This window comes from Pithys albifrons, chromosome 1 (genome assembly GCF_047495875.1).
Source record: "Pithys albifrons albifrons isolate INPA30051 chromosome 1, PitAlb_v1, whole genome shotgun sequence".
NCBI lineage: Eukaryota > Metazoa > Chordata > Aves > Passeriformes > Thamnophilidae > Pithys > Pithys albifrons.
The window spans coordinates 66,693,792-66,765,880 of NC_092458.1; the positions used below are offsets into that span (position 1 = coordinate 66,693,792).

General features: G+C 43.3%; 2 protein-coding genes across 2 annotated transcripts; one reads left to right on the plus strand and one right to left on the minus strand.

Moving 5' to 3' along the window:
- The first annotated feature begins 15,975 nt into the window (after positions 1-15,975).
- MTIF3 (mitochondrial translational initiation factor 3) lies at positions 15,976-22,283 on the plus strand. The gene is made up of 4 exons (XM_071553489.1): positions 15,976-16,061; positions 18,948-19,411; positions 20,618-20,763; positions 22,001-22,283. The coding sequence occupies exons 2-4, from the start codon at positions 18,949-18,951 to the stop codon at positions 22,211-22,213; spliced, it is 822 nt and encodes a 273-aa protein (XP_071409590.1). The 5' UTR covers positions 15,976-16,061; position 18,948; the 3' UTR covers positions 22,214-22,283.
- GTF3A (general transcription factor IIIA) lies at positions 22,198-27,256 on the minus strand. The gene is made up of 9 exons (XM_071553475.1): positions 26,944-27,256; positions 26,672-26,772; positions 26,063-26,159; positions 25,789-25,877; positions 24,784-24,857; positions 23,530-23,613; positions 22,905-23,134; positions 22,757-22,816; positions 22,198-22,497 (listed from the first exon to the last, which is right to left on the minus strand). Exons 1-9 carry the CDS (start codon positions 27,238-27,240, stop codon positions 22,336-22,338), a joined length of 1,194 nt encoding a protein of 397 aa, XP_071409576.1. The 5' UTR covers positions 27,241-27,256; the 3' UTR covers positions 22,198-22,335.
- Between the last annotated feature and the right edge of the window lie 44,833 nt (positions 27,257-72,089).

Genomic DNA, 72,089 nt, shown 5'->3' on the forward strand with positions numbered 1-72,089 from the left:
AAATTCACCCATTAATTAATCCTGTCAGTATTTTCCCTGGAAATTAGCACATTGAGCTAATTACTACAGCTAACAGCACTAGGGTGTGTGTCCATGCAGGGTGGGGAGAAGAAAAGGTGTTATTCTAACTTAGTAATGGAAAGGACACCCCATTCTTACATTTACATTAAAAGATGAAGTCAAAATAACATTGGAATGACATAAACCTGCCATTTTATTTTCCTTCCATATTGTAATCTTTGCTGCAGGTAGAAATCTTCTGAAGCTAGAACTAAAAGAACAAGACATTCTTCTAGTTACCCATTCTGTTATATACATAACTGTGATATCCATTGTATTTTGACCTAGGAAAAGGAAAATGAATATGTGTAATACTATTCAGTTCAAAACTGCAGCAATACAACTCTGTTCCTTCAGCTTTCCTTGCTCAGGGCATTTTCCTACTTGCTTGTGTGACAGCAGCACCTGGAGACTCTGGCTGGACAGAAGGGTTCAAATGCACCACAGAGTCATCCTGAGCTACCCAGTTTCTTCAGTGAGGTGAGTCAGGGTCAATGTGGCAAGCTCTTGGCATGACAAAATCAATCAACTACATTTACTTGAACCTTTTGATTGAGGTTTAGGTTAAAAGATCTTCCTTGTGTGTCCCACAGGTTAGGAGTCCTTGTGCAGTCAGGGAACTAGGGCTCAGCTGACAGTCTTGTTTTATGCCACAGCATCTGTATTCACGTGATGAATGTCACTGTACAAACATGAAGTGAAACACAGTGAAAACTCCTTGGGGAGTTTGCTGGCTAACCTGACAAGGTAACAGGTGGGAGGAAAAATCACTATAGATAAATGAAATTACTTTTAAACGTCTTAGAGTAGAAGGAGGCAAATACTAAATCCAGGAATCTTAACTCCTCATTGAGATACCATCCTGGTTTTGTCTAGGATAGAGTTAATTTTCTTCTTAATAGCTGATACAGTGCTGTGTTTTGGATTCAGTGTGAGAATTATGTTGATAACACACAAATGTTTTGGTTGTTGCTAATTAGTGCTTATCCTAAGTCAAGGACTTTTCAGTGTCTCCTGCTCTGCCAGTGAGGACCTACACAAGAAGCCAGGAGAGAGCATGGCCAGGACAGCTGACCTGAACTGGCCAAAGGGATGTTCCATACCATGGAACATCATGCCCTTTATGTAAATGGCAGGGTGCTGGCTGGGAGGAGGCCTGACCACAGCTTGAGGACAGGTTGGGAAGCCCTCAGTGGGTGGTGAGCAATTGTGTTGTGCATCACTTGTCTTTCTTGGCTTTTATGTCCCTCACTCCCCCTCCTTTATATTATTATTAGAATTAGTGTTTTCATTGTATTTTATTTTTGTTTCAATTATTAAACTGTTCTCATCTCAACCCCCGAGTTCTATTTTCTTTTATTTCATGACTCTTCTCCCCATCCCACTGGGGAAGAGCATGTGTGTGTGTGGGAGGGGGGGAGGGAGTGTGTGAAGTCAGTGAGCAGGTACATGCCACTTAGTTGCCACCTGGGGATAAATCACAACTGTCACCTTGCCAGCACACACAGTTGCACACCCTAAGCATCTCAAAATTCTTTCCTTCTTTTAGAAATTCACAGTATGTTCCACATGGCTACAGAGGAAAAAGTATTACTTTAACAACTCTCCTCCTTCACCACACACTTGTAGTGTAAGGCTCTAGCTGCCAGTATTGCCTGCAACTTTTCAACATGGACAGCCTTCCCCTGCAAAGTGGGATTAGTCAGGGAGGAGAATGGCAATATCAGATCATTCACAACAAAATACATCTGGTGGATGAGTATGTTATCCATGTGACAGCACCGGGACATGCATGGCGTGACCACCACAGTGACAGCCACACACCTGGGCTTTTCAGAGTCACATAGCAAAGAGGGTGAGATCTGAAGGTATGTAATGGAACTGAATATAAGGAACATCTTAGAGACCCAAATGTCTGAACTGGGGTATGTACTGAAAACTAGGCCAAGCTCCACAGGCTTGCATCCTCAAGGGAGAGGAATCAGCTGCTGGTCATACTGTTCCACACATTACACAAGTATCAAAACTCCAGACACTGCAGAGGACAGCACACATTTGTAAGCAAGGGACTGTACAGGGCATCTGTAAAAAAACAGTCCATCCCAATTAAAAAACATTTGCTTTTACTAATTTCACTGTGGTACAAACCTTTTAACTGTAACTATCCAAATCTCTCAGCAAAGATATGTGCTCACACCAGTGAGTCCAATCAGCAGTCCCAGTTCTTCAGCACTCTCCCGCATACCTAACTTTTCTCAGGCCTTTTATCCCTTCAAAGTCGGTAGGACAGTCCCTATGTGTAAAGCAGTTCTTACAGACAGAATCAGACCTTAAGTATGCTTTGTAAAACTGAAATGAATGCATTTTCTGTTTAATAAAGAATAGCAAAAATAGTTTCTTTTTCAATAAGACAAAAGTAGTTGGCATGAAATCAGGTCTCTGACCTCAAACAGAAAACTGGATTACTTCAACTTGCTAGGATTTTCACTCAGCCTTTTTCTCATATCCATCCTTGCCTTCTAATACTGATGAATTTCAGCTGTATTCCTTTGGCAACAAATGAATTCTCCTGTGGTAAAATAATAGTATAAATCGGAATGCTAATGAACTCCTTTCAACTGATTAATATCAAGTTGTAGAAAAGTGAGTTCAGCTTGTACTTGTATTATAATTTCTATTAACTTCTGCCCCCAATCTCTGTGTAAAGATACTCTATCAGAGAAGTAACATGCAATAAGCACAAGGTACAAAACAGTTCTGGTGTTGAAAAAAAAAAAAAAAAGAAAAATTTAAGGAAGAATTTCATCTGTGTCATTCATGCCAGATGGCTGCTTTTTTAAGTAATCAAGTTAAGCAAGATGTATTTAGGACTATTTTGTTTAATTTGATTATTTAAATGAATAAACTGCCTGTAAGGCCATTGGGTTTTGCACATATAATCAGGTCGCATTCAAAGCTGGCTCATATTTGCTGATTTTGTTATGGTTAGTTCATCACTTCTCTATGTAGCTAAACTGTTTTCCTTATATGAGGAATATTTTGGATCAGATGAGAATCACCCCAAGACACTAACTGATATTATGTTAATGTCTGGCAGATTAATGCTCTAGAATATTTGCATATAATGAACAGAGATGATAACCCTTTGCTGAAGTGCGCATCCCCATGTGCCTGCCCCAGATAATGGGCCCTTTTCCTATCAACAGGGAACTGAGAAGGGAGGAGAAGCAGGTTCTTTAATTCCTATTTTATGCATTCAACAAAACTACCCCAGTAACTGCAGAGGTATCGAGTAGTTACTGCTATGGGAGTGATTATGCAAATAACATTATGCAATTCCAGTGACAGAACTAACACCACCCTAAGACTACATTTGTTCAGCCTACAGCAGGTATTTTCAACCCATAAAGACTTCCACAAAGACAAGTGCTTATATGGTCAATAAACAATGATGTTCTGACCTTTTTCCTGGCAAACTTCGTAAGTGGTCATTATTTAGGGCTTGTCCAAAAATTTTCCACTGAAACTGTTTTTATGGAAAACTTCAAGCTAAAACTGAATGGCTTTTCTTTTCTTACTGAAAGGGTGTCTCCTCTCTGTGGAATATTCTCCCCCTTCTGTTCCACTGAGCTGTGTCCCAAACAAAGCACATTTCCATGGGGACATGCCATTCTGAATACTGAGAGGAACTCAGAGTGGGGATCCTTTGGGCTGGGTTGATTGACTAACCACAGGCTGGTCCAACACAGGAACAGGTTTCCTATAGAGGTGGTGGTTGATGCCCCAAGATTCTGAGTGTTCAAGAGGCATTTGTACAATGCCCTCAACAACATGCTTTTATTTTTCGTCAGCCCTTAAGTGGTCAGGCAGTTGGACTAGATGGCTGCTGTAAGTCCCCTCCAACTGAAATATTCTATTCTATTCTATTCTATTCTATTCTATTCTATTCTATTCTATTCTATTCTATTCTATTCTATTCAGTGCTCAGCTTAACTACTGATGCGCAATTTGCTAAAATTAGTAATTGTTCTACTTGTGAAATTTAGCCCAGCTAGAAAACCTGGACTGGAGAGGGCAATGAAGATATGAAGCACCTTAGAGAATTTCCATATTAAAGCATTTGGGTCTATAATTTGACAAAATCTGTTTGAAAGGAAAAGATGAGTAACTTTGTTCACTGTGCAAAAAGATACTTATTGCCAACCAAAAACTAATTACTGAATTTCACTGAATATATTCAAATTTGGAAATTTTGTATATTTCTTCTGTTTGTCCTGTAGTCAGTTTGTAAGCAGCTGGGGGAGAGTGCATGGGAACATGGAAAACTACGTTCACATATCTAGCCTGCAGCAATGTGAGGTAAGAAATTTTGATACGAAGTTGGTAGAGTGAAAACTTGAATCTGCCTTTCACTCCTCTTGAGCAAAGCCTTTGGCTTCAATGAAATGCTACATTTTTCACAATATTTTACTGAAATATTCCAAGGGATCTATGATTAATACTATGATTAAAAGAAAAGAGAGAAACCGTGGGATAGCCTTTATATATTTATTCAGACATTTGTTATAGTTATTCTATATAAATCACATTGCTTGGCTCACAACTGTTTTGGGGTTTTTTTTACCTAATTAGAAGAAACAGTTTACCTTTTAGGGCATCAGTTGATTATATTTCAAGCTCACAAATTGCAGTTGTTTTTCATTATCCATATATGGAACTGTAAAAAACAAAGTAAATGCTACTGTTATAACATGGCATTCCTCTCCAAAGTTTACAAAAGCAGGGTGAGCTAATGGAAAAAGAATCACTAAATAAAGCACCAACTGGCCTGGTTTCTAGGCTTGTTTTTAACTTTTTCCCTTTTTTGGCCATTTCAGAAAAGATACTGTGATTTCTCCCACTTTATTTTTAAGCAGACATGAAATAGCTAACAATAACTCTTATCTGTGTCAGAGACATGTTGAAACATGTTGGTTGAGATTAATAGGCATGAGATTTCCATGTTATAAAAATAATTCCAGCTCTGTTGCCCTACTTCCTTGTAAACAAGCAGACAAACTAGAAACTTCAGTTTTCCCATATATGCTCATGCCCTTACTTGTTAGGACCAGGCACAAATTTTATACTACCTTGAAAACTGGGAAATGCTATAAAACTGTGGTTAGTAAATTCAGACTTTTTAAGATACTGTTGTGGTCAATAATACTTATAGAACTCACTAGTACATTTTGCAGAATGATTTTCCTTCAACAAATTTAAATAAAATAAATGCATGTGAGCCTTTACAGCATGAAAAAATTCTCCTCAGTCCTTCTAACACCATCTATGTTTGGCTGTTATTTGATCTTAGCTGAATATGGGAATAATTTTTTTGATTTCTGAGTACAGTTCTATGTTTTAAAGCAAAGCTGGTTTCTGAATTTCTTATCAAGACAATTACCACCAACTGTAAAGAAAAAATTATGACTCATTTCTGTGGCTCCATCATCCATGTTTAATTTACATAAATAACTTATGGTCTGATACCAAGTTAGCATCACTAGTATATGAATCCAAATAAATACATAAAATGCTTGGAATGCAAAGATGGCTCAGCACAATTAAAGTGCTTTAAAATTATTAACAAATTTTCAACCTTCTACTCAAATTTCCTTATATTTCAGTGGTCTGACGTTGTAGGGCTGTAATTGCTTCTAAGGAAATGCTTACACAAGTGTCTCCATTGTTCATTACAGTGTAAAAGGGCAGCGTCGTAGAATCCCTCAGGTCCTGCTGATTTCTGAACTGATTCACAGATAAGTAAGGTGTTTTTTTCACTCAAGTTGAGGTCCCAGTCCAAAATTCTTGGAGTAGATGAGTTTCCTGAGGTCCCTTCCAACCTGCATTACTCTCCAATTCTGCACTTCTATGGCAAAGTACTAAATTGTCCTTGACAGCCATTACTTCTGAAGCCAGAACCTCCTATAATCCTATAGCTTGTGGAGGGAGGGTAGAAGGGAAAGAGAGAGATTACTGAAATTAAACATGAGGCAGATAATGCACTGTGGGATCTGGAAGGCATGAATATACAAAGTCTGGGATTAGATAATTTACACAGGAGACTTAAAGCTGACGTAGCTGTGAGACGTTTGCTGTAGATGCTGTCTGAGAGCACATCTGATATAAAGACAGAAGACTGAACATTGCAGGGAAAAGTAAAATGCAAAACACTGGATGATGAGTTTCCTTATGTATCTCATGGAAAAATCCAGTTTTAATTCTGGTTAAAACAAAAGGACCTGCAACGGCATATATGGATTGGTGTTCATGCTTTGTTGCTGAAGGATGTAGGATTTTCCCCAAGGATATAGTAGGCTTTTTTAATAGGATGTTGACATCTTGGACCAGGTAGAGGACCACATACATGGAAAGATGATTTTAGAGAACATACCCTATTTTGCTTAGATCATATTGCAGGTCCAGTAATCCTGGCAGCGGACCCCATCCTTGTGGGAATAAAATACAGTAGATTTCTGAGGCATTGTGTAACTAATTCTGGAGGATGCTTTGTCCCTCATCTCAGGCATATAAAGTGCACTTACACAAAAGCACAAAGTTAAGGAGAACCTATCAAAATGAGTAAGATAAATAGAAGCGTGTTGGTTTATAATTCACTTTGAAAAAAATTAGGCCCAGTGAAATACTGAAGCTACAGCTGAATTTTCAGGAATAAAAAATATGTTACCTATAATCAGGAAGTATGAAATACTATAAATCATTATTTTGTGACATCCCAGGGATCATAACTGAGGTTTTTCTTGTTCAAATTGCTACACAAAAAGCAAGTAGTTGAGCAGTAGTCCAGAACACTCAGTCTCCTGAAGGACTTTTATTTTGTTAAGGTTGAAGGTCTTGAGATAACAGGAGAGACCTAGTGATGTGCTCAGTGCAGTATTTCTTCATAGTTCATTCAGACTATAGCAGTGCCTAACCCGAGAGCACAGCTGCATTCTGATAGGTATGGTCCAGATGTATAATTAGGGAAAGACACTGCAGGAAAAAAGGGAGAATGTCAAAGTGAACAAAAATATTAGAGAAGCACAGAGATGAAGAGACTTGTCCAAGGTCACGGGGCATGTCAGTGGCAGCAATGCAGTCAAAACTCACATCTGATTCTCAATCCAAGAATCATCCAGAAAACAGAAGTATGAGACTGAAGATGTAGCTGAACTTTCAGCTATGTGAATCCAGCGCTCTTTGGGCTGCTTTAACTCTCCTTCTCTGCTGCTCTGTCATTCAAAGCAAGCTATGATCACTGACTTATACCAAACAAATAACCTTGCTTTGATGTGTCTGCAGCCACCACCCTTGGAACTTACTTTGCCATTCTCCTCCCCAAGCTTCCACTCAGCCTGGACCATTTCATGCCTGCTGCCTTTGTGAGACTTTTGAAATTAATGCTTTAAATCCTGTAAGAGCAGCTCAGAAGGGGAAAAAAATGACAGTTTTAAATTTTTAAAAATATGCTCTTATTCTCCTCACAGCTGAGTTTTGGTGGCAGCTTGTGAGTGGAATACTAAGTGGAAGGGTTTGTTGTGTTTTTCCAGACCAGTCTGTCTGGCCTGTGGAGATCCATACTTTTTCTCACTTGTTTTTCAGTGCAGTTAGGCTGTAGCAAGTCACCTCCTCAGCAGAGGCTGCCCCTGAGTGTTTGTGGGCCAGAGAGAGGGAGTACGCAGCACTCAACTATTCAAAATGGATTGTGCCATTTTCCTCATCTTTGGGGACATGGAAGGCCCTATACTTCTCCAGCTCCCTCCTCCCCTTCTCTAGTCTCCTTAGCCAGTCAAGAGTCTGTATACTTGTCTATACACCAAACCAGTGCAAACACTTCTGTCTATGATCTACACAGCCTTTCTCTAGAACTGCCAGCTGTGCCTTAGGGGTGAATTTATTCTACACAAACAAAAGAGTTCATACTAACTGATTTCAAATGAAATCCTCCTAGAAATGTCAAAGTGATGACATGCATCAAAAAGGACTAATCCAATCCTCTGGAGAGCAAAACCAGCTCTCAGTCATACAGCTCAACCCAATGCTAGCCTGAGCTAACACAACAGCAAGTGAATTTGAAGTTTCAAGCCTTGGTCATGCTGACTGCAATGACACCACAAAGCAGGTGAAGTGTCTCCTGTAGGCAAATGAGCACTGAAATAACTGATACTTGGATTGTCAAGGCTTGTGTTGTCAGTTCCCACTGTAATCATTCCTACTGTTCTTCTTATGTTCTACAAGAGACCTAGAGTATCAAATACCAAAATTATAGATCGAAATCCCCCCAGCACATCCCCTATACCTCTCCTTTGCCATCAAAATGTTCTAGCTCCTCCAATTTATATATTCTCCTCAGCCTTACACATCACCTCTGAGCAGCTGGCAAGGCAAAAGGCACCACGGACTGCAGTTGATCATGGCATCACAGAATCATAAGAGTGGTCTGGCTTGGAAGGGACCTTAAAGGTCATTTAGTTCCAACCCCCTGCCACAGGCCAGGATGCTACCCACTAGATTAGGTTTATGAAGGCCCCATCCAACCTGCTCTTGGACACTTCCAAGGATGGGGCATCCAGAATGTCTCTGGACAACTTGTTCCAGTGCCCACTATTCTCTTTACTATTCTCTTTCTTGAGTAAAGAAATTCTTTCTAACATCTAATCTAAATCTCTCCTCTTTTAATTTAAAACCATTCCCTATGTCCCATCTCTACCCACCTGTGTAAGAAGTCACTCTCTCATAAGTGTGCTTTAAGTACTGAAAGGCCACAATGAGGTCTGATAACACCTGTGTGTTAACTGGGCAGCCCACACTCATAAACTGTCTGGTCAGCTGGACGAACTCTTCTGCCAGAACAAGTCATCACTTTGAAGGTCTCTCCACTGTTTAAGCACTAGTTTTCACAAAACTTGTTAGAAATACATATAGTTATTATAAATGTACAGTATCTTTGAGGCTCCTATCTCTTTGCCAGACTGGGCTAAAGTGCCCAAGCAATTAAAACTGCCGAGAGAACTTGCAGAGAGACAGATGGATAGGAGGATAGGGTAATCACATTAGCTTTTTTCCCCCTTTAGTAAAACATGTTAAAAGGAAAAAAGAAAAAAACAAACCTACCAAAATGCATAGTTTCTACTTCTGAAATGTTATCAGACTTAATTAAATTCTGATTTCAATTCCTTGCTTGTACCAGGATAAAACAACAAAAATATTAATTAATTTTGAGGAAAAATACTGGCAGAAGACGATTTGTTGTGTAAACATGTGAAAAATGCGACTGAACCTTTTAAAAATTGTTTTTCTTCAATAATTTTCAGAAATATTTTACCTTTCCTCATCTTTGCATTCCAAGAAGCTGACTGAGAACTTCACGGTGCAGCTACACTGAGTGTGTTTAGTTAGTTTCACTTCTTCACTAAATTGGGAGGGAAAAAAATTCAGAAAACCTGGCATTGTGCATTATACACCAAAATATCCTGAAGGGAGATGATGAAGACTGTTTTAAGGGCATTTGACTTTGATCATCTTCAGAGGGAGATAAAAAAGAAAATAAGATTACCTTGGGAGAAAATGCATACAAAATTTGCCAGATTGTAAAGCTTCCGATAAAACCCTAGTCTTGGCAAGCTACGTTTGGGGGAAGGGGGGGAGAAGTTCCTCTGTCCATAATGTGGGGTTTTTTTAACATTTACAAATTATTTTTGACTTAGCCACGCAGGGAGCCTACTTTCAACCCTCAATTTGAAAATCATGGAGGCTTTATAAAGTCTTCCACCTGCATCTCTTTTTTGCATCACAGTTCTTTATCCTCTAAAGGATGAAAACCCTGGCATATAAAAACTTTGTTAAGCTGTCACTATCAATAGAGTAAAAAAAAATAATGGTTGACAAAGAAGAAACAAATTGCATCTTCAAATAAGTTTCCTTCATGCTCTTGTTAAAAGCTATAACCTCTGATGTTAACTAAATTTAACCCATTCTGACCCTTGTGGTGGCCCTTAACCTTTTCTTTATTCTGCTTCCTGTGGTTGCTGAAGAAAACTGGCCCAGTCATTGGAAAAGCGCTCTCTGTTGCACACAAAGCCCCAGCCTGGCTGCTAGTCTGTCAGGAGGGATAGAATAGACGGGGAGGTCAGCACCTGTGCTGAGAAGCAGGTGACAGGGAACTGCTTGGACCATTCTAGGGCAAGTTGTAATAGTTTCTAGCCTTTAAATATCGCACTGTAGTTTCGGGTATTCAAGGCAGCGAAGTTCACGTTTTCTTTGTGAATGCAGACTTTAAACAAATTAATCTATTCCTGTTCAACTGACTGTAAAATTAGTAGATTTACTGTTGCAAAAAAAAAAAAAGGAAAAAAAAGAAGAGAGCTTTCACTTCCACTTTAATAAGGTCACGGACAAGTCTTAGGCTGCCAACAAAAGCAGCTTTTAAAATCTTCGCAGCTGAACCCAACAACTTGCAAAGGCTGTAGAATAATGTCTTCAATGTACAGTGGAAACTCCTCTCCCTACAGTCAAGATGTAACACTAGACAGTTAAAAGACTTTCTATACTGCTAAGTTTTAACTCTAATTGCATCTCGCCCCAGGGACTCACAGGCTTGCTCTATGATTAACATTTTAATAAATTCAGTCAGCCTTGCTTTTCAGGGAGCAAAATCAGTTCTTTGCCTGGATTCAGTAAATCAGCCCAAGCAATTTAATGGCAGAACATGCATTGTCAAAAGATTTGTTTAAATTCCTACAACAGGGGCAGATCTCAGAAACCAAACAAAACTTTATGTGTTTCAACTATATTCATATATTTTGTGAAGAGCATCAGTTGTCAGTGACCATTTACCACTCACTACAACAGAATTTTGGGGTTGCCTTTAATTTTTTGCTGTTTCTTGCTAGAAGGAAAATAGACAAGTTTATGTAGGAAGCAACTTTAAAAGCTGTGGATAGGAGTAAATGAGCTACTGCAGATGCAGAAATCAGACCTACTACATACCCAGAATTTCTCTGTCCTTTAAATACGTGTTTACTCTGACGTGTTCTCTGCCATATGGCAATGCTCAGCTCAGCACAAGGGAGTGTTTCATCTGAGTTATGTGCAAAAGCTTTTTATAAACACTGATAGGAAAAGGAATACCGAGGAGGGCAAAGGGGAGGCTACAGCCCCTCTCTGAACCAGGGGACTGCAGAAGCACAGGGCCATGGCTATAACCAGCAGGAAGTGGAGAGGGGCCATGCCAGCTGCTGCTAAAGAGCAGGAGTGGGGAGGAGTAAGAGACTTTCCACAAGTCTTCCCCCAGGCTTCCCCATTGAAACATGCTGTGAAGGAGGGAATTACACAGGAAAAAACAGGAAAACAGAGGTGCACGGGGTAAGCAGCCCTCCAGATGCTCAGTACTTTTGTAAGCACAAGTGTGCAGGATACAAATCACAGATTTAGTAATAAGACTGAAAAAACCTGCTGTCCCACCTGCTGCTATTGGCCCATGTCCAAGGGCCCCAGGCATTGCATAAATCCAACAATATCAGTAATAAAATCCTGATCTTGCTTGGCACTTGAAATTTTTTGGACCGGATATTGCAAATTACAGCTCTAGCTTAGGAAGCAGCAAGATAGTCACTGTGGACCAAAGAAAGACCAGTCCTCCACAAAGTGCTAGCAGGTAAGTGCTCCTTACAGGTGTAAGGCACTTTGGCAGCTTGCTTCCTGCTCCCACAAAATGAATGATGAAGTTTGAATGAAAGTAAACTATTGCCTTGGGTCTGTAGGTGAACATGTTGTCATCTAGCTAAGGGCATTCTCACTTTCTGTTGGGAATTACAAACTGTCTACTGAACCTAGAATGAACAGCTTTGGGGGGAGATTTTAGGGGTGACTGTGATGGTCCTAGGCTGACAGGTGGACTAGATGATCTTGAAGGTCTCTTCCAATTTTCATGTTTCTGTTATTCTTTGATTTTGAGATCAACCTCAAAACACAGAACTACTGGGACCAGTTTCTAAGATCCTCAGGGGACACTGAAACTATCCCCCCATGGATCAGTTGTTAATATGGAAGAAGCTTGCCAGCAGCATCTTGAGTCTTGCATTAATTAGTAACATTAATAACATCCACACTGGCAGATCACTACACTATTCATGTGGGAGGGCAAGAAATCCCTCCATCCACCATCCTTTCCCCTTCTCATATATTTGCATTTAAAATTTATCTGGGGAATGAAATATCTCTAGCTTGGCACAAGGTCTAGCAGAACACCGTTGATATGGCACAAAAAATAATAAAGTGAAACCAAGAACTTTTCTAACTAGCTTGGAAAAGGAAATAAAAAAAGACAGATGAAGATTTAGGAATTAAAAAGCAATAAATTGCTGAGAGTATTGTCAGAGATGGGCAGAGGATGATGTGCATCAGGCAGAACGGAAGGGAGAAAGTTATTATTAACTGCATTTATTATGATAGTGTCTTTCAAATAATTAAGACTGCAGTCTCTCAGTGGCAGGCACATATGAAAACATGGCCCCAGGACTAATACAGTGTAAACAGACATGAGACAAAGAACAAGGAGAAAGCATACAATGAACTCCCAGGAAGATCAAGTTAATTGAGGACAAACAGCATGAGAAGGCTGCACTATTTCTTGGCACACTACATTTAATTAGAAAGGCATGAAGTAAAGCAAGCATCAGGTTTAAACCTAAGACAATTAAATAAAGGGAACAGAGAAGGAATGCAAGTTGTATGCTCTGAAGTACTTTGCTTTCATGCAGGTAGTTTTTATCATGGTGAAAAGGATTATCAGCTTTATTGCTACTACTAACATTGCTGAAAATTATCTGTCTTATGGGGATGGTTCTCAGAGTGGCAATAGTAGCTAACTGCAAGCAGGGCTGCTGACAGGCTCTTCTCTAGTGCATATTGCAGAGCTGATGATCAAAAAATCTCCAGGCTTCAGTTCTGCCAAAATTTCCCTTCACGCTTATTCAAATTCCACACTTGATTTCCAGACCTGAAAAGAGCAGTAAAAACCTTCTTTGTCTCGCCTTTTCTTACTGCGGATGGAATATTTCACTCTCCACAACTGGATACTGTAGAATTTCAGTAATTTATGTTTCAAGAGCATCAAACTGAGATCCAGTTTTCTTAGGCATTCTACTGATGTAAGTGATGGCAATCCCTGTTCCCAAAGGGCTTACAACATTAAAGGCATAAAGTCTGAGTGAAATACAAAAATGCACAAAAGAGCAGGTTGGAAAAAACAGGTTCTATTTGCGTATAATAGGAGAAGCTACAGTAGTCATTCAGGCTCTTAACACAGCTCACCATCTACTTGGCTAATTCTGTTATTGGCAGTTTTCCAAACTCATTACTGCAGGTGAGGAGTTTTAATGAGGATAAGGTGATATGATGAACTTCAGATTGTGAACTGATTTAGTAAAGTTTTCTGGTTTTGCACACAATTACCATTTTAAAGATGGAGAGCACAAAGACATTACAGACCTTTTTTACCTGTGTGTACCACAATGACAGTAAAAAAACCCAAGCACATACACCATTCTAAGGCCACAGTTAAGAACAGAAAGCCTTCAACCAAAAAAGATAAAGTTCTGATTTTCATTGCATTTCTTCTTCTTGGGCAGAAAATGGGGAAAGAGGAGTCACTTAGATGGCCTAAAGCATATGATAAAAAATTCTGATTTTTTTTTAATTAGCACCCTCCCATCTGCTTCCCATAGCTTCCTTTTGTACTAAATTATGAACACAAGCACATTTTCAGTCCGAGCATTCTTCCAGCTCATGCCCAGCTGCCCAAACAGCATCCCTGGGCCTCTGAAAAGACCTCAGCATACACTGTCTGTCCAGAGTAACAGGAGAACAGCAAACTGATGCCGTTCAGTGTTTGACTCTCTTAGTGTGTTACTTGCAGCTGGGGACCCAACGTCTGCACATGAATTTCAGCTTCTTTTTCAAACGTTTGTGTCTCCAAATTGGACGGAGGAGCTCACAAAGCCAAGGCAGAGCCGCCTACCAAAGATGGTAACAAAGCCAAGCATCCAACGCGCTTTCGGACTGAGTCACACAACTCCACAAGCGCACCCGCTGCTGACCCCTGCAGACACAGCTCTGTCGTGCACTGTCCGCACCCCGCGCACACACGCACGGCGCCGCAGCCTGTCCCGCAGCGCTGCGGGTGGGGACAGAGGGACAGACGTACTATGGTACACAGCCCGGTGGAGTACTGCATCGGGCTCTGGGGGCCAATTCCCCACAAGGACACGGACCTGATGGAGTCCAGAAGAGGGCCACAAAGATGCTCAGGGGGCTGGGGCACCTCTCCTATGGGGACAGGTTGAGAAAATTGGGATTGTTCAGCCTGGAGCAGGCTCTGGGGAGAACTTATAGCAGCCTCCCAGGGCGTAAAGGGGAAAATACGGAAAAACGGGAACTTCCCATATAATAAATATCGGAGCAGATTTTGTAGCAGGGCCCGTAGTGATAGGACAAGGGGTTATGGTTTTAAACTAAGAGGGTAGATCTAGACTAGCTATAAATAAGAAATTGTTTACAAGTAAGGTGGTGAAACACCACTACAGGTTGCCCAGAGAGGTGGTACAGGTCCCATCCCAGTAAACATTCAAGGTCAGGATGGACAAGGTTCTGAGTAACCTGATTTAATTGAAGACATCCCTGCTCCTGCTTACTGCACGGGGGTTGGACTAGATGCCCTTTAAAGATCCCTTCCAACCCAAACCATTCTATGATCCTATGACTCAGGTGCACACATCAACACACACAGAAAGTGCTCAGCACCGTCAGCCACAAACTACCCTCCTGGGATGGGCCCCGAGCACAGTGAAGACCATCTCCAAACCATGGTCCTTACACCCACAGCACGGCAAAGACACTGAGAATCAACAGAAGGATGCAGCTCGGTGGCTACACACAGGAAAACACCACTTCCCAACAACTGCACACACAGAACCAGGCACACCACACATGTATTAGCATGGAAACATGGGAAGACAAAGCGAATGCACAGATCCACATGCAAGTGTGCGCATCCATCCAGAGGCAGAAACTCTGTAAGAAACACAAACCGGCAAATGCAGAAACACGCCTGTGAGTACCCAAGGTATGCACAGCACACAGGAACCCGCAGGAAGGCGTGCGTGGCCACACCGGTGCACGGGCACAGGCCAGTGCACAGACACGCACAGACGGACCAGGGCACAGGCACACACGTATCAGCATACAGGCAGAGACAGAAACACAAAAACTGGTGGACAGGCACACACAGACACACACGGACTAGAGCATAAGCACACATACACATACACACAGCTCTTCACAGATACACACAGACCAGGCCACAGGCACACAGAGACACACACACACACACACACACACAGACACACACAGAGACCGGTGCATAAGCACAGAGACACACAAAGACACACTGACACACACGGACCGGTGCATAAGCACACAGAGACACACAAAGACACACTGACACACACGGACCGGTGCATAAGCACACACAGACTGAGGTACACACATCCACATACACACACACACCCCCTCTGCACAGGCACGCACAGACACAGACAGGCACACACATACATACCAGGGCACAGGCACAGACACACGGATGACAGTACTGGCACACACAGACACATACAGACACACGGACCAGAGCACGGGCACAGACACGCAGGCACACAGACAGAGGCACCCCACTCCCACCCACCCATAAGCCCATCACAAGCTCGCACAGGCGCGCTCACGCGAACGGGCACACGCGGGCGCAAGGGGCGGGGATAGAAGGAAGCGGAGGCGCGGGAGGAGGAAGAGGAAGAGGAGGAGGAGGAAGAGGAAGAGGAAAGGGGAGAGGAGGGACTTTCTGCGACTTCCCGGCGGACCGCACAGGTCCTTCGACTGCTGCGGCGGGCCCCGGCCGGCGGCTCGGCCGGCAGGTAAGCGCGGGGCCACGCACACACAGTGACCCCCGCAGTGAAATGGGCAGGACAACGCACGGTCACACCTCCATGCACAGCCCCTCTCCTCGGCACGCCGCACAAATCTATGCTTAAAATTGAAGCAGCGTGTTGCTGACGCGAAGGACACGCGCGGCAGCGGCTCCCGCGGGATGCAGACCCGCCCCGTGGGGCAGGTACCCACGGCCGGACACGTCCTGCCAGCGCGGGAGCCGCGGGTGCTCCTGCAGGAACCACCGCTGTTCCTGTGCTTCCCTGTGTGCCCGAAATAAAAGGGGTAATTTCATTTCAGGCAATTAGGACTGGATATATTGAACTTAAATAGCAACAGGGAAGGAAAGTCAGGTAGTAAAGCCAGGTATTCAGTAGAGCAAGATTAACGTTTTAAAATAAACTGCTGTGATACTGTTACTTAGTTTTAAAAGTCAGCAGCTAGCAGAGGCAAGCCAGGCTCCTCTGAATGAAAGATAAAGTTAATTATATAATTTTATAATGCGGCAGTGATGCCCAGATTACAGACCAAGTGCAGTGCATGATCCAGACCTGGTTTGTGAAACCATTTTAAAAAGAAGGATGTCTTGGTTCCTTTGTGACCGCACTGATGATGCACAAAGATAGTTGTGTGTTGGCAGTGGGTGTTTAGTTGTAGGGCCGTTGTCACACTAAAAAAAACCCACCTGTTTTCACAGGGGTCATGTTTCTGGCCTGGACTTGGCAGAGGCAAAGCCCAGAGCAGGAAGGTACAGTAGCTCTAGCAGTTTTTAGACTCTGCTGTGGATATCCTGTTATTTCTGTTTTGTGCCCTGTGACTAGCTTGAGTTTGGGATCCTGCTGTAGCACACAGCTGTGTCATACTGCTCTGTTCATGCACTGATCTGGCACCACCTTCAAGCAGTTTATATAGACTTTGCCCCTTCTGCTAAGATATAAAGTCCATCCCAGGCTCCAAACTGTCCCCCTTTTCAGACCAGGTTTTTTCCACAGGAAGTCATTTTACTTGTTCCTGTGCCAGCACTGCTCAGAATTATAAATACCTCCTTATCCTTGCTGATGGTTTGCACCGTTCCAATGTACATGCATGCACATGGATACAGAATGTTGTATATGTAGATATATATGTGTATATATTTACAAAGTGGAGTCACATTCCTTCCTCTTTTGTCACACTCTTGCAAGAGGTCACACTCTTGCAAGCTTCTCTGGTGTGGCATGTGTTTGGTTTCCTGTGTCATCTTTGGCTTTTCATGTACTTGGTTCCTTTTAAACACAGAATACCAAAAGTGCAGATAAAACTCAGAGTTTGCTCTTTATCCCTAATGTTTTTTGCAGCTGTTAGACAATGGCCAATTTCTGAAGTTTTGAGCAAAATGCAAAAAATGGTCAGCTGCACCAAAATTGCCAGGGGAATGAGGGAACCAGGGAAGAACGAGGAAAAAAATACAAATGGAACAAATGTCTCAAAGATCAATTTCAATAGTGTTCAAGCACTGGTGTATTTTGAAGCTTGTTTTGAAAGTTTATAGCATCATGAGTACCGTGCCAAGATAGATGCTTGTAACAATTTATTTAAATTTATTTAAATTTTAATTTGCACACGGGGATCTTGGACATATGAGTCTTGTTCTTTGTTGCCAGTCCCTGTATTGCAGGCAAGTCATAGTTCTGTCTTTCTGGGTTTTTTCTCACAAGCCTTTTTCATCATTCAAGAAGAAACTCTCTAGCAGTGTTTTTATTAGGTTGTTCTGGTGAAATGGTACTTAGGTACGTTCTTTCTGTCTGTAAGATAGATAAAGTTTGATAACTGGAAAAAATCATATCACTATCAATAGGAATGTACCACCCTAAATGTAATGTTGGTGGAAAAAAGGAAAAGTCAATCAGTACTTTAAATGTCTGATAAAATAGCTTTGAAATTAAGGCACCTTTTTCACTTTTGAAACATGACTGAATCAGTAGACTTGAGCTTAAAAGACAGTAAGGGAACTTTTTTCTTTATTTTTTTATAAAGTTACTGAAATAATACTAGTGCTTAATCCATATAAGACCAAGGAACTACCTGTATTACTTTCACAAAATGTCATTTGGAAAATGTTAAAACAAATACACAATTTGGAGTCAGTGGTGTGAGAAGCAAGTTGTATGCTAGCTATGGAAGAGTTTTCAACCCTGGGATAAGCTGTATTTTCAAGTATAGTAATAGTTACTTTGCAATGTCATAATGCCAAAGTGAAAGTTTTGTGTGGCAGTCTTAATCTGTATAGCCAAAGCTTTGAATTCCAAAACCTTACAAAACATAGGAAAGTCAGGCTGTAGATGTTGGACGTTGCACAAATTACAACTTCATTTATTGTGTGATTAGGGTGGTTTGGAATTACTGTGGTTTAAATTAAAATCTCGCCAAAGAAAAGCATCAAGCAGGAAAAAAGTTCTGACATTCAGATACTTCATGAAAATATCTGAACTGAAAATATGAAAATGGTGACATGTCTTTTTATTTGAAAGCAAATTCTCCCTCTTAACCATTGGCTAATCTCTCTATACACAAACAAGCTGTGTAAGAGTAGATACTCTTGTGAGGATAAAGGAACTAGAAGTATTGGATTCTTTAAAGGAGTTCAGGCTCAGATTTTAAAATACTGAAGATAACATCAAAAATTTTGCTCCCTAGTCAGACTTTCTCTCTGGGTTAAATTCCTCTGTTACTGTAAAATGACTGTAGAATTGCTCATTCTGTATAGTAACACCATGCATCTTTTTGAAAGAGTAGTTTCAAGGATTAAGGATTACCTAACTGGAGTCGAGTCTTCCTAATATAACTAGAAGAATCTGACTGATGGGGGTAACTTATTTTTATTTCTTCCTCAGAATGACCACATTATGTGTGATGAAACATTTATGTCAAGCAACCAGAAATGAGAACAGATATGCAAAAAGGTTCTTTGGTACTCTTCTGACACAGACGTCACAAAAGTGGTGCTTTTTTCCATTCTGTATAGTGGTACCTAACCCTCGAAAGTCAACTATATTTGCACTTACTCAGCCATTTTGTACAGCTGAAAAATCTCAGACAGAACCAAAAGGGAAAACAGCATTTGGAAGTGTTGGGCGAAGAATTCCCCATCGTATTTTGCACGTAATCAGCCAGGATGGAGAGAGCTTGGGAGACATGCACCGAGCAGAGGCACTCAAACTCATGGATCAACATGACCTGAAACTAGTTCTCCTTCAAGAGAATGTAGAACCTCCAGTATACAGACTGATGACTGGGCAGCAGATCCACGAAGAACAGCTTAGACGTGCAGAGAAGAAAAAAGCAAGTCCAAAATCAGGTATGTACATTGTAGATATTACAGCACTGAGCACTTTGAAAAATGCTGCATTAAAAGTGGTTTCAGCAGATTAAATCCTCTTATTTGTATTTGTGTAAATCCAAAGCAATGTCACTGCAGTCCATGCTATTAAGGATTTGCAGTGGTGAAAATAAAATTTTGGATTAGTCTTTCACAGAGGCGCCTTCTATTGCCTTCTCAGAATTTACTATTTTGGCATCTGCTGATTTTTTAAAAATATTTTTATTTAAATGAATATAATGAGACCCTGGTGCCGTGAGACTCACTGAGTTTCTGTTCTTTGACTAAGGCAGAGTGACAGGCAGTTTTTACAAACTGAGCACCAGCTACTCCAATATAATTATATAATTTGTCACCAGTGGTCATGAAACACTCTCTTCCTCATTTGCTACGAAGAAAACAAAAGTCTTGAGCCCTTTCTTGCACAGAGTAAGAGAAAACTTTATCAATATTGAACACTTTTAAGGTTTCTCTTTCTTAAGACAGCCTGCTCCAGCAGTTTAACAAACAGTGTTTGGCAAAGAGGTTTTACAAAAGGCTTGTGACCTTGTATCCTCTCTTATCCTCAGGCTGATAATGAGATCTGTGCTTTGTGTAGAGTTCTGATTTCAGAAAAGAGCACTATTGTGGTAGTGAGTTGCTCTGTTCAAGAAACTACAAAAAGATGATTCAAATGGTAACTCCTTTACAGGAACTTGAAGAAGGAAGACCGCAAATTGTTCATATACAAGGCATCATCATGCTTCCAGTTGAATATTACACTTGACCATTCAGTAAAATGGACTTGAGATGAAGCACTATCAAACATTAAAGCTTCAGCTGTGCTGTGTGCAGAATGTAGGGGTTTGCACACTAAGTCTTTAATTCCAGATCAAATCCTCACCTGTTTGTTAGACCTACAATGCAGATGGTATGAACAAGACTCTTTAAAAATATCTTAAGCCTTCTGACCCTGAAGAGCCTGTGTACCTCAAATATGCACTCACTCTCCCAGTTAATGAGAGTGTGAGATTATCACCTTTTGAGGTGAGAGTCTTTCATGCTAAGACAATGAGATTGGGATGCTCTGAGAAAGCAGGGTGGGAGGAGAGAGTTAAGCAAAGCACCATAAGCTGTTAAAAGAGAGCAACCGATACAGGTTTGTCAGATATTAAGCCAACACAGTTTCAGTTCTGTTTTAAACAGGAGTGGTTCAGAAGGAGCTATCCTTTTCTTCAGCTATTGCCAAGAACGACTTAGAGACCAAGACTAAACAGATAGCACAGTGGATTGAAAAGAAATACCATGTGAAAGTTATCATCCGGCAAGCAAAAGGCAGCAATACAGACATGGTAAGTGAATTCCTGGAAATTGAACCAATTTCATTAAATAGCTGTAGTTGTATTAACCTTCCCTATTCTGTACTGCCACAAATTTTAGTATTTCACATACTGCTAAAGTACATGAAGGTCTAGGTCTTGTGCCAGTACTGGTTGCCTATCTTAGGCTGCTTCTGTTCAAACACTGCAATTCTAGAAAAGTAGTCCCACAGAGCCACTTCAAACACTGCTTTCTTAAGAATGCAGTTATAATACTTTGACAGCACAGTCTAAGCAGTTCCTATTCCTATACAGCACCACCGTATTAACTGGGCTGGTCGAATTTTCCTATCTATGACTTAAGGCAGCTCACTCACTGAAAACAGTGACATTTGAAAAAGTTCTGCTGTATTTTAGCTGGATTATTTCAATAACCTAACTTCTTCTGGAGATATATGTGTGCAGCTGTGGCTAAGGTTAGCTGGCCACTGTGGCATGAAAGACTAGTGGAATGGTGTCTTAAGACTGGCAAAGTGAACATTTAAAAATATGTTGGGGAACTGGTGGCATATCTAGTATAATGGCAGAGCCTTGAGATTTCATTGTCGTCTGCACAAATGGCTTTTTTATAGATTCCATGTAAGATTTTCTTTTTTTTTTCCCCTTGTAATCTCTCTAGTGAATTTTTATAGGATGTTAAATCCACAGGGAAAGGTTAACAGGAGGAACTGATTATAGGAGGGAGCAGAACACTTCATGACACAATCCAGATTTACATTGTCCTTAAATTTAAAAGCTTAATTATGAGCTCAGAGGAATTCAGTGTGTTACAGAAATGCACTGTTATCACTCAGTTCAATATTACCAGGTTCTGCTAATCTTGGAACAATACTGCCCCTTGAGAGGAAAGCCCCATAATGATGTGACTGAAATGTAGTGGAAGAGGAGGGTGGGTAGAAGTCAGATGCAGACCACTCTCACAGACAACAGACACCCTTAAAGAGCAAACAAAACAAGATGAGGCACGAGTTCAGCCTGAATGCTAGGAAATGGCTTAAGCCTTGTTTTGTGACTTCCCTAAACTTCCTTATGAGGAAAGAACAGTTAGGAAAGGACAAGCTGAACTTCTCAAGCCAGGACTACCACCTAAGTTGTTTCAGCTAACAGCTAAACCATTAAGGAAGAGAGCATGTCATTACAGAACAGCTTGAAATATTTTTCTACACATATTTGTGCATTCATGTAGTCCTATTTTTCTCCTCCTTTTTAGTTCACGCTTTTCGATCAAATTTTGGAGACTGTGTCTGAGAAAGCCACTTATCTTTCCAAGCCAAAACTTACTAGAGAAGGAGTGAGTGCCTGTATTTTTAGACACATGTCTGACAAAGAGTTGAAAGCACACCAGAAGATGGAAAACCAGAAAACCAGTACTGTGAAGAAAGAGGAAAAGGAAGATCTGAAGTCAAATGAGTTGCAACAGTGACTTTATCAAGCGATATAAACAATACTAATTTATTAAAAAATAAAATAAAAATATTCACTTGATAAAGTTATCATTGAGCTTTGCATTGGTCATTCAATGAAGAATGTTGTCTCAGTTAATCTTTACTGCAGAGTCAGAATTTCAACAGTTGGTATTTCATTTTCCACAAGCTTATCCATTGTCTTTCTTTCTGTCACAACCGCATCCTTTCCCGGCGTTGCTTTAGGAGGAATGTAGCCGCTCAGACAGGAGGCCAAGCTCCTCTTGGGACGGGAACGCTTTGCCTGGCAGAAATAAATCCACAATTAGTAAACTTAGGGTATCTATGGAACAAAGACTACTAATGTGGTGGGGAAAGAAGAAATCAACAAAAAGGCCACCACTGCATTAGCTAAAGGAACTTCAGAAATTAAGAATCTCACAAATTAACTGGATAGTTAACCTGTTTTTCTGCTTGAAGTCACATTCTAAAACTTGGAACATTTACTCTCCCCTGCAGTGACAGGGTATGGTTGAGAAGTCTTTTTCAAGAGTATAACTTACTTTCAAGTTCAGCTTTCTCTTTTCAGGATCATGTACAACTGCGTGCCTTGCTAGGCTCTGCTACAATTACAAAGAGCAGGAAAAAAAGAGTTAGGTTTATAATTTCAGATTACGTGATTTAGATAAGAACAGTTTAAAAACCACATACTTTCATTGCAAACACTCTTCCACAGCCTGGATAATCACAAGAGAATGGTCTTTTCTCCTCATGAAAAGAGAGGATATGGCTTTGAAGATTAAATAAAGTTGTGTAAGTTCTTCCACATCCTTCTCTTGGGCAGTGGCAGACTTCCCTTTCCACAGCATGAGTTTTTTGATGCTGCTTGAGGTAATCTTTCCGCTTAAAAGTTTTGCAACACTCACTGCAAACAATCAGCTCTGAGTGGGAGAGAGGAAGGCAGAGTATAAATTAACACTTTCTTATAGAAGCTCAGAATCAGAGCCTAGAAGTACTCCAGAACAATGCTAATATCCACATGAAATGCAAGGAACTCAAGAGACTGGAAGAGTAATGTAGTATGAATTATCCATATCCAAAACCCTGCATTAAACAATTTCTTCTTAACTGGAACCGTAAAGCAAAGTTAGCATATGGAGCAGCACTGTAATCACATAAAGGTCTAGCCAGTGACAACCAGTCTACCAATAAAGCATTAAGCTTGTACACAATGACAAGTTGATGAAATGAGTTCAGCATAGACTCCTCTTCAAGTCAGCAGTTGGTTTCTTTTTTTTCATCAAAAGTTCAGTTAATTAAAGCATTTGGAGTTTACCTGTATGACTGACTTTATTATGTTTCAGAAGCTCTGTCCAAGTTTTTGCAGTATATGAGCAGTTTTCTTTCTTGCATGCATAGCCTGTTGGACAGGACAGATGTTTACAATCACAAAGAGTCTGGCAAACACTCCAGTTTTATAAGAGGGAACTCCACTTCCAGCACTTAAAAATTAAAAGCCAGGAATTTCTTCTCTCATACTGCACAGGAATGGGACAAGAGACAAGGAACAAAACATGAGAAAATCCTACCAGGTTTAAGAAAGAAAGTTTGTATTACTGACTCAAGTTTCCCAGAGAGGCTGTGGAAGCCCTAGCCACAGAAACATTCAAAAACACTGAATGCAGCTCTTAGCAAGCTGGTCTACCTGATCCTGCCTTGAGTAGGGAGCTGGACCAGATGACCTCCTGAGGTCCCTTTTGACTTAAATGATTTTATGAAACTCTCCTTGTTTCAGTACAGTTACTTCTTTCACTCAAATAGGTGAAAATAATGATATATTTTTTTCTATGTAAGTATTTATACTGCAAATTCTTAACCATACAGTAATATTCCAGGTCTAGAGACTCTACCATTCTATAAAGCAGATAGGAACCATAGAAAATCAACACTATTTAAATGTCAGGACTGGAAAGGTCAAACAACTGTAAACAAGTCCTTTTCTTAAGAACGGCTTTCTTGATACTCTTCCTAGTCTGTTGGCTTTGTTTGGTTTGTTTATGGATTTTTGCTATCACTGGAAAGCTGGTTAGCTGTCAATAGTATTGAAAGAATGGACAGGAGTGTAGCGAGATTAGCTCAAACATTCATGACTATGTCATGATAATTTCACTTAAAAACCTTTCATGTAGGTCCATTACTAACTAAAAACACACATGATTTTGCCAAGGCTCCATAGGAAATTTGTGGCAGAGCTGGCAACTGATCCTAAGCCCTGGAGGTCTAGGTTAGTGCCTTAACCATAGCCTGTCTATAGCAGATGTATTATTGACAAGGAAGCACTTCAGGAGACGAAATGACTGAAGGAATCCTGAGCTCTGTTCAGCCTGCCACAAACACACTGCAAACAAACACTGCAATGCCTTGCAGTTGTATCCCATTTGACTATTCAAAATGGCTGTTCTTGTTTAGTCTGTCTGGATCACTAGCCCAGAATACTTTCATGTCTGTCATACATGCATACTCTCTATGGGAAGAAGTCCTTTTTCCTTTGCTGAAACATAACTGAAGCAAGAAGAAAAAGCTGTTTTACCTTCATGTACCTTCTCATGCCGCTTTAGTTGACTTGGAGTAGAAAAGTCCTTTCCACATCCTTCTTTGTTACATCTAGGTATAAAATACAGTAGTTTAGTTTCTTTCACTGTATCCACGTATTTTTACATCTTTAAGTCAAGAACAATCAAAGTGAAGACAATAATCCAAGTTTACCCTTGCCTAGGGACCTGTGTGTGTGTGCCCCCACCTTGTAAAAGTTAATTACATAATATTTTTCTAGTAGAGGACTCTAATGCCTTTGAGAGTTAGAACTATAGTATGACTTCTACATGGACAGTAAGTTAAGCTTTAGCTAGAGAGTCAAGCCTCCTGTCATCCCTACACAGTAGGCTCTTGAAACGTAAAAGACAAAAAGTAGAAGGTTTAAGTGGCTGGTACAGATCCAGCAGTCAGAGCAACAGCAGGGCACTGGCTATTTTTGTGTCTGTCACCCAGCCGTACTAGTGCACTTCACTTAAGTGGAATGAACACTCATGTTAAGTGTGTTCTACCTGTAAAACTAAACTTTGCTCTCATCAGATCTATACTGATGCATTATCTTTATGGACTTTCAGTGCACAGCTTCCAAGACTGGTGTCCAAGTCTCTCACCTTTAAGGTACTACTCACTTCAGTGTTAGCCAAGTCACTCATTTTTTACTGGCTAGCTGCAAGCTCAGAGTGAAAGTTACTGTGCAAGTTACTGTGCATGATTTCAGATGCTGTGAACTAAAAGCTGGGAGGAATTCTTTTTCCTGCGAACCTGTAATATACCATAAGAATGCTGGAATTGCTGAAATGCCAAAGTTTCAGACCACCAAGACTGTTGCTCAAAACAGACTGCTGAGCAAAGGACTACTACAAGAAATATACTCACCGCCATGACTACAAATTGATTCAATTTTTTTAATGCCACATCAATGAAAAGGCTGAGAAAAAGCACCTGTTTTTATCTTGAGTGTTTAAACAGAAGTTAAAGTTCATTATTAAAGTTATTCACCTACCTGAAGGGAGGTTCATTGGTGTGGTGACACTGATGAATTTTAAGTTGTTGATGCTTCCTAAAAGACTTGTTACAGCCTTCAAAGTCGCACTATTGAGAAAATTAAGTTATCGTTAGAGGCCAAATAATGACAGCTCAGTTCATGTGTTTGCTGAAATGCCATTCACAGTCTTTGAACTTACATAAGTACCAGATAATAAGTTGAAGAATTTCACCAGATACACAAAAAGGAATTTGTTTAGCCTTCACTACACAGTACTAAGGTAACTACTCACCACATACTGCTTTTGCTGATTTTGATGCTTGCGCTCAAGGTGCTTCTTTAAGTTTGATTTTGTTCCAAATTTCTCCTTGCATCCATCAGCTGTGCACCTGTAAATCAACTGTGTTTTTTATTACCGCTGACAGTGATTTGTTCCCTAGGCAGATACGGAAATCATTGGACGAGAGGAACACATGAAGAGTAACTGAAATTCACAACCCAAATATAAAAGTTTGCTTTAAAGACATCAAAAACCAGAGGCTAAGTTACAATCAACAGTTACATGAAACATAAGATAATTTTAATAAAACACACAGGAATTCCTAGCTCCTAATCCATGACATGCAGCTACTAAGGGCTTGCTAACAGGAAATTGCCTCCCTTCTTTTAATAATGTATTTTAGGAAAAGATCTGCCTATGCCTTTAAGCATCTATTATGGATCACTGCCAGGTTTTAGGCTGGGGAGATCCCCACATCCCACCCTGTGTGCCCACTGTCCTGGCAGCACTCACGACACCGAAGCTGGGCATGCATGCCCCCTGCCACCCTCAGTTTTAACTCCATTTCCGCACGGACGAGCACACTCCCTCCCGCTTGGGGAGCAAAACCTTGGGCCTTACTGGAAGGGCTTTTCCCCGGTGTGGGTGAGGAGGTGTCGAGCGCGGTGGAAGTCTCTCGTGAAACCTTTGCCGCAGCCTTCATAATCGCAAACATAGGGCCTCTGCAAGACAAGGGGCAGCCCCGTCAGCCCCGGGGCTCGGCTGCTGGCGGGGGCTGCCGGCAGCGGGATGCCCGGGACCCAGCCGAGGTGTCCCGGGACCCCGCGGAGCCGAAGGGCTGCCTCTCCCCCGCGGGGCCCAGCGCCGCCACCTCGGCCTCACGACCCACCCACCTCGCCCGTGTGCCGGCACAGGTGGGCCGCCAGCCGCCAGCCCTTGCTGAAGGTGGCGTAGCAGCCGGGGAAGGAGCAGATGTGCGGGCGGGCAGGGAGTGCGCTCCCGCTCCCCTCCCCGGCGCTGCCGTTCCCGGCGCTCTCATTCCCGGCGTCCCCGTTCTCGGCGCTCTCGTTCCCAGCGTCCTCCTTCCCGATGCTGTCGTTCCCGGTGTCCCCGTTCCCGGCGCCGCCGTTCCCGGCGTTCTCGGTCCTAGCGCTCCCGCCGTCTCTTCCCGCCGCCCTTTGCCCTGCCATGGCGCAGGCCACGTGACCGGCGCGGGAACGGGGCGGGGGTGGTGCGTGCGCAGCGCGGCGTGGCGTGAGGGGCTGGGCGGGGGCGGGGGGAGCGGGGTCGGCCCCGTGGGGACACACGGACACTCTTGTCAGTGGGACACATGGACACCCCTGTCACCGGGACACACGGACACCCCTGTCACTGGGACACACGGACACCCCTGTCACTGGGACACACGGACACCCCTGTCACCGGGACACACGGACACCCCTGTCACTGGGACACACGGACACCCCTGTCACTGGGACACACGAACACCCCTGTCACTGGGACACACGGACACCCCTGTCACTGGGACACACGGATACCCTTGTTACTAGGACACACAGACTGCGACATAGGGACACCCCTGTCACTGTCACATAGGGACACCCCTGTCACTGTCACACACGGACACCCGCGTCACTGGGACACACGGACACCCCTGTCACTGGGACACAGGGAAACCCCCGTCACTGTCACACATGGACACCCTGTGCCACGACCCGCTCCTGGGAAGGGGACGGGGGTAACCTAGTTTGTTTTTAATCATTCCCTTTTGGGTGGATTAAAGTGAAACGACACTATATAATCGGTGTTTCTTTAACAATTCCGTATAGTGTGACATAGAAAATAACCTTGGGGGGGGCGGGGGGGGGGAGATGCTTGGGGGGAAGAAAGACGGGAGAAGAGTCCAGAACAGAAAGGAAAAAGAAGAGATGAGAGAAGGTGAGAATGGAAAAGTTACATAGTCACTGCCCTAGGGATCCAGCGTTGCATCTCAGCAGTCCTGCAGGAGGCAGGGGCGAAGAACACAACCCAAATTCCCAAAGTCACCAGTCCATTTTTATAGCCTTAGCATGCCTTTTGCACCTCCCTCCGAGGCAGGGGGTTGTTTTCCATGAAGCAGTGTCACCAGCCGGGCTCTGAATCCCCATATTCGCCGGGTTCATGTGAAGGGTAGGGCAACGGCTCTCCTTGCCTCTTCAGGGCTCGAGCACTGGAGGAAGGAATGGGCCCAACTGCTCATCAGGGGTATAATGCAAAAGTCAAAAGCCTGCAAAGTTTCTTAGAATGAATAAATCATTAACCGTTTCAGTCTCTGACACTGTGTCACTGGGACACACAGACACCCCTGTCACTGTCACACACAGACACCCCTGTCACTGGAACACATGGACACCCCTGTAACTGGGACACACGGACACCTCTGTCACTGTCACACATGGACACCGCCATCACTGCAACACACGGACACCCCTGTCACTGTCACACACGGACACCCCTGTCACTGCGAAACATGGACACCCCTGTCACTGTCACAGACGGACACCCCCGTGACTGCTGCTCAGAGCCCTTGCACAGAAACACGGAATCAGTTAGGTTGGACCTCTGAGATCATCAAGTCCAACCTGTTACCAAACACCACCATGTCAACTAGACCATGGCACAAAGCTCCAAGTCCAGTCTTTCCTTGAACACCTCCAGGGATGGTGACTCCACCACCTCCCTGGGCAGCCCATTCCAATATCTAATCACCCCTTCTGTGAAGAGATTCTGCCTTATGTCTAACCTAGACCTACCCTGGCACAGCTCAAGACTGTGTCCTCTCATCCCATTGCTGGTTGCCTGGGAGAAGAGGCCGATCCCCACTGGACACAACCTCCTCTCATGGAGGTGTGGAGAGTGGTGAGATCACCCTCGAGTCTCCTCTTCTCCAGGCTGAACAACCCCAGCTCCCACAGTTGCTCCTCATAGGACTTGTGCTCCAGTCCCTTCATTAGCTTTGTTGCCCTTCTCCAGACTCAGTTATGCAGAGATTCACAGGCCTAATCCTGTGTCCCTTCACATCCAGCAACTCTCCCAAGGTTTTAAGGACACAGGGACTCTGCTGCCTCCCTCAGAAGCACTTCATGGCTCTTGAAGGTTCCAGGTAATGTGTTGGGACAAGGGCTTGTTGAGCAGGTTTGGTTTATCTCCCTGCCTTTTCTGCGGATGGGTCTGCATGATGCTGGTCAACCTCTGGTCCAGACCAGGGGAATCTCATGGACCCTGACATCAGCCTCTGCTGCACGCTGCCTACAACCTCCGCCGAAACTCAGGCATTTGTAGTCCAGGTTGAGGTGTCCCTGCTGTTTGGGATCCTATGGCAGCTGGCCTGTCACCCTGGCCTGTGGTCCTGCTGTGTCCCCAAACCATCTGAAAGCACAGCTAGAGGAAGAGAGTATGGGTCTGAGCTGAGGTGAGGAACTGTGGTATCTTGTGCAGTACCTCCCTAGTACCTGACTCGCAGCCAAGGGAGCTAGGGTTGTTCATCCTGGAGAAAAGAAGGTTCGGAGGGGACCTTTTCGCTCTCTGCAACTACCTGAAAGAAGGTTGTAGTGAAGTGAGAGTAGGTCTCTTCTCCCAGGTAACAAGGGACAGGACCAGAGGAAATGGCCTCAAGTTGTGCCATGAGGTTTAGACTGGATATTAGGAAAAAATTCTTCAGGAAAGAGTGGTCAGGCATTTGAACAGGCTGTGCAGAGAAGTGGTGGAGTCACAATCCCTGGAGGTATTTCAATGACCTGTAGACATGGCACATGGGGACATGGTTTAGTGATGTGCTTGTCAGTGCTGGGTTGATGGTTGGACTTGATGATCTTAGAGGTCTTTCCAACCTAAAGGATTCTATAATCACATTGTCTGCTCTGTTTTGCACTATTTGAGTTGTAACCCAACCTTTATTTTAGGTGACATCCTCCATCTGCTGCAATTCTCCCCATAGAGAGAGCGTGAGTGACAGGGTAAGAAAACTGGAACATGATTGTGACAAGGGAACCATCCTGTGGAGAAAAATTCCCAATCCTTCTTCCCTGTTTGTTTCCTCAGAGCTGTAAAACCTGAGCAGATGGTGCTTGGAGGAGGCTAGCAAAATGGGGGAGGAAAGACAGGGGGAATAAGGATCAGTAATCGAGTGTATGAGTGCTGAACAGAAGAAGGGACACAAGAAGTGAGGTGACGTAAGTGCCAAAGGATGGGGTGCCTATTGGCTGTGCACAGCACACTGTGGGGAGGGAAAGTGCTGGGCAGAGTGAGGAATTCATGCCGGCCAGAAGCACATCCCTGTGGCCCTGGTGGGGGGATGTCTCTTATATTACTCATCTGTAGCAGAATTAAGGGAAGGGCTGAATCAGTCAACCCCACCCTGGCAAGAAATCACCTTCTTTTTGGCAGGGAAGTCAGTCTAAAAAGATCTCAGCTTTTAACAAAAACTAACAAAGTACTTAGAAGAAAAAGCTGCTGTGTTTTTTGTTTGGGTTTTTGTGTTTGGTTGGTTGGTTGGTTGTGTTATTGTTTTTTGGGGGGGTTTTTTTGGTTCATTGCTTTGTTTGGTTGGGTTTTTCTGGTCTTGGAACTGCAATAAAAAGCAAACCTGAAATTTAAAAAAGTTATAAATGTTCCTTTTTCAGACCTCACCTGTGATAATATGATATTGCCTCAAGCCACTCTGAAATAGGTGAGGAAATAGCATGCAAGGGAGAAAACTTTGGAAAATTTTGCTACTGGCTACACAGAGAACAAATATTCATCACATTAGGTTTTGCTCTATGCAATGCCATTTGGAGATTTCAGCAGCATTCTCTGGGAATTTTAATTCAATTTTGGAAATATATAAATAAAGGATGACTCAAGGTCAAAGGAATTCTCAATGTGTTGTGCTTTTGATATCTTCTGAGTTGACTGCGGAGGGAGAATTTTGAAGAGTCCTCTACTAGAGCTGGAAAGAGAATGGGTTCACATTCAGATTTGATGTTATGATTTTCCACTGTGAGGTGGAAGGTAGACCTTCTCCTTCTTCTCAATGGAGAAAAATTGTTTGAAGATGTACATTTTCCACACAAGGTCCACACTTCAGCTGATAAATGTTAAAAACCCAGGAAAGTGAGGTAGTTCATTCCCTCAAGAAAAAAACAACATAGAACTCTCTCACACGCACATGAAATCCCCACAGGATAGTAAATCCCTCAGACTCTGATTAAAATTATTTCTTTAAGCTAGCAGGATCTACTCAGAATTAAGTATCAATCAAGGAAAGGCTTCATGTAGTGCCTTGAATACTCATATCCCTCTGAGGAACTGCCGAGTGAATGGGCCACATATCTTTTTCTACCAAAGGCTGTTTCATTTTCCCATCCTGCTATTCTGCTATAAGTAGTGATATTGACTTCATCTCCAAGGTAAGTAGTTTCCCTTTGTGCAACACAATTGAAATCCAAAGATTTATGTTTATGACCATTACACAGAAATTATTTCAATGTGTACTAAAAGGCAGATAAATATTCTTCCAAAGTAGCTGTGGGATTGCAGAAATTATTCACCTGCATGAGAATATTTGGAAACTGAAAGATTAAAGATTACTCTTTCCTATGGTCTTGTTGCAAGTTGGATATTGTCTGCTTGAGGCACCATATCTAATGTCTCTTGGCATGGTCCCGCGGAGGTGGGATACAGAGACTGTGACTTAAGAATGACACCAACTACTTATTCACGTATTTTGAGCTGGTCCCTACAAGTTTTGTGATCCTGACTGCAATGGTGGTTCAACAATTCTTCAACAAGATTAGACACGTGTCTCAAAACATAAAAAGGCTTTCCAGAGTCAGTGGAGCAATGACCCTGAGATTGTATTGTATGGCCAGGCTTCATGAACGCAGATTTGGGAAGGGCTCTCTCCACGTGGGTGTGCCCTTCCAGTCTGTACAGTGGGTTTTTTAGGTGAGGCACAGCATGCGCAGAACTGGCCCCATCGTTTAAGTCCTGAGGTCCATCTGCCACGGCCGAGCGAGCTTGGACAGTGACAGTGAAGTCCTCGGGACTGTCACAGCACCCGGTACTAACCAGGGCTGACCCTGCTGAGCATCCGAGATGTGACAGGATGGGATGGCAAGGAGGCATTGAACTGCCAGAGGACGGTCTATAGTGAGACTGGAACTCAGGTCCTTGGGATTCAGAGTCCAGAGTGCTCTCGTTTACACCGTGGGACCGCTCTGAGATTAGCTCAGTTGGTTAGAGCATGGTGATAATAACACCAAGGTTGTGAGTTTGATCCCTATATGGGCCTTTCTCAACTTAGGAGTTGGACTCAATGATCTTTGTGGGTCACTTCCAACTCAGAATACTCTGTGATTTCTGTGAAATTGTGTTGAGAAGCTCAATGATGTTGGCAGTAGTTGTCAGGAAACTTCCTACAGTTTGTGGAAGAGTCCCCCGGTTACACATGGTGAACGTGTCTCATGTAAGGTAGCATGGAAGTGAAACGTAGCAAAGAAATACTTTTAGCAATTTTTATAGAAGTGAATTCATGAATGTGGATGAGAAGAGTAGGAGCTGGGAGGAGGGCCCTGGTGTTTGTTCACTTCGAGAAGGATCAGACCAGCCACACTGGAAGTACTTCCTGCATCTGCTGTATTACTGCTTTAATATTCTCTGCCATTTCCCCCTGCTGCAGTCTACTTGCAAGGTTGTATGGACCCCAACCTTGTTTTGCTCCACAAAACAACAGCTTTATTCTTGCCTTCATCCAAGTATGGGCTCTTCCTGTTTTCCTAAATCACAAGTTTGTCCCATAGCTAGGGGAGAGTAGATGCAGTACATGTGAGTTACACAACCTGGATGCTGGAGATGAACTGCAGTCAGGATATGTTTTCTTCATCCCTCTGTTTACTGAATTATAGCTAGCTTGTAATGGTGCCAGTGTCCTCAGGAGCCCTTGCTAGGGATTTCTGGGAACCACAAAAACATGTTAGGAAGGGGATGGAGTTAATCAGTTGGGCTTTCCTGCTGCTATATTCAGCCCAGCAAGCCGCCTCTGACAGATGTTTCTGCTTTTAGGCCACAAGGAATGTTATTGACTGGCTTGCCTTGTGTTCAAGAAGCATGTAAAGCTATCAAAAACTTGTTTTCCATAAGAGCATCTTCTTGTCAGATGATTTTTTTCTATCTTGGGCACAGTGGATTTTAATTAATTTCTTGATAGACTGATCCCAAAACAGAAGGAACAGAGGAAATCTGCGTCACCTGATTTTCCCTCCTGTCTGTGGGAGGTGTGCTGGTTTAAAGGTGAACCAGCAGGGGAAATGAACTCACCACGAGAGAGATTATAAGTCAGACCTAAAATTTAATAATAATATTACAATAACAACACTGACACACAAGGGAGATTGCTTTCAACTCACAAAACCCCAGCAGTATAACCCAGTGTCCTGGGGCACAAACCCAAGGGGATTTGTTTGCCCTTGTGCTGAGACCCCTGTGGTTCCCCCAAGTCCAGAGCAAAAGGAAAAGAAAAACCTGTTGGTGCAGGCGAGGGCTGTGGTCTGGGCGAGAGCGGGGATCTCCTCCTGTCAAGGTCCTGCTGCTGCTCTGGATCCGACGAGAGGTTCCCGAGGTCTTCTTACCCACCCCTTATGTACCCTCAGGGAGCTCTCAGTCCCTCCCCCTGGGCGGGGACTCACACAATGGGTGATTAACTCTGGGAGCCAGGGGGTGTTGAGCTGTTGATGGCCCATTAGCAGCTCCGCCCCCTCAGGCTGGGTGTGAAGGTGATAATGGCTCCCTGGGCAGCTGCTGCTAATGGCCCATTGACTTGGGGAATGAATAGAGGGGGTAGAATACACAGCTTTGATCACCCCCACACAGGGTTAGCTGGTCCCTCCTGCTGAACTAGGACAGGAGGCATGGGATGTAAGCAATGGTGAAGTTGCACAGCAGATCCATGGGGAGCAGCAGCCAGGGCCCTCTACACCCCATCAACCCTCTCATTGACTAACCTGATCTTCTTATTTTGAATAAAATCTCCTGTTTGTAATACAGACCAAATTAGAACCAAGTCCCAGGTGTTTCTTAGACAGTTGGAGGCCAGTCAGTTCATACTGCTGCCTGGGTCCTGGATCTTTACCTTTCTTCCGTGGCTTGCATGAAAAGAAGAGAAAAACCTGACTCCGTAAGATGGCTCACCATGAGCTCTTTCCAGCTGTGGGAAAGGGAGGACTTGGGCACAGACCCTTTGTGAGCTCTGGGGTAACGGAGGAGCCCTCTTCTGGGCAACACCTTTTTCCACCCCATTCCCGCCCCTGTCTCACTGCATTCACACTGAAGGATTTACTTACCTGTGCATTCAGTTCACCCAGCCATTAGACAGGATCAGGCAAGATTAGGTTAAAACAAAATGATTCCAGTTCTCTATTTCACCACTGTAGTCCCCTGAAGTGAGTAGAGTTACTCCTCAGACCCCAAGCTGAACTCTAGGAAGTAGCTGCCTGCTGAAAGGACATTGTGCCAAGTAATAGGACAAGAGGCACTGGGCAGAAACTGATGCATGGGAAGTTCCACTTGAATATGAGGAAGAACTTCTTTACTATGTGGGTGACCATGCACTGGAACAGATTGTCCAGAGAGGTTGTGGAGTCTCTCTCTTTGGAGATATTCAAAAGCTATCATGATGCAATCCTGTGCCATGTGCTCCAGGACGGCCCATTTTGTGATTCTGTGATTCTGTGATTGACGGGATTATCCATACTCCCTGGCTCATGGCACAGTCAGTTTTCAGAAGGGACTTAACATCCAGCATTATGTCTGCCCTGCAAACGGTGCCTTTCATAATAAGTCACAACTATTTGTGCTCACAGCACTGCCTCGTGAGGCATCACATGACATGGGTCAATAAGGACAGCAGTTACCCATCTGATCAAAACTGCAGGTGCAAAATTATGCCTATAGCTATCTGAGGCCATAAAAGCAAGGCATCCTCTGAAGGCCAGTTGCAACAGAAGCTGTTACACAGTAGCTCTCTAAGTTCTACCTCTCGTAGCCAGGATGCTTCTCTTTCACGTAGTCTGTTCACTCAGAAGGAGAAACACAATCTTACCCATCCTCTCCTGGCAGCAGTGGCTATGAGGGATGGTTGTTTCAGTGGAGCATAACATTATTGCAATAATTGGTGCTTTGTCAGACAGAATTATTAGTCTGTGAGTAATGTGTTAGACAGCAACCCTTGTCTCAAATGCCTATTAATTATCTAAATAAGTGAATTTGCTTCCTTTCCCACCCTGAACACCAGTGTATTGTATCACTTGTGCAGCTCCAGCTGTGATCTTTCAAATATCCATGCAAGTAGTTTTTATTACAAGGGTTGTGTTCTCAAAGCACAAAGAGGCTGCTGATGTGAGGAAGAGCTGCCAGACTAGTTCCTCAGGGTCTGATTCAAATTCTTTCAAAATCAGTAGAGAAATGCTCTCAGTCTTTTTGGCCTTGGATTATATCCTCAGATAGTAACTTTTTCCAGGCAGGAATTTCCCTTCTAATGTCTCTTGAATGTGCTTGAGAGATCTAGCAGTTGATAAAATACTCAGCTTTAAGCCAATAGAACCAGTGAAGGCCCTGAACCTTTTTTTCAACAGTACAGTTTTGTTTTTTTTTTCCTGGGGAAAGCAACAATCAGATCTGCTTGCTTGTCCAGATTCAGACCTGCAGGAGGTTTTTAGTTACTCAAAGACCTCCAAAACATGAAAATGTGACTTTCAGTGTAAGGGTTTGAGGCAGCAAACATCACAGGGCTTTAGTGCATGTCCTCTGCCTGCCACACCGCCAGGGTTCAGTGTCCTTCTCTTTAAACACCAACACTTTGCTCCAGCAGGCAAGGCTGACTGCTTGCTCCACTGCACAGAAGCCAAAATCCCAGGAGAGTGTCCCCACCACCACCAATGGGATGACTTCTCTGCAACTCACTGCCCCCATCACTCCAAACCTTTCCCCAGGCTGCTGTGCATGGGCTGTGACAGTGAGCTCCCTGTCCTGGAAGGAGAGCATCTTCAGAAGGTAAATTTCTGCCTTGAAGCTGCAGCCCTCAAGAAGATCCAGAACAGAAGCAGGTCCCATGAGGTCAGCATGGGACAGGATGGCAGCTGCTGGCATAGGTGCAGCATCCCTTGGCCAGAGGCCAGGTGACTTCAGGGGTAGCTGGTAGAGCACAAGGAACATGCAAAGCATCATTACCATCACTTTGTGTCACCTCAGGAGTATGCTGGGAGGCACCATCTCTTTGTCTCCCACCCAAGGAAGGACCTAAGAAGTCCCTGTCTCTCCAGCAGTATGCATCTGAGCTAAATGCCCAGCAGCCACCCAAATTCCTCCCTTTTTGGTTTAAATTTGCGCAGAAGCTGATGTGCAACTGCTGCTGGAGGAGTCTGAGATGCGGAAAACCCACAACTTCTCCCCAAGAGTACCATTTCATACAAATCTCAAAGCATAAGGTTTCTTGCAACAGTGTTCATTATATTCAGGGAAATTATCAAGAACGTAATGAAAACCATCATCAAAATCCATGTGAATTTTCCCACTTCCCCGAGATTTCCCTTCCCAGCTGTGGCTGGTGACCCTCCAAGTATACATCTGTAGGGATGCTGCTAATTTGGGGCTGTAAAAAGGAAACCCTGTGAGTTTAGTGAAAGCAGATAGGGCCATCTAGTGACAAGAGAAACATGTTGTTTGTTCTGTGCTGTGAAAGTCCTTCCGTCCACAAGACTCCAAAAGCCTGTGCTGGCCACAAAGACTGCCCCCGTCTTAGGGATGCGCATGACTGAGCCTCATGAGGTTCACACCACCGGAGCTTTGCATGGTCCTCAGCAAAGTTTTTCGAGCAGGGATAGCAGCACTAAGCAAAAAGGCTGCTTGGGTCATTGGCAAGATTTGGGTCTGAGAAGAGCTCGTGGTGCCTCGCAGGCAGTGCAGGGGCCAGACACAGGCAATGCTTGGCCCCAGCTGGACAGTGGGGCTCTTGTGTTTGTTGGGAGATAGTTTCCCCAAGCTTTTTTTGAACTGCTTTAGCCAAACGAGCTAAAATTTAGGATGGGAGAGATGCTTATTGGAAAAAAAAAACAAAAACCCAAACAAGGAAACAACAACAAAACCCCAAAACAAACAACCACCCCCAGAACCAAATAAAAATTGAAGTACTTTGTTTCACAATATTCATGAATTTTATCTTAAAAAATAATTAAAGGATTCTAGAAATAGTAGAAATTGTGTCCTTTTTAAGTAAGAAAGTACTTGTATATGGCATTCCCTCTGACCAAAACAAAACTCTTCCCTAATTTTATATTACTAACATTGTAGAAAATTGATTTCTTGGCAGAGGAAGCATTTTTTTCCCTCCTTTTGCTTCTCTATTCGTCTGGCACGTTCCTCCTCTTCTCTGAAGAATTCATGCAACTCATCTGGTTATCGAGTCTAGCTAATTACATTACTGAGCTTCCCAGCAAATTAGGATCCAAAGCCTGTCCTTTTACAGTAAACTCCCTGAAGAAAGGGATAATGAGGTTACTTAGCAGGTTTTGTTCCTTGGGTAATTTCCATACACTTCTTAGCTTATAAAGTAGGAGATAAGGTAGCTGTCATAGCTTTTATGATAGCCTTCCCAAGCATTGTCCAGGTCTCCTAGCACTTCTGGGAAGGAAAGGATTCTCTTGCTGGAGGCCCAGAGGTGACGCCATTTCCCTCAGGATAGAGAGAGATCATGTCTGTACTGCAGGCAGAGCTGAGACACACGGATCATTTGCGTGCCTTAGGCTGTATCCACACTGCTCAGGGACAGACTCCAGGGCACAGTGGTTACATCCCAAACAGAGAGCCCTCAAGCCCAGGTCTCCTAATGCCATGAGGTTTCCCCATGGCCAAAAGACAGGGTTGTCACCCTGTGCCAGGAGCAGAAACCACTTTCAAGTACCTGAAATGGCTGTGATGTGCACAGTAGCCCATCAGAGCGGCACTTTGATAGCATGAGGATGGATACACCTATAAGAGTTTGGCATGAGGCTGTCTGAAGATGTGAGGCTGGGGCCACCACACCGGCACTGTACTGAGCCATCTGACTACTGCCAGCAGCACCCCAGCTCAGGGCAAACAGAGACAGACTAAACCATACCAAGCTGTGCTGGGAGGGAAAGGACTTGAACTCTAGTTTTGTGGGGATGTTCCAGCTGGAAAGTTTGGTTTAACTCAGAACGGAAACAAACCAAACACTGTCTGCACCGCAAAACATCCCAAAGTGCAGCAATCTGTTTGGGGTCAATCTACATGTTTGCATTAGCCTCTGATTTTCTTTTGAAAATAGAAGGCAAAATTTTCCTTTTGTTGTTCCCACAGGAAGTTTTCTATCAGATGATGTAGTACTTTGGACATTTACTACTTAACAATTTGTTCATACTTGCAGTCCCAGCCACAAACTCAATATTAGCATCCTGGTTGTTTCACACATCCCTAATTAAGCTAAGGGGACATGAGTGTATGTAATGAGCTACCAGAGAGAAGGATGTGGAAAGAGAACAAGGATAAAGAAGTCATGAAAAAAACAAAAATGCTTGTGTGTAGGCTTATAATTTAAACCAAAGATTCCCTAGAATTATTAACAAATTATAGTTGATCTCTAGCACACAAGCTTTGGTAGTTTTGTTGTATGTTCCTCTTCCCAGATCCATTCTACTCCCTTTGGCCATTTATGGGTGAAAATTCCACACATGTTTTGTGCCTATCCATAAATTTGTGTACTGAAATCTGGGGCAAGAGGCTGTGCTACATGCTCATCCAGCCCTTGGTACAGCAAGGGTTCCAGTCTTTCACTAGGCTATTAAAAACACAGTACAAGTGCCTTAGCACTGCATGGTTCTCCTTTACCCTCTCTTCTGAAGGTGTTACTCCAGTCACGGTTAATCGACTGTGACCCTGGGAGTGACAAGTTAGTTCACTCAAGTCATTTTAATCACTTTAGAGCAGGCTCCAAAGCCTATAGCTGGCTCACAGTGCTGTCTGTGACACTTAAGCAGGGTCAACATTTACTTTAAAGGACTGATTCTGAATGGGAAAAGCTCTATGTGAAGATGTAGTCCACCAGACCCTCCAGCTGCCAAAAGGTGGGCAAACATGCACTGCACTTTCTGCAAAGAACTCCAAACAAAATAGTTTTTGTTTAATTTGAAAAGTCTTAATCTCTTCATCACAGTAAAGAGAGAAAAATGAAGTCTTTCTTCAACTCTGCATCAAGCCATCAAAACAAATATTTTTCACAATTCTGCCTCATATCTATTAATGTCTGTGACTACAAGCAACTTGAATGACATGTCATCAAACAGATTTACTCATCGGGCTCTCTGGCTCTCTACTTTCTGCTCCATCTTCTCTGCCCACCTGCAAGATGTTGCTCTGCTCCACAGGGAGCAGCTGCTGCCTCTCTGATAGATGCTGTGCCAGCTCTCTTAAATACACCCTGTCTGCCTTAGAGGATGCTGCTTTTCTCTGCTGTAACAGATTTTGCGGGAGTACAAGGCTGCATCGTTCAGCTCAGGCTAACTGTCTTTACATCTTTTAGGTGTACTTAGCATATCTGGATCACATCCTTTTTCCCTTGCATCTCTCCTGTTGGCTATGCTGCCCCTCAGTCCTGCCTATTGCCTTTCCTTGTGCCATCCCTGGAAATGTTCAAGACCGAGTTGGATGGGATTTTGAGCAACCTGACCTAGTGAAAGGTGTCCCTGCCCATGATGTGGGGAGTTGGAACTACATGATCTTTAAGCTCTCTTCCATTTTTCCATTCCAAGATTCTATGATTCTATGATCTGAAAACACACATATCTGTGACACTTGGGTGCCCATCAGAACAGGCTAACACTCTCTGCAGGTCCACTGTCAAGTGTCAAGCACATGTTAAGGTGCATGCTGCCCAGGAGGAATGGTACTGGGGCAAAGGTGTCAGCATGGAGAACTATGGTCAGCTTGGGAATGGTTTGCAGGCAGAAGGACAGATTACATCAATTAGCTAATGATAAGCAGGGGGGTCAGTTGAATCATTAAGCATTCATTCAGAGGCACATTTACATATTTGCCATACTCCGAAAGCACCATGTCGAGTACATGTGCACAGTGATGTGTTGTGACTTTTTGCAGTAGCCCTTGTCAAAGTTCCTGTCAGTTGAGTTCATCTCTTTGTTTTCTGTATTTCAGTCCATTGGTTGGCCACCAGCTTGCAGCTCTAACTCTCACTTGGAACAGTCCTCCTAAATAGATGCCTGGCCCCTAATGAGAGGGATAAAAGAGCAAGGTTTTGGAGCCCAGCACAGACTACCTTTTCCAAAAATTCTCTTAGCAACATCATCTGTTTTCAAGGAAGAAATTGTTGATTAAGTAATTCCTGGGATCTGGCTTGCTGGCCCTCCCACTGAGCCCAGCAAAGCCATACAAGTACAAGCCAGTTTAAGCAGAAGAGGCTCTATAGGCTCTAACAATGGGCTCTATATGTACACTCCCTCCCCCTATGCAACTTCTGAAGCTTGTAGGTGGTTTCACTGAAGTTTTATGACAACAACTAGGGAAAAAACTTTGGGAACTGACATTGCTTAGCAAGACACAGCCTGCAGCATGTTTTTATGGCCAAGAACTCTCAGCGATCCTGGATTCATTTCCTCACTGCTCACAGCATTCCCCCTTTATGACAGGGATGTGCCCCTCCCCAGACATGCAAGGCTGCATCCTGGGCTCAGATGTGGTGTGAAGCAATTGACTGGAGCAGCAGAGGGCTGGCATTCAAGAATCTGTGAGAATTAAAACAAGTATAATTTGGGCAAGGTAACAACTGCTAACTTGTTCTTACAGCCAGCATCGTCAAGGCATATACCCATTGCCTAGGCAGGGCACCGGTGACTTTGAGGGGCTGGTGGGAAGGGTTTCATCATTGTGAGGCAGGGACCATGACCAAACACAGAGAAACACAGTGATATTAATAACTTTCAGTGCTTGAGCTGACATGTTCCAGACCAGCTTGGTTTTCTCTGTCCAGTGCTGCCCTGTGTGGCATCCTCCTTGGAGCCATTGCAAAGGTACAACCAACACATGCATGAAAAGCTGTCACTGATATCACTTGTGTCAGGGGTCCTAAGCTGGTGGCCAGGGATTTTCCTTATCAGCCGATACTTTATAATGTAGCTCTCCTGCTCACATCAAACAGAAGAAAATACAGAAATACATTCTCAAATAAATGGATTTGTTCCTAAAAAGTCAATGAAGTTGTTGCAGGACCTAATGGCAGGATCTGGCCTGCAAAATCTGCAGTGAGAATGGCTGGTAATGAAAACACAGCATTTTGGAGGATGAGGTAAGACTGTGGAGTACTAGAAATAATGCAAGAACCTTGGAAACCATAAACACTTGTCAAACCATATTTTCTCCCAAGGAAGTTGAATATTAACAAAGCTGACATCAAACAGGAGCACTGTGTTGCTGGCAGGAGGAGGTCTGACACTCACTGCAATGGGCCTTCCCTTCCTTCCAGGTCCCCTGGTGTCTCACTTCAGCTACACGTGGCAGGGGGAAAGCAAACTTCTTTTCTTGCCCTCACTACTAAGATGGTTAGGTAAATACCAGGACAACACATATCCCCACCATCCATGTCAGAGGAAATCTGGATGGAGCACACCTGAGTTCTCCTGAGAGAGGATATTGCTGTGGTGGAGCTTGCCTTTCCTTGGGCAGGGATTTCTGTGATTTACTCCAGCTTTTTCTAAACTTGGTTGTTTCCCAGTCATTTTAGCCACATTTTTTCTAGCAAGTGAGGTTTGACTTTTGCAGACATGTCATCTATCCCATGGGATTTTTACCTTGCTATATTGTAGGCAAAGAAAGTACCGTTTGTTGTATGAGCATATGAGACAAGCAACAGTTCATAGTTTCATTATTAATTATTTACCAGAGAAAGAAAATTTACCCATCTGGGAACATTTTATTTTTGTGGGGTAATGAATTGCCACTCATGACAGGAGAATGCAGGGTTGACATTGGTATCCCCAACTGTTAGACAAAGATGCACAATGATTTTTGTGGATACAAAATAATTAGAAATTACTTATCTGTGCAAGGAACCTGGTCACAGCCCTTTTTGTGATGTTCTCATGCAGAATTGCACACTTCAGGAAATCAGTCTGGCAGGTACAGTAGCCCTGATGACACTGCCCAATTAACGGCAGTTCAGCTCTTAATTATAACAATCTGGACATTTGAAAAGTATCCATCCACTCCCAACTCAAGCCTGTCCTGCCTGGGATTTAAGTTCATATATAAATTGGTAAAAGTGTGAGCCAGTCCCAGTGAAACCCTCCTTAGCTCAGTTATGCTTCAAACACCCAGGCAAGCTGGAAATATTTGTGTTTAAGTACAAAAAGCGGTGCCACAAGCTCCTTGATGATGTCCTGCTGCAAGTCTTTCCCATTTCTTCAATGTGTGTCAAGACAGGAGGACTTTGTGCCCAGTCAGTGTCAGTCGTGATCCACTGAATGACAGTGGGAGGATGGTGGATGCAGCTGGGAGGAACTGCATTTCTCTGCAGGCACCTCACTGCACAGCTGCTTTATGCACAACATTTTTGGCATAAGACTTTGTGGGCAATGCCCTTCTTTCTCTCACAGGAGCACAGAGGAACCAGAGATGGTGACTTCAGCCAGATCTTCCACTGCTTCCACTTGTAAATAGTCACAAGCTCATTTCACCACCTGAGATGCATATTTCCTCCTGTTCACTCACCTTAAACCTCCTGTCACCCTGCGGGAGCTCACATCAGAGAGTAAAACCAGCCAGCCCCAGGCAGAAGCATTATGTAACCAAGTATCCTCTGGCTGCTGTTAGGATAACATGGCAATTTGCCGTCTTCCTTCTCTCTTGCCTGTAATTATGCTTTAGTCACTGGTCATCTGTTGTCTTCAGACCTATAATCCAGCAACCTTTCCAGTCCTGTCACCTGCAAGTATTTATTTGTTTGCACACTTAGGAAGACTTAGGCTTCTTTTCCTGCTCTTTTGGGAAGACTCAAACTGCAGCTATCAACATAACACTGATAATGTGCCTTGCCTGGGAAAAAATCATTATGTGCTTTAAGTGTTAACCATATGGGCATGACAGTAAACATACTCTGAAAGCCTCAGGAAATGTTAAATGAAAGTAGAGCTGTAGTGGGGAAGGCAGCAAGGCAGCCATGGCTCACTGCAGGCAGAGATTCACCTTCATGTTGCACATGTAGCAATGTCCATCTCCAACATATTTAACAAGATATAAACTTGTAGTGTCCTGCATGGCCACTAAATTCTCTTCTGTAAGCAACTATGCGTATTTGACTTTGGCACCTTTCTGGCAGTGTGGAAAGCATTTGTAAGGAACCATAAAAAGTCATTACATATGCAGAACAATTGAACCTCCTCAGCATCTGTGGTAGGAAACACATCTGTCTTCTATCCCTTTCTTTCCTAAATGTCTCCCTGAATCAACTTTTATGGGAGGGTCGTAAATATCCCTTTTTATTTGAATCCAGGAGTTAACAATACCCCCTGTGACCATAAACACAAGATGTTTCATTGAGGAAAGAGGTGCACTCAAGTAAGCAGAGATCTTTGTGACAGTTGCTGCCAGTATGGTCCCCATGCACCGCTAATCACATTAGTGGGAGAGCACTGAGGTGGCCAGCAGACAGCAAAAGAAAGAGGGAGAGAAAAGCAAGACTAATCTTGTTAAAAGGGAAGCAAAGATAGACGCTACTTTTACACAGAAGCTTATAACGTCCCCATTTTCCCAGGGCTGGAATCACCTGGATGCTCTCTGAGCAGTGTGGCTGCTGCTGCCGTGGAAGCAAACAACCCAGCATCTTGCCTGTGTTGGTTGGATTTCCTTACAGCTCTTTGCCATCCATGGTATCTTGGTTTCTGCACAGGCAACCCGGAGCCTTTGTTGAAGTAGAGGTTTACTTGCCTCCAGATGACTTGAAAAACAGTAAGACTGTTTTTAATCCCCTGCATGAGATCCTTTTCCACCAGAGCAAGACCCACTATTTTCAACAGATGAAACAAATTCTTGATCTGAAATATCCCTGTGTTTCTTCATTCTCCACTGGAGAGGCAATGTCAGTTATTTGATTCCGCCTTCTCCCTGAATAAAATCTTCTGCTTTTTGGCTGTCTGAGAGTGATGCACAGATTCCAGACATGTGCTTTTGAGGCCCAAAGGACCCCCCAAGCCGGGAGCTAAGGATTAGGCAAGTGGTCACTACATGGTCTCTGACAGTCCCCCCAGTAGGGCTTCATCCTCCAGTCAGGGCATACAGTCTTTCCATGCTGTGAGTCATGTTGCAGAGACATTGTCCGAGGGCTCAGGTGCTCTCTGCCCACTTTCTCCTCCCATATTTGGTGGAGATGGGATGAGGGAAAGAGGTAAGTGTCAGAGGAGAGGTGCTCCTGACTGGACACTCACTGAAGCATAGCCACCAACATGTGCATTAATTCATAGGTGCAGTTTGGTGAGCAGAATGCTGAGACACGGTGTCGAGGCTCTGCAGCCAGCTGGGAACCCACAGCAGGCAGGTGAGACACGGTGAGCTTCCAATTCAACTAAGCAAGACATTCATTTGAGGATAAACTTTCCCCTTTTGCCTGCAGAGGCAGCACAAGACAGGCAGCCTGGTGGAGGCACATCAGGGTGACTCCAAGCCAGTGCTGGAGACCTGAAGGACATAGCCTTTCTGAGTACTTCTCCAGCACCTTGAGAGCAAGAAAACACCTTTTTGCTTCTGATGGTGTCTGTCCCTTGGATACAATTTGTTCATCTCCTGGACTGAGACAACATATTGATTCTTCCCCTGGGCTCTGACCGCTCCATGCCTTCTCTATTTACAGAGTTATCTTTGGCATTCCTGCCTCCTCCTCAGCGCTCAGGGGCAGCAAACATTTCAGATAAAATTGATCCAGTGGATACAAGGAAAGACATCATGGAGGAACCTGGGGCATGAGCCCATTTGTGGCCTCTCTGCCATCACTTAAGTCTGCTGTGGGATGATTTGTTATTAACTGGCTCATGAGGTGGATTCTCATAACAAGCAATGCTGAGTGGCTCTCAGCAGGAGATTGTGGTGTTATGACAATTATCATCATCATTGCTTTTGTGCTATGAACTGGACTAATTCCACCTTTCTCCTTTGGCTTGCTCACAGGTTTTGAAGGCTAGACAAATGCTTCAGAACTCCCAGCCTGACATGCACAGCACAGCTCAGAGCCTCTTATTTTGGCTTCAGTCCTGTAGTTTTGTGCAAGAGCACAAGTTCCACTTTCAGAAATGGAACAGGAATCTTCTCAGTTTTTGTCAAGACCTCTGTCAGACTTGCGTCCAGCTCTGCAAAGGCCACTCAAAACAAATGACCTTTTTTTGGAAACATGCTGTATCTTTTCCATTTTTTAACCATAGACAGGGTACACAAATAACTACTTGCAGGTCCAGTCCCTCTTCCTTGTTCCCCAGTCCTGCAGATCATGTTCAAAGGATTGCAGATCGGTATAAGTCATACAAGGAACCCTCCAATTCTCTAAAGGGAAACTACTTCACTCCTGGGTTACAGTGCCAGGGTCCTGTGCAGGTGCCTTGCTTTTCCTCCTGAAATGTCACTTTTTCTTCTATAGAGTGGCTTAAACCCAGCTATAGAGATGAGATGGTGGTGCATGATTTCCCACTTAAAGGAAGGGGAATGTTTAATCTTTAGGCACAGCCATGCTTAGCATGGCAGTACCTGATTTCTAGCATTTGCCTGCCTTCCCCAAGGTGTGTGAGATCTTAAGTCCAGCTGTGCTGTGCTCAGATGAGATAGTGCAGAGTGTGGGAGGAGGAACGACACACAGTGCACCCCACAAATCACAGACAATGGCCTCAATTCCAGTGCAAACAAGTGAATCTGCCACAACAGTGTAAACCTGTAAACTGACAAATATTAAGTACAAAACAAACAAACAAACAAACAAAACAAGTCCACATATCCAAAAATCATGTTTTAGCCACTCTAGGTGATGGTAGCTTCAAACATCATTAAGTGAGGACTCAATTTCCAGCAGCTATGGAGGACTGTTTACTCTCCAGGTCTCACTCCACACAGGCACTGGAGTGGCACGCAGCTGCTGCAGGTAGGCTGCCAGCAAAGCTGCTAACCGGGACAATGTCCACTGGAGCTATTTGCTTTCTGGATGTTCTAGGCAAGCTCATCCAACTGATTTCCTCCTTTGAAAAGAATAAAATTAATCTAATGAGTTGGGATGTATATGAGGTTTTTCCTTCATCCTCATTCTGTGTGCTTTTTAATATGTTTCTTTATATGAGGATTAGGAACTGTATTTTCTGTGGTGGTCTGTACCAGGAGAAACCTCCTTTCTAAGATGTTACCCTGGGTGGGAAAGTTTCTGAATGGCAGTTGTGATTTCCGCCAAGGAAAGGCCAGAGCAGCTTAAAAAATGCCTTGGTGGGGACAAGTTGATTTGATGTAACCCACAGCCACCTCTAGATTTTGAGTATTTTTGGAGCCCTGGTAATGAAAAGTGCAGAAGCACCATTACTGGGAGTAGTGGTGAGTGGTAAGGGTGACGTCCCTGGTATGGGGACACATCCCAGTCAGTATGAATAGGGATATAACTAACAGGGTATTAGTTGATAAACACACCAAAGTCCTCCAACTCCAAAACTTTATATTCCCTAATAAAGTGATGTCCCTGATCAATCATCACTAAGCAGATTTTGCTCATCCGTAACTTCTCAGGGGAACATATCAAATGCAGCCTGAAACAGGTTGCCACTTCTTGCTTGAACAGGGCATGTTCATGCAGTCACCAGGACAGGAAAGAGTCAGGCAATTCTGAAATACAATTCTATTGACTCATTTAAATTAGAATAACTCACGCCTAAACAAAACCAAATGACCAACACAGACACTGGTGTACCTGATAGAATTGAACTTGTGTTGGTGTTTCTTATGCCATCCTCCAGTATGCAGTCTACAGTTTTCTTTCTAGTTCATGATTTTCCAGCACTTACAGGATTTCTGTCAATGTACCTGGTCTTTCTGGTTTTATCTGCACACACACCTCCACGAAAATAACAATTTCTTGCTTGTATTTGCAATCAGAGCTAATAAAATCCCTCTGTTTACACAGCTTGGTTCCTGACCAGCTTCTCAATCTATGTGTTTTCAGACTTTGTTCCTATTTTTCAGCTCTCTTACTCATAAACAGAACCTTTACTGTATCAACCATGTGTTGTGAGAAAAAGGCAGCTGTCACGTTGGCCACCTTCGACAAGTCTCCATTTCATCTTGCCTTCTGGTCAGACCAATATATTCCAAGTACCTCACAATATGCTCAAAGTGTACCATTCCAGTCTGAAACACTGCTGGCCTTTTGACATGAATGGCTCTACAAGATTTGGGGCTAATACAAAAAAAAAAAAAGGAGAAGGACTGGGTGCTTCTTTGAGGTAACTGTATTTACCTCTATGCTGCTGTAACCTGGCCTGGGGTAACAATGTGTGCCTGCATGGCCTGCTATAGAGGGTAACCTGAAAGTTCTGGGTTCAGTAGGAGCTTCCCTGGCATCTGTATTATAGTTCAGCAGTCTGACCTTGCAGATGTCTGCTGAATTTACTGCTAAATTGTTTCAGTGTCTGAATTGCAAGAAAAGAGCTTTATGTTTAGAGCCCTTTTAGACAACACAGGTGAGAGCTAGGATAGTTTGGGTGGGCCAAAGGGCCAAAGATGAGCTGGACAGAGAAAGTCAGTAGGAGAGGAGGGTATGGTAAAGGTCTTTAACCTCCAGGCCCATGAGTACAATTGCCTTGAAGTATAAAGGCAGCATTCTGTATTGCTACAACACAGGAAACTTTTGGGAACCGACTTCCAGGGCTGTAGGACAGGACCCAAATTCCTGCAGCAGTCAAGTCGCTGCTTGCAGCCAGGAGGTTGGTGTGCAGGAGGGAGGGAGCGAACCACAAAACCTTGGCTATGTGCTGTCCCATGAGACTCAGCATGCACAAAGAGCAGAGCTCTCGTAACTTGCCACAGCTGTCTTACAAAGCATGTTATTCTTGTGGCTGTGATTCAGTCACTACATTAACTCAGAGTGATGCTGGTGTTACTGTCAAAAGCAATTTTGCAGTGAAATAGAACAGTGCATGGGGCAGGGAATGCTTATTTTCTTGTTTGCATGATGAGCTGCTTTTGGAGTTGCTACAAAAATGCATTTGAGAAGAAGGAAAATGAAAGGTCAGTATATTGCAGGAGACCATTCTGCACTGAATCATATGGCACCTCCCAAACTGTCTGTGGGGTGTTAGGTGGTGGACAGTTCAGTCTGTGCTCTTCCTGCAGGGTTACAGTAATAAAAAAAATCACAGTTCAATTCACAGTGTTTATTTTACTACTCTCTTCGGGCCAATATTTACTGGTGTTTATCAGTTGTCTGAAAGCAAATTAATTACATGAAAGACACGTTATCTTTCAGACTCTTATGTGCCTTGGGCAAGTAATTTTCTCTTTTATGATCCCTCAATGGATCAAGCATCTGACACAACAAACAGGGAATGAAGCCATTGCATTTCAGAGGCAAAGCTTGCCATGGGCCTGGCTCGTGGGGCTGCCACATGCTTTCACTTCTAGAGAAGCAGTTTGATGGTCTGTGAATGACACTCAGATAATGTCAGGAGGTCCCATTTCCACAGTATCTGAAAGTTAAGAGTGTAAGAGTTACTGAAGTGTAAATCTGTGGGCTAACACTTACTAGGTAGTAAAAATTTGAAAAACCTGAACACATCATTTCCAGGGCTCAAGTTCATGTGGAAAAAGCTGATATTCCATCATCTAGCTCCCCTTCTTACAAAGCCTCTTCAGAGGATCAGCCAAGTACTACTTTATTTCTTTGGTTACACAGGAAAGCAATAGATAGAGTGCTATATTTAGAATGAGTTTTACACCTAATCTTGATTTCAAACTAGTGTTTTTAAACCAGCAGATCAGAGAATGATGTAGTTTGTTATGTAGATATGTCAGATTTTGGAAGCACAAGGATGATAAATGTTAAGTTTCTCAATTTTCAAACGTAGTCCTAAAGTCTCAAACCCCTCAGTCGTGTCGCTTTCTCCTTTTGGAACCAACCATAAGTTTTTAAGCAGGAATTACATTGGAAGTTTGAAAACTCTGTCAAGAGATTGGATAAATCTATGCATAGGAACTACAAGTCTTCACCTACTGAAAACCCACGAAAGCTTTTCCCACATTTAGAAAGTTACATAATAAATATGTAACCGCACTTGTTCACTGCTATAGATCAACAGATGAGCTCACATATTGCTCTTGTAAGGTTTCTAAAACTTCCTTTGACAGCCACTCTCTACAAATGATGTTGTACAAAACCAAGAAAATAATTAAAAATAGCCATATTTTTGATACTTTCTGTCTCTATACTAAACACTATACACAGATAAAAATTATCTGGTATTTCTCTGGTCATCAAAGTCCTTTGCTTGACTTAAATTATTGTGTTAACATTCACAATCCATAACTACCAAACTTCCCTTTACTAGAAAAAAAAATCTGTTTTTTTTTCAAAAATGAGTGAAAAAGATTAATTTCCTTTCCATTACAGAGGGGGATCCCATTTCTTCTTAAATTGAAAGCTTGTGGTATGCATTTTAACTTTTTGACAGTTATGCTGTAATTTAATATCAGTGTTATACAGCTTTCATATATTCTTTGGAATGCTACTTAAATCCTTGTGAACAGCAGGCTTTGAACTTTGCCAGTTGCTGTTGTGAAGGATTTCTTGCATGAAGACCTCATTTTCTATTCCTTTTATGCTTGTGGTTATAAATCTAAAATTATTTTCAATGACATTTAGGTGTCATTTAGCCAGCAGCTGTACAGACACGTAATAAGAGACATGCTCTGACCATGTGCATTAGATAACCAAGATTACTTAGTAAATATAATTCTCCTAAAGGCCATGCAAACAGTTCATGTCCCAAATTGCACTTCCTTAATTTGTCATTCTGATTCTCTGGTGTCATTGGTTTATTTTAACACCTTTCTAGGCTAATGTGACTGTCCCCACGTTCCGGAGCTTTCTCCACCATTGACTATTGTGATGAACTGAGTTGCTACATCAAAGCAAACCCCAGTCTGATAAGAAGTGATAACATGGTAAGCAGGTTTTGTGCCTCCTTCATAGATGTCTTGATTCAGCTGACACAGCCTTAAAATCTGAGTGGCTCCATTTCTCTGGCATGGTCATTTGGTTATATTATCTCTTTGGTGCTCAATCTGTCTAGTCAGAACACAGTGATGATAAAGACAGAAAGCAATCTCTCTTAATGTCAAACTCAAGCTTCCTTGAAAAGGTACCAACGTGTGTAGAAAATTACACTACATCTAGTGGAATGATACATCACTTGCTCAGAAGTACAGTAATTGGAAATGCACAAAGTCAGAGCTTTCCAGCTGAGATAACATTTCAGTACAGCAAGAAAGGTCATATGACCTTTCTGCAATCTCTGTGCTGCTTCAAAAACATCCTTTGATAGATTTAGATATGTGAACCAGAGTAAGTCCTTGCTAAAATGCTCCAGCCCTGAGGGGGTCCCAGGTAAGTTTGAGCTACAAGCTGCAAGCCTCTACCTGTGTGGAAAGCCAACTGAATCACCTGCGGATGTTAGTGGTGGTGGTATACACTTGCCCAAAGGGAACTGGATTGAAGTTACTCACTTTCCATCAGATAGCAAAAATTATCCCTCTTTATTGACCCCAGCTGCTTTGAACCGTGACCATCCAATGACAAATGGCTCTGGGTACCAGCTCAAGCTCTACCCAACCTACCCAGCTCAGCCACTCCATTGAATGTAGGCAACATCACCATGGTTTCTGCCTAGGACTGGATGATCAGTGCAGGAAAAAGCCTTTATCATTCTGTCCTCAGTACTTGTACTTTTGAGCTCAGCCCAACTCTTGACACAGCCCCACAGACTGCAGCCCTTACCTGTGAAGTGTCTGCATCCAGGTCTGTCATAAACACCACATCCTGATCTCTCAATGAATCAGTCAGAGGATGTGTCTCAGATAACCTTGGCCAGTTAAAACCAGTCCAGATTAATACTCTTAGATCTGGATATGACTGTAGAGTTAGCTGAGAGCATGAATTTTTAATGTGTCAGCTTTGTGCTGGTCTGCTTTCAAGGAGATAAGGATGTGTCTGTCCCCTGACCATGATAAGCCAGGAACAACAGTTCAGGACATTGACAATGAAGTAAAATACCGTTACTGCTCTGTCTTTTAGTGCATGGTTGAAGTATAACAGCCTTCAACTCATTCAATGTCTGCTTAAATTACTGCAGATAGTATCAAGGCAGCTCATAGGGTGGAGTTGCTGCAGGCACTTTCCGGGAAGAGAACCAAGTCTTGCCTTCATCCCCTCTGAAGTTTAAAGGCACCTATAGCCACCCCTGCAGCTAAAATGCAGTGGAGATCTTGTGTGACAGTAAAGTCAGAGAAAGCAAAATAATGCATTCTGGTATAAGATTCACTGGGTGTTGACTATATGGAATGGCAGACCTAGAATCATAGAATAATAGAATCATAGAATCTGTTCAGTTGGAAGAGATCCATTAAGATCACTGAGTCCAACTCCTGGCCCTGCACAGGACACACCAAGAATCATACGATGGGCCTGAGAGTATTGTCCAAACACTTCTTGAACTCAGACAGGCTTCGTGCAGACCTCCCGCATCTGCTTGAAAGCTGGACTGGCCCTTGAAGATCACTCTCAAGCGTTCATCTGCCAGGACACTTGTTTTTGCTCTCTGAGAGACCTGGGGCCAGCTAAATTAGTTGCAATAGGCATGAAAATACAGATACTGTAATAAGTTGCCTTCTTATTTTAGGCAACTTCTTGACTGTGATGAAGACTAAGTTTTTAAATACAGTTTAGAGAAACATTGTGAGCAGGTCTGAGCATCTGGCAGACCTGGTTGGGGTCAGAGGTGCACAGGTGTGTAACTTTGTAGGTGCCCTTGAGAGCAGAAGAATCAGTTGGTGTGGACTCCTTAGAACTAGGAATATGAAAGCCAGATCCCCGGTTGTAGCCATCTGGGATATGCTGGCCACAGTCGGGAGCTTCACTTGATCTCTCTGCATGGGGAAGGTGTCCCTCCCCAGTACTATCAGGCCAGGGTTCTTCACAAACAGCACACTGTGGCAGGGCCTTCACTTAAACCATGTGTTGTGCTGCTCAGGTAGTCAGTCCCAGCACATACACCTCAGGCACCTGGCTTCCTCAGCCTCTGGTGCAGCACTTTAATGAAACTGTGCAACAGGGCTGTTTCAGTCTCATGTCGGTCAGCATCTCACCTCCCTGCTCAGGCAGTTTCATTTACATCACTCTGCCATCAGACACAACTATTTGCGAGGAATTATGATCTTCAGGTTAAGACATGGAGTGGGCACTTAAGAGATGAAAGTGCAGTTACGTACTCTTCTCTAGGTTCCCTCTAACACTTTGGGCAGGCCCTTTACAGCAGTGTTTGCTGCTTACTCTCATGTGTGAATGCACAAGGCTGATGGGTGAGCCAGACCACCCACTCTACAGAGCTGCAAAACTCCCTGCAGTCAGCATAGGGACAAAGATATAATGGCATCTTTAGTGAGCAATCTGAAGAAACTTCCTGCCATGGATGGTGATCAATGCTCTGTTTAACTCCTCTCAGAGCCTCCTATATCCCAGAGTTTGTAAGAAACAGGTTCCAACACATGCTCTGAATTTCAGTTTAACAGGATGCCCACAGTAGATGATATGAAGCCCTGCTTGGTATCCCAGGTTTGTCCACCTCAAAATTGGAAAATTCTGTGTCAGAATAAAGTGGCAGATTAAAAAATGGAGGAAACCAGTGGCTGGATACTTTATTTGTCAGCAAAGCCAGACTGATTCTTCACAGAGGTGTCCAGAGCAGCAGTTCTTGACATTGGCTGAAGGGAGGAGAAGGCCTTCTCTGCAAACACCAGCATGTACCTCAGGACCATGTGTCAGATGGTGAGAGATGGAGGTGAAAAGCCCCTGGTGGTTGTCTTTGCCCTCTTCACTTTTCTATATCTTCTACCCTAACACACATATATCCATGAAATTTTTTTCCCTTCAGGAGCTGTATGAAGACAACACTTATCTGGAGCTGGTGACACTCAGTGGTGACTCATCACTTCTCTTGCCATCGGATCCAAATTATCAATATATTCCTCAAAGGTTGTACCTCAGGCTGAAGTGCTGACAGACATGAATGAAACTGGAAGGCCAATTTTAGAGACAGAAGCGCAGGCTCCTATGTACACAGCAAGAAATGTGGGAGCCATGAGGACTCTGACACATACCATGTCAGCATTTCCATACCCACCAAGGTGACACCAACACCTCTACATGAAGAATCCATGCTCAAACTATTTTCTCCTGGACGTCAGAGCTCTTGTCTCCTGCAGAGCCTGGGCTCCATCTTACAGCTCTGCAACAGAGGTCCACAATCCCTGGAAGACACCAATTGCCCAGTGTGTCACAGACAGCCTTGGCTCTGCAACATCCTGGAGCCCAGGCTGCTTCACTGCCTGGCAGCAGCTCATATTCAGATCTGATGGATGTGTGTCCACATGTCATTGAAATTAGTATATCTGCAGAATGTTCTGGCTGCTGTAGATCGATGAACAAGCTGGAAACCCCTGTCATTGTGGAGCTTGCAGCACGCCCTTGCTCTGCCCTCACCCCTGCCTGCTGGGATCAGGGCAGCTCCTGCATAGCAACTTGTGCCTCCACCATCACAGCAGGCACTACTGCTTTGGTGTTTTCTACAGATCGTGATTTCACCGGAGCAGCAGTCAATGATGTCATGCATGTGGGAGGCATGTGGGAGATGTTTTCTGCTGAGTACTGATTTGGGAGGTGGTGACCTTTGTGTTTGTACTCGTGGGGATACATAGTGAGTGTCAGCACTGTATTATCGAAGAGCTTTCACTGCAGGAAGAATTAATAATGTCTGTTCTTTCTTTCACACTTCTGCAAGACTGGGTCAACCCCAGCATCATGATTGATGGTGTGAGCAAAGCCTTGTTGGCGCCGTCTCGAAGGCAGGTGCCTGTTAATGAAAGGGGAAGACAAGGATGAAGGTGTCTTGCAGGACTTGCAACTCCCCTATCAGTGCTGGGGAGTCAAAGCAAGTGGCTTGTTCAGGGGGGTGTATTTGCTGACAAAAGTCTGTGCAAACAAAGACCTTGCGAGAATGTACAGGGAACAGCTGCTCTGTATCTGGGAAAGGTAAATGCCGTTTGCAGAGCAAACTCACTCTAATTCAGGCAAGTGCTGTTACAAGCAGTGTAGCTGAAAAGAAAACATGTTTACTGGGATGTTAACATGACTAGTATTAAGTGCAGGGAAATGGGGAAAATGCCTGTGTCTGTGAGACTGTCACTTGAAGCAAATAGTTCCTGCTAGGAAAACTTTTGCAAAAGCATCTTGGCTTGACTGAATATTCTCAATACCTGAGGTGGAAAGGTGTGACAGGATTCAGCCTCCACAGGCCCACCCAGTCACGAGCTCAGTGCTGTTTTTTGCAAAAAGTGCTTCAGATTTTGGGTGTAAGTTTCAGCTGCCTCCAGGGTTACACTGCGGGAGTGAGGGGTGCTTGAGCACTTACAGGGAATCAGCGCCTTTCATGGGGCTAACACTAAACATCCCCACGATGAGCACCTTGAGTCACTGTCCTGTCAAAATTTCACCCCATGTTTCTCCTTTCCCATCTCCGGGATTACTGCCACCACTCTCAACACCCCAGAAGGAGAGGCTGCACACGCCTTCAGGAGAGCAGGAAGAGTTCCAAAATTTGGGGACAGAGCCCCACCTTGTGGAAACTACCTGCTCACCAGAGGCTTTCATGGGTTGGCCTGGGATCCCCAGCACGACCTCATGTCTCACGTCATGACTGCTGCTACATTAATTAGTCTAATAAGTGGTTTTGTCTCAGTGCCAGTCACAGCACAAAATCGGCGCACAGCTCAGGTGTGGTGTGGTGCCTGGGTCTTCCTCTCCCATAGCTCAAGATATTCTGTGCAGTACATGTGAATGGTAAAGATATTAGTGTTACTATTGAAAAGGAAAAAGATTTTACTCATTACAGCAGGTTTCTGTTTTACAGACAATGGGAGAGCTGGTTGAAGGCCAGACCAAGCATCTTTCATTGAAGCAAAGAGTAATTAAATGGCTTTTCAAGTGGTCCAACCAAGTGGCCATGGGAAGGCAACAGGCAGAGCAGCCCTGAGGACTTGGGTGTTGCCCACAGCCAATCAGCCATGACAGGAGCCCTGGCTGGGGTTGCTGCTCAGCAAGCAAGAAGGGCATGGCCCAGGAGAGGCTGCAAGTCAGCAGCTCTTAGAACCCTGTATGCCTACCTGTATTTGCTGGGTTTCAGCATATGGAAATGACCCTCTTTTCATTTTCCCACCTGTATTCAGGGAAGGTGGTCTCTACCCACTTTGTATACAAAGTGTGACAGTAACAACAGTTCATTTTCTTCCTTCTCCTGGGAGCTCTCCCAGAAAGCTCTGTGGCACTGAACCAAAGGGCACCTGCTTTGAAAACACAACCAGACAGGAGCTCCTGAACCCATGCAAGGAGGCACAGGACTGAAACTGCTCCATCAGATTAATTTGATTTCTGTTGACAGTTTATTGTTCCTGTCAGGAAAACAAAGTGAACTTGTCCCCTTCCAAAGCTTCTGATTTTGGAAATGAAATCTAGCTGTTCCATACATGTCAGAAGAGTAATATTTCATTTTTTCCCCCTAAACTTGTTATTCTGTCTAGAAAAAAATATATTTAGAAACTTGTTGCAGCCAACATGTAACTGGCTGCTCCCCTCAATGTATGTGTGGTTAGGGATCCTGTGGGAATTATTGGACTGAGTCATCATGGTAGAAAAGTCTTTCCATTTGGTTGACACACACAAAAATCCTAGAAACATCAGTAACATTCTTTGATCCATTTGCTATATTTAAGGATGATCACATCTCACACTGCTTCCCTAATTTTCTTTCCTAAGCTCAGATTTTTCTGTCCTATGTTTCAATGCCTAAATTCTTGTAAACCACAGAGATGGGTTAAAAAACCCATGATTTGGCACATCAGAGCACAGAGCTCCACAGAGGTTGTGGGGAACTCCTGGTCCCCAGTCTTCTGCTCAGCACACAAAACCCAAAGGGACAATCAGAGCCACGGGTACATCCAAATGGAGTTGTTTCCTTTTCTTTAGGCTGGGAGTTCCCAGTGTTTTGCTCAGGAGCCACTATTAGTTGGTAAGATGTAGGAGTTAGTTACACAGCCAAGTTCACTGCCAGCGCCAGACACTGGCATGAGGCAGGAGGTGCTCAGCCAAAACAGTTGCCTTCTGCCAGACCAGAGCAGCAGCAAACCCCTGGGGTATGCCCACATCACCTAGTGATAAGCAGTCCAGAGCTTGACTATTTCTAAATATTTTGCAGTAAAACTGCGGGGACTGAGCTGTGTGAGTATGTCTGGGATTAATGGGACTCTTGGGAACAAGGCTTGGGGGGGATTACAGGAGTTTGGTTTTAGATGTGTTATGGAAAGCCTGAGCAAACACCATTAGCCAGCTTAGTGCTTATTAATAATTAAGCTGGATAGCACCAAGCTGCTTTCAATTGATTTTTAGAGGAGAAAAACAAGCTGTAATCTTCATTTCCGTGTCACACAGGTGTAAAGAGGAGCAACAGAAGCAGGCAATCTCGACCTGCCATGCTGGAGAGGACAAGTCCCTCAGCACACAGGGCTGCAAAGGGGCACACTCTGCCAGGGACATCCCCAGCCTGGGAATGGTGACAGAAGACGGGGATGAAAATGCTGATGAAGACGAGGTGATGGTGGAGATCATCTCACCTGGGTGCTGGCACCCTGCTTGGGGCTGGTCTCCCTGTGCCCGACAGAGCTGACAGTAACACCTTCTCCCTTTAGGGCTCACCCCTTGCACAGGTGCCAGCAGTGAACGCAGAAGTTTGGTTGCTCTCCCCATGTCCAACATGGATCACAGGAGATTTCCCCACTCAAGATGCCCATGGATTCCCTGGGCATGTGGTAATAGGATGCACAGAGGCTGCCAGGGCCATAGTGCATGGCCTCCGTGGCTGGCTGCCCTCTGAAAATCCCTGCCCCACCCTTCAGCTGCATTTGGAGTAAACCTTCTTTTCAAGCCTCCTTGCCTGACCTTGGCTCCTGTCTGCAGTGGGAAGGTAGCTTTTTGGGTGGCTATTGGGGGAAGTTTGCACACTTGGTGCCTGGTGCAGGAGTGACATCTACTGACCGTGTCTTCAGCTTCATTTTATGCTTTTACGACTCCAAATAAAACAGTGCCAAGACAGCGATACTCGAGGTTGTGTGCTGTTAAAAGTGCTCATAAAACTGTGCCAGGGTCAAAAACAATATACTATATTCATAAGTCCATGAAGGCTGTGTGCTTCACACTTGGGACTTTTTCTGGGGATTGACAAAAAGTCAAAATTTGGTTTTCAAATGAAGTAGTGCAAAGCTGTAGGAAATCTTTAAATACAAATGGAGGTTATTCCCCCATGGCTTATTCCCCTATAATTAAGGTTAGGGTTTATATCTGTTTCTTGAATTGAAAATTCACAAGAAATTCAGAGTGAAACTAAACATATGAAGTAAAATCAGTAAAGTTTTCTTTACAGAAAAATGTCACTGGCCTGAGGATTTATTTGAGAATGGCAAACTAATGGCCATTTTTCTAATACTTTTTATCTTTTGAAGAGTAGGAAGTAATATTAAGAAAAAGTAACTCCCTAGCTATGTCTAAAAACCAGAATAATAATTCAACCAAGAAATATTTTCAAAAATTAAATACCTCGGTCCTTTAAAAAAAAGTTCCAAGCTCATAGCTTTTGTTGTATTGGTATTGGATGCAATATTATAGTTAAACTCTAGGTTATAATACTTGGATCCCTGCTCAACAAACTGCCCTAGCTGGATACAACTCACCAAGTGCCTGGCCATGGCCACAGATGGGTCAGAAGGCTATGACTTGGGAAGTATTGCTCCATGTCCTGGTTCTTGCATGAGGCTGAAGCTTGCAAATTGTTACCCATGCAGCCATAAAGGAAAAATTTGTAAGTACACTACTTAAAGGGTCAAAGGTGAATAGAAAGTAAACAATACTTGTTCTTTCAAATACTGTGATTCTTAAGTTCTTTATTATTTTGGCACCTGGCCTATAATTTGTGAGTGTTTAGACACATTTAGGCAGTGAGAGAGACTGTACAAGCAGTACTTTGGCATTGACACAGTTATAATAACACTCAGCAACTGCTATATCTGCAGTGCCATTAGTGTTAATCCAGCTTGTTCTCTTTTCTTATGCTATCTCTTCATACCTATAGTCCACTCTTAAAGCACAAGACCTGGACAGGAGGGGTCCTACTGTAGGGAGCATCAGCAAGATTGTGCCCAGCTGTGATACAGGCTAATTGAGAGCAGCCCTGCAGAGCAGTCTTGGATGTTCTCACAGATGAAAAGCTGGACATGGCCAGTAGTGTGCACTTACAGCCCACAAGGCAAACCACATCCTGGGCTGCACCAAAAGCAGTGTGATCAGCAGGTCAAGGAAGGTGATTCTCTCCCTCTACTTTGCCTTCATGAGACACCACTTAGAGTGCTGCATCCAGCTCTGGGGGTCCTCAACACAAGACATGGATCTTTTGGGGTCAGCCTAGTGGAGAGCCAGGAAGATGATCAGGGGGCTGTCCTATTAAGACAGGCTGAAAGAGCAGAGGTTTTTCAGTCTGGAGAAGAGAAGGCTCTAGGGAAACCTTGTAATGGCCTTCCAGTACCTTAAGGGGGCTTATACAAAGGAGGGAGAACTTTTCTTATGGGCAGATAGTGGCAGGACAAGGGGCATTGATTTTAAACTGAAAGAGCATAGGTTTAAAGTAGATATTAGGAAGAAATTCTTTACTGTGAGGGTGGAGAGGTACTGGAACAGGTTGCCCAGACAAGTTGTGGATGTCCCATCCCTGGAAGTGTTCAAGGCCAGATTGGATGGATCTCTGAGCAACCTGATTTAATGAGTGGCATCCCTGCCCATGACAGGGAGGGTGTAGCTACATGATCTTTAAGGTCCCTTGCAACCATCCTATGATTTTAATAAGTGAGCTGGAGACGGGAAGTTGGTTCAGGCTGGGAAGAAGGCAGCTTCAAGATCAGCTCTAAATGTGAACATCTCTTTTTGACTGTTACCCATTCCCAAAGCACAAGCGCTCAATTACTATGAATTTCTTAGCATTTCTTCCCAGGACTGTGACTTTCTATTACATACAGCTGAGCACCTGGTCCAGTCTCCAAGGCCACCAGTTCTCCCCCTACATTGCCCCAATCCTCCTATGCACTGACAGAACATTTTCACCTACTATCCCAGAGTTCTGCTCTCTGCCTTGACCACCAAGAAAACTCTGTTGATGACCAGTCTCTGAAGAATGCTGCAGGTATCTGCTGCCACCTCAAAGCCTGCCCTAACATGTGGGCTGTGCTGGATTGCATTTTCTACAAGCCGCTTGAAAATTTCTCCTAGGTCATCCAATGTGATTCCAGTTACCCACAGAGCTTAAATTCTACTTTTTCCCTGTGAAGGAAGGTGTCAGGTTTATTTGGTGTGACCTATCTTTTATAGATCCATGTTCATTTTTTTTTTTTTTGTTTCCTTTCTTTCCTGTTTTATTCATTTCCTTGGCTTTCATTATTCAGCCCTTCATGGGCATATGAATTAATGAGTCCATAGTTTTTCCAAGGACTCATACTCCTTCTTAGTAACCTCATCTCAGCCCTCCTTGATTATAAATCTTCTGCAGATCAACTGCTACTGTTAAACCTTGTTGAATTGCTTGTACTGCTTCTTTTATAACTTTTCTAATATAAATTTCTCCATATTACCTCCATCTGATCAGTAAGAAAGCTTTCCCATGCTCCAATGCAGAGTATTGGTTCATCTATTAATCACTGCTTCCCCAAATTCAACAGTTGGCTTGAAAGATTGGAGCACTATAAGCAAGCAGAGTCTATTTTGCATGTGATACCAATGACTAATGTTATGCTTCATCTTGTGAATTATAAAATAAACTCTTGGAGATACAGAATGGAAATCATGCAGAAAATTGTTTGTTCAGATTATCAGCCATGTGGAAGACAAGTGTAAAGCAGCTTTAATGTCTGATCTTAAATACCAGACTGGCTGAAATTTAATGCAGCTCGTTTTGTGGTGCTTTTTTTGGATAAGATCTATAAGGAAAGCTCCTATAAGAAAAACTCCTGCTTGTTAACATCCTGCACATTTTATTGGGATTTTTTAGGACCATGATTTAGCTCAGATGTCCTTTGGCAAAATTCTCACTTTTCCTATTAGACGTTCTGCTCACCTACCCCCAGCTGACAACTTCCAGCCCGTTAATGGAGCCTTAAAATTATTTCTTTTGAAGTCCTTTGGAATTTATAGCTGTATAAATGTCAGTGGTATTCTGTAAAATACCAGTAATGTGAAAATCTTGGAAATCTGCCCAGGTATGATACTGTGAAGAATTTGGATAAAAGTGCAACATGATTGTTTTGGATAGCAAAGAGATTAGGGCAAGTTTTTTGATTGATAGTTCCTAATAATCATGCTCTGAGTGCCAGAACAGAGTTTGCTCTGGTTTTGATTTATCTATTCCTGCAGAGGAAGAAATTGCTCTGACGGCTTCTCGATGAACCGCATTATTTGGGATGCCACCAGATGGTGCCAGCAAGTCCGGGAAACGCGCTGGACGGGCCCAGGGAAACCGGCCTGGACTGCGGCTGGGACGGTAAACTGAACACGGCTCCCGGGACCTCTTCTCCCTGTTTCTAGCAGGGGACTTCAATCCTAATCTCTTCCAACTATTAAAATATTTTTCATGTTTCTGCCCCGAACTTCAATAGCCTATTTTAAGATTCAGCTCAGGATGCTGTAGGGCAGTTGGCATTCCCTCAAAAATGTCCTTTTTAAAAAAGACAAGCACTTCTGTTGTTTTCCCTAGTTCCTAACAACTGTTTAAAATCAAATGACATGGAAAATCTAGTTATCTCTATATCTTAATCCTCTGTGTCTCATTTCTTTTGGATTAACGTTTGGCTGTGATTATTTTTGTTACTTAGTCATTGCAAAATCAAACCAAATTCCAGTGTTTCTTATAAGAAATCAGTTTAATTTCTGCATTATGTTGATGGTCTTCTTGAAGGAAAATGTTGGGACCCTCCTGACAAGGTATACCAAACTCTTTCTGCTGAGCAGATATTGCTCACATCCTGTTAAACTGCTGTCAGGATATTTCTCATCTTTAAGTCTGGGTGTAAAATTAAGTCCTGCTTGGACTTAAACATTAAAACTCATATGCACTTTTGCAGGGAAGCCTTGAGGTCTGTATAGAATGGAGTAATAATGTTGTTGCTCTTGCCATTAGATGGAAACAGGGGCAGAGAAACACCTTATAGCTTGATCATTTCAGAATGAAAAAGGATGAGGCACACAGACTATTTCTCAGGTTTGCTCATACAAGCTGAAGTAACAGGAACACTGAAGTGGATTGAAGGAAGGTATTATCCCCTCTAATCAGCCCTCATTATACCACATCTACACAATGCACTCAGTTTTGTATTCCCCAACACAGGAAAGATAATGACCAGATGGGGAGAGTAAAACAGAGGTCATCAAGACACATTCCTAAAGGTGAGTAGGATGAATTACCTTTGAAGTGCTTTTCTCTCTCCTCTGATTACAGAAAGAGCCCAAATACCTAAAGCTATGTGATACGAATCTGCTATGAGGTGAATTGCTGAAAGTCATAGGGGCATCTGAACCACCAGGACTGAAAAGCCAAGTTTCTTGAGTGCTTAGCAACTACTCCAACAACTAACCTGTACTTGGTTTTAAGCTTGCCTCTGTGAATGACCAGTTTGCCAGGCCTTTTTGATTACAAACATAAATCTTTACCCAAGATTTCATCACAGGTTACTTGCTGAATGCATCTTGCACCTCTGTATCTACACCATCGTCTTTCAGTTGATCCAGTCATTATTTCAACAGTAATTTTTCACTGGCCCTGGAAGAATAACTTAATGTTTTCAGCTGGGTCAGCTTTTATGGGAAACTCCATAGACTAGTAGCATCCTACAGATTTGCATGTAGCACTGAAAGAGAAACAGGTGTGATCAGCACACACCTACTCTGTGATTTGCATTTGAGTGTCTTGCCAATTGAGCCTGTGATGCTGAGGTAACCATGGAAGTCAGTATTTCCTGCTTCCTATGTTCAGCCTCTTAATCCACTCTCATTTTCAAAGGTGGAAGCTGAAGATGCTTGGCAGTGCAGGAAATCAGGCCTCTTGTGCAAGTCTGTAAACACAGCTATAGATGCCAAGATGAAGCAAAGAAGAAAACAGATACAGCTGTCTCTAACATAGCTGCTGTCTTACAGACTCTGAAAGTACCATTACACACAGCTTTTGCTGACCTCAATTTAAATGGTAATAACAATTGTAGCAGAAAAAACTACCCTAGTGTCTTCCTCACTGTATCTGCAAGCCACGGGAAGGGAGAATAAAGATTTTAAATACTATTTTTGTCTCAAAGACACAAAATACATGGTGAGACTCCACCTTGCCTTAAAGAAGCCAGCGTTCTTGGAATTTCAAATAGTTAGAAAGCTGTTTGCGTTATTTAGTCATCTCAAGATGATTTCAAAATTATAAAATAATTTAAAGAAATTATACTTTTTTATTTTACCCTGTCAGATTGCTATTCCTGCAAGAGCTCTGTGCCAACAGAGCCTACAGTCTCAGTGCATGCAGTCTCCTCTCATAACAGTGATATTTAGGCACAGCTATTTAAGAACTTGGTGTAAGAGACTCTGCTACAGGTTGTATTTGATAACAGAAGAGGTGCCCAGAAGTCTGTGACCTTTAGTGCAATAAAACAGTGGGATAACAAGGATCAAAATTTAAATCCTGAGGACACACATCTAGCATGACTAGTGCTGGGGCCTTGGAGGAAAGGCATCTCTGGAGCTGTCTGTCACAGCTTGCTTGATATGTCACATTAGCATCTTTTCCAGGCTGACCCTACTGAAATGTCACAGCCCATTTATTTCAGTCCAAGCATCCAGTGCCAATGCGAGTGGCACAAGGTTACATTAGCTCTGAAATATTTCCCATGCATTGGCCTAAAGACAGAAGGCAAATAGGGGTGTTCTGTGCTCCAACTTGGTCAGTCAGACTGACCTTTCAGAGCTGCCTCACATGGATTTATTCCAGGTTTTCAGCACCATGATCTAGGGAAATTTTGTGCTTTTCTTGCAGAGGAGCAGGCTCTCCTCCAAGAGGGATGGCACCAATGTATGGGGGAAGCAACCTCAGCTAGTCCCTGCACATGGAATAAAAAAATCATAGAATCATTTAGGTTGGAAAAGACCTCCACCACTAACCCGTGTCCCTAAGAGTCACATCTGCATATATTTTAAATACCTCCAGGATTCCACATCCCTGGGCAGCCTGTTCCAATGCTTAACCACTCTTTCAGGAAATAAATTTCTCCTAAGGAAAAGAAGCTCCTTTACCTTAGGGACAAGGAGAGCAGGGATGCTTGTAGCTGTAGAGGGAGCTCTGAGAAATACTGTCACCTTTTTCACTGAGTGCAGGACATCTTTCTTAGATCTTGCCTCTAGCATAAACAGTGGTTTACGTGCTTTCATGTGTCAGCATTTATCTGAAACAGGACTTCCCAGCACAGTCACCTCCAGAGGCAATGGGAGAAGAGACATCCCAGAAGACAGATACATACTGGAACACACTCCTCACTGGTGGTAAATGCTACTGCATGAACACAGCATAAGAACCTACACAGAAGAGAGTAAAACATTTACAACTCTTACATTAATGTAATTTTTGGAGGAAAAAAAAAGAGCAGTAATTTTCTAAACAATGCTTTAGAAACAATTAATGTGTACATAAATCAATGGCCAAATTACCCCTGTAAACCTTGAACTGCAATTTTCAATACAGGGCAATAAAACCTGGGAAACAGAAACCCAGTGTCCTTCAGAAAAAAATAAAACAAACAAACAGAAGTAAGAAAAAACACCACCAAACAAAACTTTCCTGAGTTATTTAGAAACCTGAAGAGCACTGCATAAATATATTTTCATCCTTCAAAAGGCAGGTCTCATCAGCCTTAATTAGTAGAGGGCCAGAATGGAAACAACATAAAAATAAATCCTCTGAAAGTTTGCTCTCATTACCACATTTGGCATATTTAAGCATAAACACCATCTGTGTTTATCAAGAAACAGAACCATAATTGCCGTCCGATTTCACAGTGACACCAGTGTTTACAGAGACTTACAGTAAGGGGCACATGCAAGGCTTCCACAGAAACTGAGCTTAGTCACCAGCTGCTCATGTAGATGGAGACAGTTTTGCCAAGAGAAGGATCATCACAGAAGAAAAGCAAAGCCTCGAACCTCTCATGGAAACTTCTTCTGCCAACCCCAAGCAGGCGAATAGTAGCAGAAGTTACTTGCAGCAAAGGAACAAAACATAAAACACATTTCATGCTTTTAGTGTTCTAACTCCCATCAGGGGAGGAGGAGCAGTTGCTGAGTTCTGGGGTCACCCTGCTGTTCTGTCCCCTTGTCTTAGTTTGAGGGAAAAAAAACAAAAAGTTTGCAAAAAAAAACAGAAGAGAAGATTCCTCCACAATAATCACATCACTCTTTATTAAATTTAAGAAAAGGAACTTTAGTTAGAAAATCGGTATAAGAAGGATATATGTTCTTAACTACTATATATCTACATATATATGTAGATATAGATATAACTGTAAACAGAGCAGAGCAAACTACTCCCCCAGCACCAAGAGAACAACCCCCAGACCGGTAGATTCGTCCTGGAGCAGTTATATTTATGGACAGTGTCAGTGTCACACCTCTGCTGGCTGCAAGATGGATTCTCAGTCTTTTCCCAGCGAGGCACAGACGAGCAGATGAACTCACGTGGACTCTCTCTCTCTCTCTCTTTCTCCTTGTCCTCTGTTCCAAACAAAGAAGGACAAAAACTGGGAGTGGAGGAAATGGTGATAATTCCCAGGAATCTCCTTGCAGTCCAAATCGGTCCCCAGGAAGAGGGGAAAAAAGGTCTGCAGTGTCCTGAAGCAGCTGTATCTTTCCTCTCTTCTCTCTCTCTCTGAAGCTCAGAGTGCCCAGAGTGCCCAGAGATGGAGGGGGAAAAGCAAAGAGCAGAGCCAAAAAAAGAGAGCTCACCAGCAAGCTGTGGTGCCTTTTCCTGCAGCTGCCCAAAGGAAAAACAACCAAAAAGTCAAACCAACACACAGGGAACAAAGAAAGAAAAACCTCTCCCCACCCCCAGGTGCTGGGGTTCTGTTTGCTCACCTCCACCCACCATTAAGCTTGAATCTAAAAGTCATCAGCTATCTTTTGTCCTCACTCCTGGGACTCCAAGCCTAAACCTTTTCTGTTGGTATGGTGAGAAAAATTCTCTGAAGGGGCTTCTCCCAACACCACCTTCCTGTGTTTGAACCTTTAGCACCCCTCTTTGGCAGAGTAAGGACCCTCTGTGCCTCTGCAGCAGGCTGGGGACACTGGTGGGGACAACACACAAGGGCTGACTGGGATGTGCCCTTGCCCTTTTAGATCAGCTCCCAGGTAAGGAGAGCATGGCCTGTGACTGGACTGGGCACTGTGTCCTTGCAGCAGTCCTGTTGCCCAGCTCTGGTGCAACAATCTTGAGAGGTCCAGGGGGTGGGTTGTGGGCAAACAGGTGATGATGGTACCAGTGGGAATGATTCTCCTGCAGATGCTGTGGGAGCTTGCTCTGCCAGTCACCTGTGGCCATGGGTCCCGACCCTGGATTATGTTTATCTGGGCTCCCCTTGATCCTGCAGCATGGACTACTGTGCAGAAACAGAAGTAGAATGAAAAGACAAGGACAGGAGCAGTAGCAGGATACACCCTACCTAAAGCAGGGAAGCAATGCTGTCAAGGGGTGATGATGGCTTGTCACAAACTGGATGTCATTGTCTAGCTCAGCATAGGCTTTTGGACTCCTCCAACCAGGACCAAATTGTCCCATGGATCTAAATCCAGGCACTTATCAACCAGCACCAGCCTTTGGTTCTTCTTTGATGACACAGAAGATTCAGGCAGACTGCTCATATTATAATTTCAGTGTGTGTTTTCTCCATCACACGAAAGAGCTCTGTGAATAATTTCATAAAATGTCAACTATTTTTAGATGATAGAAGTAATTATGTCAATATATGACAAGCTCTTTGATGCTGAAATACTACCAAAAAAAATGTGGACACTGAAAATACATCACTTAAACATGAACAGCCTAGAAGAGCACCTGATCTCCATTGCTCTAGTATCACTTGCCCAAAACCAGTGAAGAATGATACTACTATGATTCTGAGCACAGTTTGGCTCATTATCTTCCTTCTTGTAGAAATGGCATTGCATGGTCTGATTGTAATAGAAATATATTGAACCATGCAAAGAGACAGTTCAATTAAAATTAAAACAAATGAAAAATCCACAGTATTAATGTTAATTTGTTCAAATCCAGCGTGATGCCTTTATGAGAAACAGAACCACGGAAGTTAGCAAAAAGTGTACGCAGCAGTTTCACAGTCTAAACTCTCTCAGTATGTCCATAGTATTTAATTTGAATTTTCCTTTCTCAATTTTCTCTCATTTACCCTTAATTATGCTGTCAGCATGTTTGCCCAAATAATTTTTTTCTGTCAACATTGTTTACTCTCCTCAGATATCTACAGACTATTTTCACATCTGCCACAAACAGACATATATAAGAAAAAAACTATTTCAATTTATGATTTTCCCCTATAAGCTGATCACTTTGATCTTCTCCTGAAATTGTGGCTTTCCTCTGGATTCTGTCATCCCACCAAGACAGTGGTCTTGGTGCCCGGTGTGCTCTCCCAGAAGCTGTGAAGGCAGCCAGGATGACCTGCATGGGTAAGTACCGTGGCCCCTTTATTTATGATTATTCTCACAGTCAGAGATGCAGCTTCCAACCTGTACTTAACTTTAAGCACACAAATAATCCTACTTGCCTTACTGAGATTACACATGTCCTTAAAATAAACCTTGCTCAGCTGTTGTGCTGGAGTGGGACCAGGGGGCTCTGTCCTTTTCATCCATTTTTTCATGGCAAAATGCATGTGTGTGAATAGAGTTCAGGGTATGTTTTCTTGCAAGTATTTGATTTGCTGCCCACTATCACTTCAGAGTCTCTGGATGTGCTTTTGTATCTGCTCTTCTCCTCCCTACAAATATTTGGGGCCTATGTATCTTTCCTGAACAACTTCACATTCCTCCAGGTCAAGTCATATTTCACATTGTTTTCTGTCCAGCTTGAAAAGATCACTTGGGCAAGATAGTTTTGGCAATGGGTTTGCTCTGAGAAAACATGATTTATGGTGGTAATGTAGGTGAAGTGGCTAGCAGGCAGTGTTGGACTGGTTTCCTGGTGGATTTCTGCTGAGTCACTGGATTATTTTGTGCCAGCTTCAGGACTTCTTTCAGTGGCTATGTTAGTCTTCATGTACCTTTCTCACAGAACTTCCCTGGTATCTGTGAAGACATCCTTTTCTCCTACTTCTGCGTGCAGACATTCACAGGGTCCCTTTCTCTCCTGTACTTAGCCATTTATTTTTGTGAAAATATTGGAATACATTGATTTATGTCAAGTACAGTTTGATACTGCAGGAATATGGAGGAATACCTGCACACATGCTCTTCTGCCTAAACTATGGTATTGCAAGAGCTTCACTTCTGTGGCAAGTTTGACTAAACAGTGACTTGCTTGAGGAAACAAGGAGTTATCCCAGATGAGTTATGAAAAGTTGTACTGTGCTAATCTCATTCTCATTCCTTTTAAGTGAACAACTGACAAAATAAGGGCGATCTGCAATGCTGAGTGCTTTTAAAGACCGATCTGCTTTACTTAGATGCCCAAGTATGGATCTCAGCCTATGTAATGCTAGTCCTACAACTCTGTAGCTGAGGCTTTTCGGAGATGGCTGTACACTGCACTGGTAAGGCAGGTAAATTAGAGACTTCTTCAAATAGAACAAGCTTGAAGATGTGACTCCTGTGGTGTGAGGGATAAGTAGTATCAGTTTGTTTGAACTCCAGGAGACCATGCAAGCATTGCAACACTTACCAGAGGCTTCATCTGTGGCAATTGGTGCAACGGCCACAAGTATAGCTCTGAGACCTGGAAGATGAATGTGGGAATGGCACGCAGCAGCTCCACGGTGAAAAATGGTGAGTGATGACAAAGCTGCTATCCTGCCCCAGCTGCAGATGGCACATGGACTCACTGAACCAGATCAGCCATAGCTCTGCTCATGGTGAGGACAACCAGGCTTACTGCTGGCAGAACTGGGGGGATCAGTTTACTGGGATCCTCGAAACACCCATACACAGCACAAGGGCAGCCTCATCTCCAAGATGATGGTAGACCTGGGCTTTTCCATCTGTCAAGCTTATTTTATGAGGAGCTGAGATCTCACAAGTCTTGTATTATTGAGCCCAAGGGACCACAGAAGTTTCCTTCTGGGATGCCTGATTTCTCCTTTTGACTCTTCTTTTGATCCAGAACAGATTGTAGAGCAACCAAGTGTGAGGAGAGTAAAAAAGGCTGGTGTGAAATGAACATGTCCACAGCCTCTCCTCCAGCCTTTGAGGGCAAGAGGCACAGCACAGCTTGCATTTCCTTGGATAACCTGCCCACACCTACAGCTATGGTGTAGATCCATGCAGTCCATTGCATCTATATGTACACTACTGGGAGCCAGTTAGGCCTGGGTGCCTATTTGCTGCATAGAGGGGTGGCTGCCAGGGCTCAAAACCATGCCAGGGATTGTGTTGCTAAGTATCCCACCAGGACAGCTGCAGGACAGTGGTGGAAGCCCATGTCCTGTACCTTCCTGGTTTACTTCCCTAGGTATAGCCAAAAACCAAAAGGAGACCCAGAAGAAGATGGTCTCTGCTGATGAAAAGAAGGCCAAGGACAGTCTCTGGCAGAACTGAGAGTGTGAGAGTTGAGCCATAGCTGGAGTAACAAGCCAAGCCACCAACCCACACAGCTGAGCTGCCAAGAGAGGTGAGCCCCAGCTCTTGCAGAGCCAGCAGGAGGTGTCAGGGTAGAAGGAGCAGGCAGGCCAGAGGGGGAACAACCATGCACACCAGTGTGGATAGACCCACCATGCACATGGGGGCTGGATTTAAGAAAAAACATCCTCTGGCTCAGAGCCCAGATTCTCAAATCTGCTGTGAAGGAAGCTGCCCTCTTTCAGCACTGCACATACCTTTCATATTTCTTTCCCTCAAGGAAGTGTTTTGTGATGATTAATGAGTTATGAAGGTCACCTTTGGGTCTTCAGCTCTTGCAGAACTCCAAAGAAAACAAAATGTGGAAGAGTTTCACCTGAAAGTGTCATAGCAAATGCATTCATTTTACTTTATTTATGATTATTCTCACAATGGATTTATTAAGTAAGTTTTTAAAATAAACAGAACTTGAAACTGTTTGTGAAATGCTGGGGTTTTCTGCCTTAAAACATCTGCTGCCTATTTCTTAAGGACCATTTAGGTAACACTAGAGCACGTACAGATATGCATCTATTTCCTGGAAATTGCTTAAGCACTCTTCAAAAATGTAGAAATCTGCACCTTTAACACCTGAGAAAACCTAAGACTAAAACGAATGAGTCTGGGTAGTCACTAACTGAGAGAAACTTAAATCTACCCTGCACATGAACTGCATTGGTATGTGAGACTGGAAAGCTTGCTGGCAGGAGGCAGAGAAGTTAACTGTAAGTCTGTATAAGTCAGACTAATAATTCCTGGTGCTGTACAAAGCAATCCAGGTATTTGAGCTCTGTGTTTGTCTAATGGTGCACCTATAGAAAAAACATCTGCACTCACATCTTCTTCCATAACTAATGATGCTCTGGATGGGAATTTCCTTCTACGTGTCTGCATCATTAAATGGTTAATAATTTATACCCTTGGTGAATCTTCTTCTAGATGCCAAGTATCAAGAGGCACTAGGAATATGTGCAAGATGAGTTTTCCATGAGATGTGATCCTTGTCAAATGTCTTCATGATGTTTGATGTCTATGCCCTCTTCATCAGTAAGAGTCCAACTGCACTCTGATATCCAGTGGTTCTATGGACAGTGCTAGACCTTCTCCAGTCTGGCTGCTTTTTGGCTTTCCTTTTCATAGCCATCTTCTCATTATTTGAAAGGAAATCAGAAAATAAAGTTCAGCTACTGCAGAGAGCTCCTGAAGAGTGCTCTAAAGCATGTTTTCTACCTTTCTGTTCTTCAGTCCATTACTGCCTTGATGATTATCTGAATAACAGCATATCCTGTCCAAGTTTGTTTAAGCCACACTGAACTGACTTGAAGGATGCAGCTAAGATTGTAAAAAGCCCTTCTTTTACCTTTGCTAAGCTGCTCTCACAGGGGATGTAAATATCCTGCCATATTCATTTATTGTGAAAATTACTGTTCTTTTCTAGAAGGAAACAAAAGTCCACTTTCCAGTGCATGCTGGAAGCATGGCTAGACTTGGCAAGTACCCATCTGGTAGAGACAGCATGATGAAATTCATTGCCTCTATCTGTTTTGGTGATTATTGTTCTATCCAATAGGTGAACAGGGACCATATAAGCTTGTGAGTTTTGGATTAAAGCTGCCCTATACTACTATTTCACTCTTACAAAACTACCACACCTCACTGGAAACTAATTTTGCTCTAGACATGTGGTAAAACAGAGAAAAAAGAAGAACACAAGCTGTAATATAACATGATGCATGATCTGGCTTGCAAAGGAAGCTTGAGAAACACACAGAGGACTTTGGTAAGACCACAATAGAAAAAGTCTTTCTGGTCTTAAATTATAACCATGTGATCCCAGCAATGAACAATCATCCTCACAACAATTATTTGGGATGTGTGACCTAAAACTATCTTCGGAGCCCACAGATCATCTTTGTGGCAGAAGGATGAGTTGGTACCAAACTGCTCACATCTGTTACCACCACTTGGCTCATGAATTGTTCAGAGGACTTACTACCTGAAGCCTTTGTATAGGACCCTTTCAGCCTTGCACTTGAAAATTTGGCAGAGCATGACATACAAGCAAAGGCTAAACTGATAGCCAGATTCTTTTGTATTTATCTGGGAAAATATAAAAACACTATCACAACTCCTTAAGGATCATCTAAATTATTTACAAATTCACAAATTCAAAGCACTTGGAACATAAACTGCCTCTTTGTACTTAGTGGGTTTGATTTCAGGTCCCTTGGCTCCCTTGGCTTTAACCTGCCCTTAACCAATTAACTGAAACACATCAGACTTCTTCCTTGCCATGTCAAAAGAAACAGCTTTGTACTAAACTCTCTTATTCCTGCAGATGAAGGATTGTCACTTGCTCAGCCAACTAGCCACAAATGCAAGCTCACAACTTCTGCTTTCACACCAGTGATGGACAGCACATCTATTTATTCCTAACTAGCAATGTCTCAATAGCCATCCTGCCAGCAGGATCTGCCAAGATGGTACACATTGCATGGCCTCACTGGTGCTGAACTGTGCCAGAGCACAGGCACTTTGACTTCTGGTCGTCACTCCAAACACTTCACATCCTGGGAACAGCTGTAGTGACTCGCACATGCCTCTTGAAAGAGCACCAGCCTGGATCCTGTGTTGCCTAGATTTGTTTTTAGTGAAAATGTACTG

Excerpts from the sequence above, each read along its gene's own strand:
- MTIF3 (XM_071553489.1), top strand. The coding sequence starts at position 18,949 with ATGACCACATTATGTGTGATGAAACATTTATGTCAAGCAACCAGAAAT. Across the intron at positions 19,412-20,617 it reads AAAAGCAAGTCCAAAATCAG|GAGTGGTTCAGAAGGAGCTA; the intron begins GTATGTACATTG and ends TGTTTTAAACAG. Across the intron at positions 20,764-22,000 it reads AAGGCAGCAATACAGACATG|TTCACGCTTTTCGATCAAAT; the intron begins GTAAGTGAATTC and ends CCTCCTTTTTAG.
- GTF3A (XM_071553475.1), bottom strand. The coding sequence starts at position 27,240 with ATGGCAGGGCAAAGGGCGGCGGGAAGAGACGGCGGGAGCGCTAGGACC. Across the intron at positions 25,878-26,062 it reads ATCAGCAAAAGCAGTATGTG|TGCGACTTTGAAGGCTGTAA; the intron begins GTGAGTAGTTAC and ends TTTTCTCAATAG. Across the intron at positions 22,498-22,756 it reads AGAGAAAGCTGAACTTGAAA|GCAAAGCGTTCCCGTCCCAA; the intron begins GTAAGTTATACT and ends TATTTCTGCCAG.